The 72089-nt window shown below is 39.2% G+C and overlaps 2 protein-coding genes across 2 annotated transcripts; both read right to left on the bottom strand.

Moving 5' to 3' along the window:
• Positions 1-14609: 14609 nt before the first annotated feature.
• Positions 14610-31133, bottom strand: LOC308232237 (DNA excision repair protein ERCC-6-like 2; the record flags this gene model as incomplete). Its single annotated transcript, XM_080638311.1, has 5 exons — positions 14610-15582; positions 17081-17256; positions 28419-28660; positions 29331-30531; positions 31125-31133. The coding sequence occupies 5 exons, from the start codon at positions 31131-31133 to the stop codon at positions 14610-14612; spliced, it is 2601 nt and encodes an 866-aa protein (XP_080494437.1).
• A 5663-nt stretch (positions 31134-36796) lies between these two features.
• Positions 36797-71147, bottom strand: LOC308231575 (DNA excision repair protein ERCC-6-like 2; the record flags this gene model as incomplete). Its single annotated transcript, XM_080637169.1, has 15 exons — positions 70876-71147; positions 69146-69360; positions 66227-66651; positions 62961-63080; positions 61248-61441; positions 59290-59451; positions 57843-58050; positions 56312-56452; positions 54653-54766; positions 53025-53144; positions 49721-49792; positions 47503-47648; positions 41685-41780; positions 40120-40219; positions 36797-36955 (listed from the first exon to the last, which is right to left on the bottom strand). Exons 2-15 carry the CDS (start codon positions 69153-69155, stop codon positions 36797-36799), a joined length of 2067 nt encoding a protein of 688 aa, XP_080493295.1. The 5' UTR covers positions 69156-69360; positions 70876-71147.
• Between the last annotated feature and the right edge of the window lie 942 nt (positions 71148-72089).

Genomic DNA, 72089 nt, shown 5'->3' with positions numbered 1-72089 from the left:
GATTAACCTGTCTAGATTGTAACTGTACACGCTTTGGAGATTTCCATATCATCCATCCTTGAGTGCACAAAGTACTTCATGTCACAACCCCCTCTAGTACTTACCCTTTGGGCAGGTCTGTCAATCAGCCCAACAGGAGATGTGTTGCAGGATGCTACACAACCTAAGAAAGGAAGAATATTTTCACAGTTCAGGTGTATGGCAACCTGGGTTCGTCACAGATTTCTTGCCTTGTGCCTCAGTTTCCCCATGGGGAGTGGGTAACTAGGGACAGATGCAGATCTGACATCAAAGGGAAGGCTAAGCCTCTCCCTTCCTTCTTTCTACATGGAAGATATGAAGCGGGAGGTCTGTGGCACTAGGCTACAAACACAGACAAGAAAGGCACAGTTCTTTCCAGCTCCACGCACCCTGCAAAGACAACATGCAACATGGCTGCGGCAATTCATCAATTGTCGACATGCACCAAGCAAATAAAAATTGCTAACGGCATGAAGGAAACAAAAAAACCCATCAAATACTTCTTCCTTCTACCCTGTGATTCAACAGCCTCTTGGCAACATGCATTTCTCTGCTGTTTATTTAGAATGTGAGACCCTTGGGACATAATTTAGCATCGGCATTGGCAGATGGCAAGTATCTGAAATTGGGTTGTGGGCTGCAAAGTTCTCAGCAAAATCATCCATCTGCAACCTGACAATTTTCTCTCTCTTGCCACAGTGAAGCAGGAACATCTCTCCTTGGGCAAAGGCTTTTAGACTCTGATAAGCGTGGGTCCAACCCAGGGCAAGGAGATTATTGCTGCATACCTGTCACAGGATGTCTTAACCAAACTATGCTACCATGCATTGCCCTGCCTGGGCTTTCACTGATCCTGGTCTCTCAAGCTCCAAGATTTCTGCCTGAGATTCACTTTGAAAGAGATTCTTTCATCTTGATTCAGCTCAGGGCAATAATGAAGTTGATCCTGAAAATAAACAGGTCCAACAGTTGAGGTGTTTGCTACATTGCTAATTTGGAGTAAATCTATCAAGATCAGTGATATCCTGATCACTGAATACTGGATTGAAAACAGAATTTGGAGTGCTCAGCTGTGTTCTGGCCAAACCACTTCCAATTAGATGAATTGTAACATTTTGTAATGCTCCCTGGTCCTGTTAGTTGGGTTTCACCTACAGTTGTTGGTTGGGTTCATTAGCATCCCAACTGCCTTCTGGGATGTTTTGTTGTTGTTGTTGTTGTTATTTTGGGGTTTGTTCCTCCCTCCCTTTTTTTTCTCCTTTTTTTTTTTTTTTGTTCTTCTTTCTTTTGTTTGTTTTTTCTGCCATGAAATAGCCCAGAATTTATTTTGGATGCTGAGATTTAGCACAGAGCTAGCATTTGCTATAATAACGCTTTGCTGCTGGACACCCACGGTTTTCCAGGGTCAAAGCATTTACTTACATCGGACACCAAAACAGCTTGATACAAAGAGTCTTTGGATTCATCTTTTCTGGGGTGACTACAATGAGTTTGTACCACATTTGATTAAAGGAAGGTGAAATGCTGAATGAAGGTGAACGTTGGTCATGCTAAACTATGACCAATGCACCACAGGAGACGCCTAGCAGCACAGTCGGTTCCTTTAATCATTCCCCAGTATTCTCCCTGGACTGATCAGACAGCACCTTCACACACCAAGACCTATAATCCAGCCTTTAATGTTAATTAAGGTATGACTGCTTAAACTTCTGTGGGTTTTTTCCCTTCTCTTCCCTTAGCTGGCCGCAACTGTTCAAATGTTGCTGAAGGTTATTCTGTTTAAGTATTAAAAAATGCTTAGCTAAATAGGTTAGCTTATTTGCTTTTGCTGATAGTAGCAGTCCACCCACAGAGCCCTTTCAAATCTCTTCAGTGTTTTGGAAACTGGATAAGGGACTTATTCAGTGACGTGCAAGTTTTGCCTGAGCCAGGAATGAAGCATGCATTTCATGAAATGAGAAATAACCTCAGACCACACACAGAGTATAATTTCTGAACTCTGTCTCACGCTCTCTTCCTCTCATACCCGCACACACATACACACACTCCTGCTAAAAAACAAGATGATGACTGACATCCCTAAATCCTTTAAGCATTCTTCTATAGCTAAGAGCAGAGGGAGGTTTTCAGAGCTTAGGTGGCTCATTATTAGCAACAAGCTGATGAAAAAATGGATTACTACAGTATGTGCATACCATGCCATAGAGTAATAAAAGCTGATGCCATCTAAACACAGCTTTCAAGAGTAGAAACTGCTGATGCAAACATATTAAAGCTATATTTACTGCATAGTGAGATGAGGAAAAGTCCTCCCCACAAGAATATTTCCTTAAGAATAATGTTCGTTCAGTCACTTCTTGTTTAGTTAAGCTAAAATCACTGAGTACTTCTAATATTATTTTCCGTTATAATGCAGAGAAATAAAACAGACAGGTAAGTTTATTGCATATGAAAACCTCACATCCTTTCCTCTCCCAAGCGTAGGAGCTGTGTTGCATGGCTCATGAGAACAAACTATACACAGAATAGGCAAACGGCAAACTCTTCCACAGCTGTTACTCCATTGCCTCAATATCACCTCCAGAGCTTAATTCTCCACAGCCTTACAGCAAGTGAGTGCGTTCAAACACTGAGACGTTGGCCAAACCCCTGCTCAGCTCTCCTTGAATATTTCCCATATGCTGGTCTAAAAGAAGTAGCTTCACAGAATCATAGAACAGTTAGGGTTTGAAAGGACCTTAAGATCATTAAGTTCCAACCCCCCTGCCATGGGCAGGGACACCCCACACTAAACCATGCCACCCAAGGCCTCATCCAACCTGGCCTTGAACACCGCCAAGGACAGAGCATTCACAACCTCCTTGGGCAACCCATTCCAGTGCCTCGCCACCCTCTCAGTAAAGAATTTCTTCCTTATATCCAATCTAAACTTCCCCTGTTTAAGTTCGAACCCATTACCCCTTGTCCTGTCACTACAGTCCCTAATGAAGAGTCCATCCCCAGCATCCTTGTAGTCCCCCTTCAGATACTGGAAGGCTGCTATGAGGTCTCCACGCAGCCTTCTCTTTCCCAGGCGGAACAGCCCCAACTTCCTCAGCCTGTCTTCATACAATAGCTGCTCCAGCTCCCTGATCATCCTCGTGGCCCTCCTCTGGACTTGTTCCAACAGTTCCATGTCCTTTTTATGTTGAGGACACCAGAACTGCACACAATACTCCAAGTGAGGTCTCACAAGAGCAGAGTAGAGGGGCAGGATCGCCTCCTTCGACCTGCTGGTCATGCTCTTCTTGATGCAGCCCAGGATACGGTTGGCTTTCTGGGCTGCGAGCGCACACTGAAGCCGGCTCATGTTCATTTTCTCATCAACGAACACCCCCAAGTCCTTCTCCGCAGGGCTGCTCTGAATCTCTTCTCTGCCCAACCTGTAGCTGTGCCTGGGATTGCTCCGACCCACGTGTAGGACCTTGCACTTGGCATGGTTAAACTTCATAAGGCTGGCATCAGCCCACCGCACAAGCATGTCGAGGTCCCTCTGGATGGCATCCCTTCCCTCTAGCATATCAACTGAACCACACAGCTTGGTGTTATCAGCAAACTTGCACTCAATCCCACTGTCCATGCCACCAACAAAGATGTTGAACAAGACCGGTCCCAACACTGATCCCTGAGGGACACCACTCGTTACTGGTCTCCAGCTGGACACTGAGCCATTGACCACAACTCTTTGCGTGCGGCCATCCAGCCAGTTCTTTATCCACCGAGTGGTCCACCTGTCAAATTGATGTCTCCAATTTAGAGACAAGGATGTCATGTGGGACAGTATCGAACGCTTTGCACAAGTCCAGGTAGATGACATCAACTGCTCTGCCCCTGTCCATCAGTTCCGTAGCCCCATCATAGAAGGCCACCAAATCGGTCAGGCAGGATTTCCCCTTAGTGAAGCCATGCTGGCTGTCACCAACCACCTCCTTGTTTTTCATGTGCCTTAGCATGCCTTCCAGGAGAATCTGCTCCAAGATTTTGCCAGGCACAGAGGTGAGACTGACTGGTCTGTAATTCCCTGGGTCATCCATTTTCCCCTTCTTGAAAATGGGGGTTATATTTCCCTTTTTCCAGTCATTGGGAACTTCACCTGACTGCCATGATTTTTCAAATATGATGGCCAGTGGCTTAGCAACTTCATTCGCCAGCTCCTTCAGGACCTGCGGATGGATTTCGTCAGGTCCCATGGACTTGTGTACGTTCAGGTTTTTCAGATGGTCTTGAACCAGATCCTCTCCTACAGTGGGCCTAAGGTCTTCATTCCTACAGTCCCTGCGTCCAGCTTCCAAGACTTGGGTGGTGTGGTCAGAGCCTTTTCCAGTGAAGACCAAGGCAAAGAAGTCATCAAGAACCTCAGCCTTCTCCAAATCCCAGGTAGCCAGTTCTCCCGGTATCTTCCGGAGTGGGCCTACGTTCATTGTGTTCAGTAGTTCAAGAGCTCTCCTGCCTTACAGTTGTAGCATCTCTGCTGAACTGCCTCTGCAGAGCTTAAAATGAACAACTGAAGGTGCTTACAGACTGATTTCTGTACCTCATTCATTGCTGTGTACCTGACCAGTAATACCGCCAAGCAACTAAGCCATTGATACCTACTCTATCACTCTGGATACTATCTGCTTACGCACACAAATGTACATTTATACTTGTATTACATACACTGCTGTTACTTCATCCAATAGTTAAGCTTGCTTAATGCTTTCCATTATAGGACCCTGCTTTCAGTTGTTTATAACTTTGCCAAACTCTAAGTGCTCAAGATGAGATTTTCCATGCTGAGTTTCTGTGTCAGGCTGATTTTTTTCTGGTAAGTTTCAACTAAAATAGTACAGCTGTTCTGAATATGGGGTTAAAGGTGAGCAATCTCCCTCTTCCCTATGTTTTTCTTACAGCCATTTCACTGAGAACCTGTTTTGTCTGCATGCTTTGGGAGAGATTTGGGGTGGAGAAAAAGGTGTTACCTTACTGTAAGGGATAAGACTGTCAGGGTCATGCCCAGCTGAAAACCTGACAAATTTTGGCAAAGTTCTAGAGTTCTAAATACTGTGTTTTATCCATGCTCCATATAAATCTCCTGGAGAGCAGCACCATTGTTTTCTAAACACTCCACTGAAACAGTAGATGATCCTGACCTCACACACCTCCCACATCCATCACCAGACTGTGTGCACATCCTTCCCAAAGATGGACTGAGCATCCTCCCTATTACAATATCATTTATAGGGCAGTTTGGGACTTTTCATGCAATTGCTGGTCCTGGCCCCCAGGAGCTGCTGTGGCACCAGAACTGAGAGCTGAGAAATTCTGCCTGTTGTACCATTAATACCCGTTGATGGTGCCTAGGCAGTGCACTTGAGGAAGATTGTTAGCTTGGAAACAAACCGAAGAGGAACACAAAAGAAATGGAAAAGCAGAGCAGACTCAGCAGACTCCAAGAGACTGATGCAACATAGCCAAGGCATAATGACCCATTGTGTAAAATACACAAACACTGTCTCCAGACTGTAGAATAGAACCAAAAATTCAAATATGCCTCTTTTGTTTTCAACCAGTTTCTGTGACCTCTGTTAGCAACACCTTCTTTCTGTTACTGGCTGGTCCACAGAAAAGGCTGTAACCTATTGCTTCCTGCTATTAGCTACTTCATTTGTTCAAACAGGAATTTGTGATTCTACTGTTCATTATGATATATGTGGGAATCAATCACCTCCAAGTAATGGAATTCCTTTCTCTTTTTATCTGAAAGATTTCAAAAAACACATTGTCAAAAGTGCACAAGAAATATCAAAGTTATAAAAACACTAAAAAGAAAATGAGAGCATTACAAATGCTCATGCAAACTGGTGTAAATGCATCACAGAACAGTATTCAGCTGTATGCGCACCAATACTAACTTTTTCCCAGGGACATCAACCTTATCCTCTGCAGAGGAAACCACAGCTCTGAAAGATTCCTTTATTTCTTTCCCTTTCAGATTTGGAGTTTTCCTTATGACTGTCCTAGCACAAAGCCAAGAACAAAGAAATTCCAGGTTGCATCCCAGATCAGCAGCAGCCTCTGTCGCTGTAAAGAGGCTGCAGCTGCACAGTGGTTACCATCTCGACTCATCCAAACCAAGCTACTGGACAGCTATAATCTTTTCTAGCTAATTCCCAGTTCCCTGCCTGAACAACAACAAAAGGTAAAGCCAGACACATATCACAGACTTTATGTCTGTTACCCTGTAATTCTGCAAAGCTAAAAATGGAAGTTCTCTGCTACCATGAGGAACAGACTCACTGCAGCTTTCCAGGGGTTCTGAACACCCACTTCTCGCTTGAAGGAATGAAACAACAAAAGATAAACCAGTGACATGCTTAAATTATAACTCAAATACAGAGCATTTTCTTGCTCACTCTGAGTCTTTAACTTGAACTCTTCTACCAAGATGAGCCTTGGGATTTCCATCATGAGGAAAGTAAAATAAAAATATCCCATTCTACTTTTTTAAACTCCCTTAGAACTTTCTAGAATTATTTTCTTACCATGATTTTTTTTTCCAGACACATCATCCTCAAGTCTACCAGAAGGCAGTTGTCTCTTCTCATGGTAGAAGCTAAGACTTCATGTATGAGATGAAACACTGTAGCCACACTGAACTTATCACCACTGTCTAAACATATAACCATGCAGCGAAAACACTGCAACACTGCTAAAAGGCCTAAATATTTACCTTTCTTGAGCAAGGGTGGCAGAAAAGTTTGACATTGTGGACATCAGGGTCTCCATGTGAAAACAGACTCAACGTCTCGAGCTTTCTCAGTCACTAGCTAATCACTTCCTCTACTGGTATTCATGAATGTTAATATGTGGCTGAACCAAAGGTAAAAAAAAAAAAAAAAAGAATTAAAGAAAGAAAGCAACTTTAAACAGCTTTCCTCATTATCACTGACGATTTTAATTTTTCCATTACATAAGCAGTAGCAAATCCAGCTTTCCCATTTAAAAGCCTTCCTACTACTTCTATCTCCTCCAATGAAATGGAATTTAAGAAGAGAATTCCTTCATACATACCCATAGATGTTTCAAGACAAATACCACTGTTTAGGCCAAGAGCATTTTCCTATTTAATTTCTTCTACTTTGTTCATGTTTTCAGCTTACAAAGGATCAGAGACAAATGCCACTGAACTCAGGCATTTGTTATGGATGCAAGTTATGTTTTTATAGTGTTCTTTTAGCAGCCCAAGGTTTCTGAGTTTGAAATAAAGTGCCATCAGATGGTGAATTACCCAGTTGCAACAATTTGATAGAACCACAAAATTCTAAACCACAAAATTATTCTACTTTCCCAAGGTTCAAATAACAGTATGTAAAGTATGTAGGTAAAATACTTACTATTTGTTTTGCCACAGGCCTAAAATGTGTGTTATACAATCACAGTTTCTTTCCATATATGTTAGAATTCAACTATATTGTACAGATAGTCTATCGTACTTGTAATTTATACTGCACATACGTATGTATAGTATATAATTATATAGAGTATATAGTATATATATAAACTATACCAGTATATATATCTCATTGTGTGTGTGCATATATATATATATATAAAATATTATCTACTTCTAATGATTGGGGCATGTAGTAATGTCAAGCAACAACATCCATTATAAGGAATTTAGATTCTGGTTTTGTCAAATACTGCACAGAGTGACACATCAGAAGCAGAACGGAACCTTAACATCTGATTAAAGAGAAGGTATTTCTCAGTACTCCTTCCAAGTATAAGAGTCCTAAATTAGAAGTCGCGTATAGTAATACAGCAACATATATAATTGCAACTACATAACAGTGTGGGGCAGAGAGGGAGGCAGGAGGAGCTTGAATTACTCTAGCTATGCTATTACAGTATCTGCACATAGAAGGACTAATCCAAGTTCATATCCGAATCCACTGTGGAGGTGACGAGACCAAAGCACAAAAGAGCAGTTTTAAGAAATCAGCTTTCTCAGAGACACTTACATTACATTCCCAATTAGTCCACATTATGAATTATAAAACAGAACAACTAGAAACTCTGCTGGAACTTCCATCACAGCCTGGATCACAGACAGGCCAGCTCTGCCAATGGTTGTGAGCATTTGCCTCAAACAATATAAACAGACATCTGGTATTTGTTTTTAAAGTAATTGGCATAGAATGATTTTCAGGGTGATATAGGAGATCATGTTTATATAAGCATTCACTTGATGGAAACAACTTAATATCAAACCATAACGGAAGAAAAGCCCTGTAGTATAAACAGTTCTGTTGAACTAAAATACAGATTCATTTTGAGTTGAGCTGGTATTTGTTTAGAATCTGAGCTATCCCCACTGCTCTGCCATTGTCTTTCATGGGTGCAATGTTAGGGATTGTGAATGTTGATATCAAATATACAACCAGTGTTCAGTCATTGGAACATGCTGCAATAGACTAGTACAAATTCTAATGGGATTACACTGCAAGTGTGCATTTTCAGAAAACAATGCTTTAGTGCAGCTGGCCTGCTCATGCTCCAGTTTGTGTAAGTTATGTGTGCAATCGCAACCCAGTCATACTGCATGAGGACACACAGATACAACATCAAGTTCTGACCTCTTGATCCCATCCTCTCAGCTCAAGCAAACTCAAAGAATAATTGAGATAATAATTTAAAAAGGGAATTTGGCTTTTTGGATGCCAAACAAACAAAGGTTAGGATGAAGCCCTGCAATCATCTTGTTTAGATGTGATTTCCTTCTCTTTCAGAATTAGCTTGCAGAATGACACGAGATACAGACTCATTTAGCATTACAAGGACCGTCCTATGATCTACACATGATCTATAGGAAAACAGGCATACCTCTTAAGTGCTCTCAATCACTGCCTTTCTCGTCTGCACATCTAGACATCCAGTTTAGATAGAAGAAATTGCATTTCCTGAATTACCATAAGCCAGTCACCTATTTTCAGGTGCTTAATCAGGAAGGCAGATTCTGGCACAAGGTCTACTTAGATCGTCATTACTCTTTTTTCATAGGATGCATCAAGTCAAGATGTGCAACTTGGAATGAGTAAATGCAAGGAGAGAGAGTTTTCATAAGAATATTACCTCATTTGTTGCATAATCTGGAAGGTATGCAGTGAATAAAATATGCAGGGCACTGCAGGAACAGAAAAATATGTAGTAACTAAGGCAGTTAAATGCTTCCTTGGAAGAACAGAACCCTCTCCTCCTTCTGCTAAGATTCCTAAGCAAGTAAGTTAAACCATCTTTTTCAGACGTAGTATTATGATCTTTGAAGTATTCTGTGATACTTTGATTGTGCTATTGCCAACTTCCTTTCCCTCGTATTAATGCTGCTTTTACCCACTGTGCTGAAGCCATGGTGCTGGCATCAGTCTGCCTTTCAGTGCTCGAAGTCATGACCTGCTAAAGCTGAGCAAATACATCCTTTCAAACTGCCTTAATGTGTTCACAAAACGTTTGCATGCACTCCCTGACTTTCTCAAACATATTCATTATCCAAAATTATTCAGCATGCCTCCCCCAGACCAAATATGAAATCTGTGTACCACATGGCTACTCCCAAGTGCAGTTATAAGCATAGCTCCAGTTTGCAAAACATGGTTAAGATCCAAACTACCCTGCAACTCCGACCTAGGGCACACACAGTATTTTTAACTAGGTCTGGTGACAGTTTTGTAAACAGGTTGCTGACAGAGCTGCATTTGTTAGCTTAGGCAGGGTCAGATTTCTTAGTATTTCACAGACAACCTTTTTTTTTTTTCCCCAAGTTTTTTTTTTTCCGATCAAAGAACTTCAGTTGAAGGCAGTGGAAGCTATTGGTACTCCCTGTTAAGTCAAGGACTCAAAGCCAGACCCATAGGAATCCCACTGAGTAAAAGAACAAGGAAATTGCAAAAAGGAGCAGTAAAAACCTAGTTTGCCATTTCCAGCTAAAAGTAATGACAAAACAGACACCCTTCTCCTCCTAGCTCATTTACACTGAAATCAAGTGATAACTAACATGAAGCTACTTCCTTACACTAGGAGGTTGTCACAGTTACCCTGTAGCCTGTACCTCCCTGCAACCACGCAGGAACATGTGGAAGCTGGAACTCCACTCTACTGTAATCCTAAACACAGCATTCCCCCAAAGCTTCCTTCATTTTTAAAGCCAAAGAAAATGATAATCATGTATTTCCAAGACAACAAAATTGATATTTTTGGGCTTTTTTAATAGTTAAAAGAATATACCTTCAAACATAGGTCAAATTCTTCCCTTTTGAATTAGTTCAGATACTTTTTTTTTAAATCATACAGACATCTTCGTCATGACAAAAATATTTTATACACAGATCCCTAGTGCAGTAAATTGCAATATTTATGGCTTAGGTGATATTCCCTAGTAAAATACATTAAATCTGCACAGGAAGCTACAGAGTGGCATATATCTTACTTCAAGACATCTCCCTGTAGCTCAGCTCAACTGCAGATAACAAATGGATTTCCACAAATATACCATCAGGACTTGGCAACATGTGAGTAAAACATGCACTTCTATGGATGTTTTGATTTACGCATATGATCACCCTCTAGATGAGAAACATAATTTCCCGATTACTTAATGAAAATGAAGACAGCTTCATACTTTGTAACCAGTCGTGCAATTCAGGCTTCTAACCTGTACAGTTCCACCGCTCTGAGGTTCTTTTAAAAGAAGTAACATATAAAATCTCACCCATCTCAATCAGATTTTGCTCTTTCTCCCAATGTCTACTGATTCAGACTATGACTGACAAGCTGGTGGTGGTCAGGTGAAGCCTCTACCCAGTACCCTGATAGCAGCTGAAATCAACAAGCCCTTGAAGCCCTCTGACTGGGAAGTTACCAGTCCCTCCTTCTGGCCTAAAACATGTCAGTTTTACAGATGCAACTTCTAACAGATACTTGTCTCTCCTACTCTACAACCAATTACACAACATGCACTCTCACAGATTTTCCCTATTATCTAACTTCAATTATATTTGGTACAGTTTAAGCCACTTAATTTTTCTCTTTTTGCTGTGGGCGTGAAGGGACTATTATCTTTCTCTGTGCAGCAGCCTTTTTCCATATTTGATGATCATATTCTTTATTCCACCAAATTCCACTCTTCTCTAACTGAGCAGCAGTTTGCCTCTCTAAGCAGAAGAATGCTAATCTGGAAAGAAAGTCCATACTGATGCCACCAACAAAAGGCCTTAGTTTATGCTGTATTTATTAACATAGAATCATAGAATAGTTAGGGTTGGAAAGGACCTTGAGATCATCTAGTTCCAACCCCCCTGCCATGGGCAGGGACACCTCACACTAAACCATGCCACCCAAGGCCTCATCCGACCTGGCCTTGAACACCGCCAAGGATAGAGCATTCACAACCTCCCTGGGCAACCCATTCCAGTGCCTCACCACCCTCACAGTAAAGAATCAACAAAAGAACCAACAAAAGAAACATCAACAAGAAGGGTGCAGATATTCAGTCTTAAGTTGATTTCCTTCAGCTGTACATAATGCAAATGTATGAATAACCAGCAGTTTTCAAGTTCTTTTATTTTCTTGGTTGAGATTTTTTTTAAAGCTGCTCCAACTAACTATCCTACATTTCAGTTTGCATCTTAAATATCATTGGGTATAATAAAGTGGTAACAGCATAGATTGAGGGTGAGAAAAACAATTAGGGAACACATTTTTCTTACTTATGTTAGCTGCCTATAAATACCAAGGATTTTACTACTTTATCAAGTATGTTAAGTACTGAGCTCCTTGCTCCAGGTAGTTAACTCAGATTTCCCTGTTAGCTTTTTAGATGGCTTCCAATTACAATAAGCACATAATGGTTAACACAGAGACAGAGCAAAGCCTAGAACGGCTTCCCATGACCTAGAGCAGAAGCTGCTCCAGATGAAATTTAAGCTTATTTTCCAGTGGGCAGACATCCAGACCACAAAAACTACCACCATTCACAGACTGCTGCTGTGCAGCTTCAGTGTCCAAGGTTTTAAAATTTCATAACATTTACCCTTCACATAAAACAATTTATACAGTATATTCAATGTACAACTCTTTACTAATACAGCATTACATCTGAGATTTCAAAGTTTACAAAAATCAAGGATTAGGGTTAAGGTTTCCAGAGCAACATGAAGCCCTGGCCTCTTTTGCTTACTATGATAAGGTACTCCTTCACATGACCCCACAGCACTGATAAATATAATAAGACTATTCAGCAAATGAGACATGACATATCTCATAACCACTCCTCCAATCTGTGAAGAGCAGTTTTCATTTAGAAATTTTATTACAGCGAGCATTTCAGGAGTAAGTTGATAATTTGTCAGTATGTAGAACTTCTTTACTCCACAATACTGTATTGCATATCCTCAACAACTGACAGGTGAACCCCTCCTTTTTGAAATACTGGTAGCATATTAAGTACTGGAATAAAAATGAGATCCAGCAGCTTTATTTTGTCCCCCAGGTACACAATAGAAAGTATTCATTATGTTCTCAGAGATGTACAAATTTGCCTGTTTTGTATTCAAAATGTGAATTAGAACTCTGAGGTCATGTTCCTCACCATCTGAAGAAAGAATTAGTATGTTCTGTTACCGTAGTTGAATGGGGTGCAGTCTGTATATTCACAACTGGGTAAAAAATATTATCCATCATTCTCTTTGGTAACCCATGCATTTGATGCATCAAAAAGAGGAGTTATGGTTCAACCCAATCCTAGTTTTCCACATCTTTATCCTGAAAGCTTGGGACTGCAACATGACATAGCACTAGTGAACTGCTGGGCAAAGCTAATGTTTAATAAAAATTATTTGCCCAGAAAGCTGAGTGCAAAGTAACAGTATACATTATTTGATGTTGTAACAAATGCTATGATCGCAACCAGGTCCATTCCAACTCCAGTGTTGAGGATAAAGTCAAATGTGGAAGACAAATGTAAATACATTTGCTGTGGCTGAAACATGGTAGACAGAACAGACACCCAGCAGCTCTCATGCCAAAGTCAGAACACGCAATACGCAGTGCTACAGACAAATCTGCCTACATAGCAGAGGTGGCATAAAGCAGGGACTGGCACCAGTGCCTTCCTCAAGCATAGACTGCTGTATAAACATGCTCAAAGTGTAATAGAGTTGAATAGTCCAATATGATCAGGAACACAAGATTCTGTATGCTTTCATTTGTGAAAGGATTCATGGTGCACACCCAATGTACCTGTACCATAAATGTACGGTTATTTATTCCTTGAATTCCTGGTCACCTGCATAGACGAAGATAAAGGAGTAGCTTGAGAGAAAGATCTGACTAGAAAGTGGGTGATTGACTGAACCTTCATAATTGTGACTCCCTACAGGGGTCCTCCAGGTAGCAATTTTGGATAGTAATTCTCCTCCTCTAAATCCACTCTCATTAGACTCCACCTGGAGTACAGCATCCAGATATGGGGTCTCCAGCACAAAACAGGCATGGACCTCTTAGAGCAGGTCAAGAGGAGGGCTATGAAAATGGCCAGAGAGCTGGACTGGGAGAATAGGGGTTGCTCAGCCTGCAGAAGAGAAGGCTCTAGGGAGACTTCACTGTGGCCTTTCACTACTTAAGGGTGGCTTATAAGAAAGACTGAGAAAGACTTTTTTACAACAGCTGGTAATGATAAGACATAATGGTTTTAAACTGAAAGAAGGTAGATTTAGATCAGACACAAGATTTTTTTTAATGACAAGGGTGGCAACGCACTTGAACAGGTTGCCCAGAACAGCTGTGCAACCCTGGCAGCTGCGTCCCCTGGCAGTGTTCAAGGCCTGACTGGACAGGGCTTTGAGCAACACGGTCTAGTGGAAGATGTCCCCACCCACACTATTGGGGTTGGAACTAGATGATCTTTGAAGGTCTTTCCAATCCAAACCATGCTCTGATTCTATAATCATTTAGGTTCTTGAAATTCCCTCAGGCAGCTAACTGCTGTGTCTAGTCTAATTTGTGTACTATAAAACAATAAAAAAATATGCAAAAGATATTAGACACAAAGATTTCATTCCAATCTCATGAAGTCCCTGAGTCTCTAGTAGCTGAGAAAGTATGTGGAATATCACTGTCAAATCCTGTTAATATCATTAGATCCTGCATTGAGGACTGAGGATGTCGAAATGTAATTAAACAGGAAAAATTACTTAGTACTGCTACTGAGTCTAGGAAATAACCAGAATTCAAGAAAAAAAATGCACTCAGAACCCTTAAAAAAGTTCAATTTAAAATTAATATATCATAGCTTACAATATGTATTATTTATGTACTACTATGCATACATGTACTATACATCTGTAATTACATATATATTCGTATCTGTAAAATGCAAATCCGTATCATGAATATGACTTCATCACTTTGCCTTTAATCTCATGAAGTCATATTTTGCTGAATACTGCTTAAGCAGTGGATATTTTAATGTTCAGATAAAACAATTATAGTGCAAGTCACGTAGAAAACTCTCATTTTACTACATTACAAGATGTAGCAGTGGATGGTTCATCTGAATCATCTGGACTGTGTTTTTTCCATAGAAAATTTTCATTTTTTTTCCAAAGAGAACTTTCATGCACTTCTCTCTCTTCTGTCACTGGGGGAGGAGGTGCTTTTTCACATAGCTTCTCTACAACTGCTATGTCTGTGAGCTTTCTGAGGCTCTCCTCATTCTGATCATTCAGCATGTCCCAGAAATCTTTTGGTCTCTCCTTTGATTTTTCTACTTGCCCTGAAGGGAATCTCCTTAGTGAGTCTGTAGGCCCATTTCCATCATTTCTGAAGAGGTCATTGAGAATAGAGGTATCTCCAAGTAAGTCCACAAAAGACTTTTTCTTACAAGTATGAGCTTTTCTCTCCCCATTTGCTGACTGAGACAGGCATCTTTTTCTTGGCAGCTGTGTTCCTTCTGAGTCCTGCTGTCCTTCACAACTTTTTACAGGCAGCACCTCAATTATTTCTGATTTGCCGCTTAATGAGCCAGATGCCATAAAATCGTTGAATGCCTGACTGTTTCTCCTTTCGATATGTTGAGTAGCAACAGTGGGTGATTGTTTATATTTTGCATCAACACACACATCTTGCAGGTAGGAGTCACTGTGAAGGTGCTCTACTTCTACTTTATGGCTCTGCTGGCTCTGTGTTTTTGTAGTTCTGCTCCGAAGTAGTCCTTTAGCTGACGAAGGTGTAGATTTAGATCTTCTGAAACTGACAATGGAATTTTTTTTGGAGTGTGTTGTACCCAATTCTCTGTCTTCACAGTCACGTGAAGACTGTGCTGCTATTTCAGCTGGGAAGAAAGACTCCATCTCTGGATACTTGGAAACATAGAATTCCCTCAACATCATCTGCCTTGTTTCTGATGTAGCTTTTACAATATGTTCTGCAAGTTCTTCTACTGATCCCATATTAAAGTGGGACACCATTTCCTCAAACTGTCTCCTGTAATCAACAAGGAAAAATCTTATTTTGATACCTTTAACTAGAAACAAAAGCAGCTTTCAAGTCATTCATTCAATTCTCCTATTTCACATATCCCAGAAAGTAATCACTGAAAGCAGCTTCCTTATTTTAGTGGGGAGAGGTGACAGGAAAGGAAGAAGGAAGTAGCTGCTCAAACTCCTTTTAAAAGACTTGCTAAACGACAGCTGGATAAACACATTCACAGGAGACAGGGACTGCACCTCCATCCTATTCAGTAAGCTACGGAGTATTTGTTTCTGCTGAGAGGTCAAGCTCTAACTAAAGAAGATCACCCTGAGTTAGCCACCACCTAGAGACTGGTAACCTAACTGGAAGGCTGGAGAGGTGGGTTTATGCTCCCTTGTCAGAGAAAGAATATGAAATGTCTTACCTTTCCTGTACGAGGGCTCCAACAGGCAGTGAGATTCAACCCTGTTTGGACTCAAATACTAATTGACTGGCTAGCTCCAACTATACCCTTTGTGATGTGGTGACTGTACACAGCTTCCGATTCTGCCTTACAACACAAACTGAAGCACCTAATCATCCTCATTAATTGCACAGCACATTCAGATGTACTACAAAGTAACTGCAAGCCAGGTGCTAACAGATGACCTGCTTAATATTTAAGAGTGAGTGTGCCTTTAAGCTTTCTGCAAAAGCTATAATAGTAAGCAAGTCTAGCACTTCAATAATAACAGTATAGCTAAGGCCAGATGGCTAATACAACAGATTCTGAACATTTACAGGTATCACCTAGGTGCATTAACTATTGTATAGTAATTTAATTGTCTCAAGGCCAAACTGAATACATATACCAAATCCCAGTTCTACAGATTTGCCTAGTTAGCTACAGCTTTCTCCTATTTCCACATACCATCTGGCTATTTTTCCTGAACTTCTATCTATATACCAATGGAATTTAAATATTTATAATAGCAAGAGTTGGGGGGGAAAGGCAAAACAAGGAGACAGAAAAATTATTATCCTTCAAAAAATTAGGGGGGGCAATAAAATAAAATATTGAATAATATTAAGCCCTATGCTAAAAACCCCACTAAAGTCCAATGTTCTTTAATAGTCTTTCAAAGAAAGTGATGAAATCAGAGCAAAACCAGTAGGCAGTCAAAAGTTCGCACTATAAAATTTCTTGTTTCTCTACAGTTTAAACATTGGTTTGTAGTCCTGTATGATGCACATAGCATGAACACTCATGGTGATGACAACTGCACAGTTCTGTAATATATGAAACATTGAATCAACATGTTAAAGTGATCTGTGGGTTCAGTTCATCTTATTAATCAATTATGGTACTCTTTGTGCAATGTGAGTGGAAGTTTCCCATTAGTTCTGCTCTTGCCATAGAAAATAATCAGTATTCTATGAGTATGGTTGAAACAAAGGAAAAAGCAACTCCTCACAAGCAGATTAGTTTCAGCCTTGGGATTTTACTTCCCTCTCACTAAAACAGTCTTACCTGCGGATTCCTTCCGGTGTCTTCCCAACCAAGAAGGTGGTTGAACCTACTTTGTGTACTTTTTTGTTTTTCTGGGTCACAGGATGCATAACATACAGGTGGTGTTGATTACTGTTTGCCAACATTTCTTGTCGTCCCTTCATAATGTTCTTCTCTGCTGTGTTGTCTTCATTTTTCTAGTTAGATGAGACACAGAAATCATCAAAACAGCTATGTCTCCAACATAATGATAAGATCTATTGCACCCACTTCAGTCAGTATTAGCTAGCACTCAATGATTTGAATGCTAAGACTAGGGATTCAGGGCTGCAGTGCAGACTCCCTAACTCAGTCACAAACTTTCAGAGACACTGACAGCAGTCTTGGCTTTCCAAGAATAAGGTGAGATATTTTTCCAAACAGGTTAATTGTAAGGCTAAACGGAAAGTCTCTAAGTAATCTAATGAAAAAAACCAGGGGTTATACAAATCCTTAATCCTGTACTATGGGACCCAAAGCTCAGTTACAACCTCCAAATATTGCTGTAAAATAGAAAGTGCTTGTGTCAATAGCTTACACTCAGAGAAAAAGAAAACTAAAATTAATCACAATGCTACTCAAAGATACCAAGTTAAGTGAAAAAATTTGTCAGGATCATAATCTTTAACATACACACATACACTCACTCAGAATTGTGATACTTTTGTAAAAGGCATCACTATACTCAAGTGTAAAGGAACAGAAAAAAATTGAACATTACACTTTCATTATAATACTGGCAAGCCTAAGACACTAACAATCACACGATGCTTCTTAAATGAAGAATGCCAATTTCAAATATAACAAAAAGCTAATGTTTTAATCAAACTCAAGAAGACTGTCCTACAGATCAACTCTTCATGCATTGACAGTCAATGAAAAATATAATCCTATTTACACCTTAATTTTCAGAAATTTCCCCTTTGCCAAAAGGAAAGCCAAAAGAAATATGAAAATTGAAGAATGTGTTTGAAGAGCAGGGAAAAATAGGAGGAAAAAACCAAACCAACCAAAACCCCACAACAGAAAAGCAACTTTTCTTCCACGATTTTTAAATTTATTTTTCTCAAATGAGTTAGGGAGAAAAAAATGACTGCTTAGCAATGTCCTCAGCCTCCCTACTAACACTGCTTCAGAGATGAACACGCAAACTATGTTCACACCTTGTCATTTGGACAACTCATTTGGACTTCAAAATTTGGGTTTGGATCTACAGTGTTTCTTCCCAATGTGTTTCTATTTGATCCATGTTCACTGCCTTTACTTCCATGGGCTGTTCATAATGAACTTGAGCTTTAGGATCTCATGTCTGTTCTCAATCCATTACTTTGGCAAATAACCTCAAACTAGCATACACAGACAGATGTTAATATTAAGGGACCTACAGGCATAAATTTGCATTTTTTAAGCTAAATGCACAATTCCAAAGATGAAAATTTCACTTCATTATTAAAAATACTACACAAAACTGAAACCAATGTTCCACTTAAGATTAAAACCCTATTCTCCCAATAATGTTATGATGATAGTAGCAAAATTAAGATTGAATTAGCAGATGTTAACTATAGCATAAATATTCTACAGTTATCTTGCTAGCTCTGTATACATTCAAAATGTTTACAAATTAAGATATGCATAGATAATACTGAACTTTACTTGTAAAATTTATTGTAAAAGAAGGAAATAATGCTAGGTTTCAGACATGTTTATTTTGATGGAATTCTTACATATTCATAGTGTTCAGATCTCACTCTGATAAGACTCAGTGCATTTATCAGTCTGTCGTGAAATCAGGACTCTAATTTAATTCAAGCAAGCATAACGTGCATAGAATACAAGCCTAATCATGCCAATGCCTGTTTTAAAAGTATTTTATACCCCACATATGTGCATCTATCTACCCCTTATTAAACATGACCAAAGTATATGAGGCAGCAATACTTCGGTTTACACATCTGTTTAAACACAGAAGATTAAAATCTCTTTGGGAAAAAAGCCAAATGTCGTAAATGCACTGAAAGTCATAAAGTTGCTTGTCTTTGCAGAGAACCAGAATTAATGTAAAAAGTACCACTAATTGCAAATAAACTCACAAATGGTATATTTAGTTTTGGAAGTACAAAACTTAAGCACATTGACCCACACTGCCACACCTGAAAGCAAATCAAAATATCACCATATACACACAAAGAGTTCCTCCTCTTCTACCTGAATTAGCCGCTCTAAGCTTTTTCTTAAGATAGATAAAGTGACTATAAACAAGTTACCCCAAGAGCTGCAGGAGCTAATGCCAGTGCAAGCTCATGGCCACTGTGAATTTCTCCTGAAAAATTTATCTCAGCTCTCTGGAACAAAGCCAGTTGGTTAAACGGCACCCACTAAATGGCTGAAACACAACTGGCTCTGTTGAACTTGTTCATGTTTTAGAAAGTTTGCCAATTTAAACCAGCTCCCAGCCTCCAAATCCAGTAATTTATTTTTAAAAAACAATAAACATTTTGTCAGTAGAATCAAAACACTTAGTGAACACTGAGACATCTTAAGAAAAACTAAAGGTCAAATCTGAAGTTTATTATTCTGAACAATACACGGATGAGGGTCTAGGTAGAGGAAACTTTCACATAGACAGATGAAAATACTCCTAGTATCTTTCTACTAGTATTACCTTTAAAGAAAGTGAAAACTTCAGTCAACATTCCACACTATTTTGCTTTCTTTTGAATTTGACTTCATTTATTATTCTCCTGAATTCTTCCCTCCCATGGCCAATTTCTGACTTTTTCGACTTCTAACACACCGACTGAAATCTATTTAATGATGAAATTTCCTTTCAAAAGCTTTCTATTTTCTGTTCTTCAACTACTTCTCTACCAAACTATTGTGCATGTGTCCCCATTATTTGCTCCTACATGAAATCCCATGTTGATCTTACAAAACTGGTCTTGTTCACCTGAATTATCATGTATATCATATACAATTTATTTTCAAATGCATACATACAAGAGAAAGGCCACCCCTGAAAGTTCCTTAGTAGAAGGCAACATGTTTTGGATTCAAAAACTTACATGAGAAAAGGTGACACTACAGAAAACATACCTGTTAATTTAAATAAATAAAGTTCATAAATATATACAGTAAAGTGAAATTGTGAAGTGCTGTTGTAAACCAGGGAAAACAGCATGGAGAAACTCAGCCATTCCTTCTTGGTTTACACTTGTTTCCTTATCCCATCACCCCTTCATTTACTGCACTTACTCTGAAGAGGCTTTCCATACATTGCAATGGGAAAGAAGTGGGATTATTACATAGTTGTGCAGAAAATAGTTCTTAAACTATTCAGAAAACCTAGGGACTCTTACCACACATGAAAAAATATTTCAAAGCAACCATTTGTTTTCAGTTTTCATGTTCCATTTAGTCTATGGGTTTCCAACACGAACATGTTCTATCTTCCTACCACAGCAGATCTTTTCCTCCATTCATTCCTTCTTTCATTGTTCATGTAGCTTACTCTTAAAAGTATATATGAAGTTTTGGATACCAATTACGAGCATCCATTTCTTTGAATTACATATTACATACAGGCTGTAATCAAAAGTCCAGCAAAAAAGGTAGCATCTGCACCTTTAGAGTTCCACATCAGTTCACAGTTAAGGGTAATGGTCTTCAAGCAGAAGGAAGACACACAGCTGAGCACCAAGCAAAAACTTAAGTGCCAGAATGCAGGAGTAATTTTTACTTAGAGATTCCAACTTGAACCTGCAACAACTCCTGGATCTGTTAGCTCTGTGTAACAATCTGTCTCCTGAAGCATAATTTTAAAAATATTATCCACCTGCCAAACCCAACTTTTGCCTATCTCTGAAGTACAAAACTTCAGTATCTGTTCTTCCTACAGGCATAAAGAAGTAGCTCTACGCTCTGGAACAATGAATGGTAATCCATGCATAAGCACTCTCAGACGTTCCCGAGATGACTGGCCATCTTTAGCCTATGACTTCCTTTTTCCTCTCTTTATCCCCTTTAAGCAAGGCAAACGAAAACAATCCTCATCATTTTACATATAGCATGATGAAAACATACGGGAGAGTAAGCAAGCAGAGGCTAGGAGCAACAAATGCAGAAATACTTGGTTTTTAAACTGTCTCACATTTGTGGTAATTCCTCAAGTCACCAGACTTAGAGGATAACGAACTTCCTTCAAAAGCCTGAAAATGAAGTTGAAAACTTGCTTGCATAATGATTCCTCAGCCACAGTTGCACTGTGTCTGAGCATCTTCCTCTGTTTTAGAATCATAAAATGGTTTTACTGCCTGACTATCCGAAGTATCACCACTGTAAGAATCTTATCAGATACTGACTTCCAGTCAGCAATAACCCTCACTGACTTCCCCACTCACAGCTGAAACAGGGTTAACGGGCTTTTGTCTTCAGGTATGCATGAAACCACTACTGCCAGATATCCAGGATACTTTCCACTGCAGTTTAATTGTTCGTTTTCATTTCTAAAACAAACAAGAAAAGACTTCTCAAATCTCTAGCTGCCTTGCAAGTCATCTAAATCATTCAAAAGCATGAAGCACAGTGAATTCAGTATGATTGTCCTCTTAAAGCACAGCTTACAAGCAAGTAACAAACTCTTATGCTATATTCTACTTTGTATTTTCCCGCTCCGCTCAAAACTTGAGAAACATTGCAGATATACCACGAATTGCAATAGTTTTAGATGATTGTTATTATTTTGATCAAGTAATACTTACTCCATTCCAGTGATCTACCCAAATCACAATTCTAAATTATTTCAGCTAATCTTTTTCCCTCCACAGTTTTCATTGAATTCCTCTCCCACCCCTGCCACTGGGAATATTTATGAATTATTATCACCTTTCTACATGCTTTTCATGAACATACACTATAGTTCTAGATATTGTTTTTATTTTACCTATGTCTTCTCTAATTGTTGGGACATAGATAAATACCCTGAAACATTTGCTACCTGATTGTTTCTTCCTGGTCTGGTTTCCTTCTTTTTTATGCATGTACACATGTCAAACAAGAATTTCTTCCTAAATTATTCTGCATGCCAAAGAAGATGAAGTGTCCACATAAAACCTAATGTAGTTTTTCCAAAAATGAGGTCACATGGTGAAAACAATAAAAGTTATCAAACAGTAAGATTTTTTTCTACTTTCACCTGATTCTTAAATAAATCAGAATTGCTTTTCTGCTTACAGAGGACACACTACTGAATAAGCTATGTTATGGCTTCAGATGGTTACGGCTAGTTATACATTTCACTGTATGAAATAAGCCTGAATCCTGAAATATTTTAAGACTATTTCTGATGTGGACATTAATTTTCCCTCTGAATTTAACTTTCTTAATTGAAAAGCAGTCTAAGACTGAATTTGTCTACTGTTCTAACAAAACAGGATTGCAAAATCAGTGTTAGAGGTAATTGCATAGCTAATGGCCAATACCTCAATTGTGTTAGAAAATGAAGCTAAACTGCTTAAAAATTTTAGACTACTCTAGGACAATCCCATCTATACCCAAGCTTTCTGAATTAAACACATACTCAGGATGCTGGCTATGACTACAAATGTATCTAATACTTTATAGTATAACAGCAGGCCAATAGCTACAAAAACTGTTTGACTTATTCTGGATCCGAATTACTTCTCCAAAATACTCTGCCAACACCAAGAGACCAGCTATACCTGCTGATAAAAGTAAAGAAATTTTATCAGAGTAATATGTAGTTATTTTTGCCAGGTTGTCTTATCTAGCTTTTCTGCTTGTACAAACTGAGATGAAGGACATTCCATGAACTCTAACCTTTTGCTTGGTAGTCGAGAATCAACTACTAAGTCAACAGAGGATAGACTGTGCTCTATTTCACATCTACTTCTGTTTTTTCTCCAATCAGCTAACAAAGCAAGAACTTCTCATTGGGAGCAGTTTTATTTACTTTGTTGACTCGTTAACAAAAAATAAGCCATATCACTTCCTTGCACCAAAAACTTGACCATGAACCAACATAGTTACTACTACTGTTGAGAATAAGAGGATATAATCAGCCTGCCTCAGATTTCAAAACTAAGGTAATTGCTTACTCCAGCAGAAGTGGGCTTGCACCTGCCTTCATTCACTCCCTCATTCCTCCATCAAAGAGTAGCAGAGCCAAATGCCATGCACATGCATCATATGAAAATGCAACTACACGCTTCACAGGATGAGGGTAGTGAGGAACAGGCCGCCCAAAGAAGTGGTAAATGCTCCATCCCTGGCAGTGCTCAAGGCCCAGTTGGACAGAGCCTTGGGTGACATGGTTTAGTGTGAGGTGTCCCTGCCCATGGCAGTGGGGCTGGAACCAGATAATCTTCAGGTCCTTTCCAACCCAAACCATTCTATGATTCCATGCCATACATGAACTCACTGGATTTAAGAAAAAAGAAAATAAAACAACCGAAAGGCATACTGAAATGGTTAATTCCTCTGTAAACTGAAATAGTAAACTCAATAAAACAGCATTACAGGCCAATCATTTGGGAACAATTATTTTAAAACTGAAAAGCATTCCCCATCCTAGAAGAGCAAGGATAATGGCATGTTATCTCCCAAAAGCCCACTCTTTGTAAACAACTATCTTAACTTGTTGAATTTGAAAGCTGTGCAAACACACTGCAATCAGAGTTACTATAACTGGTAGAAGGTCTTTGTTTAAATAATCTACAAAATGTCAATGTAATACAAATAAGATAAAGAGGAGTTCTTAATGATACAACTTTAGTATTTACAGTATTCTCAACAGCACTTAAATCTGTATTGGAGATACAAAGGGCACGTTTTTTTCCTAGGCTGACAGCATGCTTAGTTCTCTCATTTACACCACATTGCAATAACATAAAGAGGGGTTTACCATTAATCCAGGTTTTACTACAAAGCATCCCCTTATTTCTCTGTCAAACACTGGCAAGAGTGCCAAATGTCTGTCATCCAATTCAGAGGATTAAGTCTTCTTTTATAGTGCAATTCTTGCACGAATTTATAAAAATACAGATATAGTTTCTTAGAGCTGGTCACAGTCTATATTTTGGCCTGAATTCATGCCGCAGAGGTTGAATATGACAGCTGGCAGGAAGCTGAGGGGAGAATACATCCTCCCCCTTTTCAGTCACTACATTTCTGTTGCCATAGTGATTAATCCTCAATTGAATGGCTGTCTTTGTACATTTCTTTTCAGTAAAACTTTATGTAAACTTAAGTTGAAAACATGCAGTTGACTGAAAAAGAAAAAAAAAAAAGAAAAAAGATTCCACATATTCAACAGGTACAGCACAAGTTCTTGTGACTAATATTTTTCCACATATTAAAAGGTGAAAATTAGCTTTAATGCAGGACATCATCAGTTTTTCAAAATACTTAGTATGCCTGTTCCCATTTTGTGTCTTTTTTGTGAAGCCTCGAAGCTTTCTCCAAAGTCATCCCCATGCTCCAATCCCCCAGATTCTTACTGAAGAAATACTACTCAAATTCAGCCCTATAGGAATGACAGAAAGTCTATTCCGGACTTCTGTACTTGTGTAAAACATTTCACACAGGCTGTTTTTGCCAATTAACATAGAAATTAATTAGGAAATTAAGGGATGCAGTCATTTAATTCAGAATAGACTAGAAACATTAGAAGACATCTGTTGACCTCAGGAGGCTTTTATTTACTATGTCAGCTAAGAAAAAGCTTCACAAAAAGGAGTGCAAAACCAAAGTAAGTAACAACCTCCTGCAGTGAAAATCATCTAGGTTCCTCTGGAACCTGGAACTCATCAGAAAAAAGGATCAAAAACTTAAAGCTTCTAAAAATACTTAGTAGATAACTATGGTCTTAGAGAAGTTTTTAACAATTTCAATTTTTTCCCCTTCCAAAAAATAATGTCAGAATAATTCTGAGCAAAATATCACATGAATATCTCAAGGTTTGGTGTGGTTTCCCTCTTTTCCCCTTTCCTTCTGCCTCCCCCCCTCAGCCTTGAAAGGCTGAACTACATGTAGATCTGACCTGAAAATTATAGTCTGGCTTTATAAATGTGTCATATCCAGTCTGCAGGTTCATTTCATGTTTTCTTTTAGAAACTTTTGGTTTTGATATTCTTATTTCCGTAGTTACACAAGATAGTTCTTCATTTTGGTTTTCAGCTATCTTCTTAACACATAGTGATGAAGCAATAAAAACAATCTTCCACTTGTTCAATGAAAAAAATGAATTTTTAACAATGTCTATTTGCACATGTAAACAGAAGACCTGAATTTAAACTAAAATGCACAACACAGATTACTCAGTGTCATTAAATCAGGCTAAATCCAACAAAATAATACAGGAAAAAACAAGTTAATTATTCCACTAGTTTAACTTTTAATATAATCTTTCCTCACACGTCTACATGAGGACCAGAAAACCCTTCCTATGAATAATATGTGAAATAAAATTTCAAGGGTATCTTGTGGTCATATGCATAAGGAAGCAACTGCTTTTTAAACAAAAAAGAATAGAGAATACGACTTCACTCCCTACCACCTCTGGAGAAAGAAGAGTCAAAGGCTCTGCAACAATCTTGAAGCCAAGTACTAGAATTGTCATAGAGCCTGGAGCATAAAGCAAGCAAGAACAGAAGAAATAGTACTAAGACCTATTTTTTCATTAAAAATTCAATTAAACCTTTAAAGGTGCAGAACAACAGCAGGTTAAAATAACATATTTTATCACTTCAGAGAAAAGGTAGCTGGGTTATATGAATAGTAGCACAGGTATTAATGACAGACTCACTACTTATTACTGGATTAAGCAAGGTATGCTGGATTGAAACCTACAGTTTCAAAGGCTAACAGAGATTTGACTGAATTACGTTAGTGTCAACTGTCCAGATCCAACACAGACCTTCTGAAGCCAAGTTAAGGAAAAAAACTATCACCACAACCAACACCTTTTTCTATCCGAAAGTTCAAATCTTACAATTTTTAGAAGCAATTTAAAGCCAAGCTTATTTATTCACTAGTTAACCATGTTCTTAAACAAGACGTTCTACATACCTTCAAAGTTCTCTTTTAAGAAACAGAACACCCTTGCACCTCTCCCTTCTACCTTGGCTCTCAGGGATCTTCTTCCCACACAACCTCTCTCACTTTGAAGGAAGTGTTCTCACAGGTTCTGCATTTTGCTTCAGTTTGAAGCAGGCTTTACAACTCAAGTGACTGCAGTAGTCTCCATGCTTCAACAAAAAAGGAAGCAGTAATACACCTGATTTATACTCCTTTTAGCCACTGCAGGTAGAAAACCATAAATTAGCTACTGAAACTAAAGAGCTTAATTTATGATATAAAAGTTAATAGCAATTTAGTGAAGCCAAAATGCGACGACTAGTCAATAGCAAGAAATAAACAAAATACCAATATTCTTATATGAGGTTATCTTGTTTAGTTTTACTTATTATTTATTACGCTTTGCTTACTACTTATAGTTTATTATAAATTTATTTTTTATTAAACTTCACTTGAAATCACCATTCTGTTTATGATAACGCTATCAGTTGCTCTAACAGTGAATGTTGTAACTGATGGTAAGTGAAAAATGACCAGCAAAGACCAATGGCCAGAAAAGCAAAAATGATCATGTTTTTCACAGAAAAACTTCTAAAATAATGAAGAAATGAAAATAGCAGCAATAATATTCTAAGAAGATCATATTTCAAAGTTGTCTATGACACCCTAGCTGCTCTTCTTTTAAGCAGAACATTAAAAGTTCAAAGCTCTGCATTTAAGAACAGGCAGATACCTAAGGATTATTTCTAGATAGTGCCTCTACATAAAAGAAAGAACAGGAAGTGAAGGAAGAGGCAGCCTTCCCAATAATTAGTGATATTTTTCTTTCTACTAAGATCACCAAGATCTATTGATACTATTGCTTCTGAGTGAAAAGTATGTAGCTTTGAAAAATCACTGACAAGTTAGTTGACTAGTTAATTTGTTATACCTGCAGTCACAAACTCTAAAATAATGAGATGTAAGTTACGCGAACAATACAGATGAACTGTCACAAACTAGTTTTGAACACAGGTGGATCAACAAACATTTACTCAAAGTACTCTCTTCAAAGTTCCCTTCTAGTTATATGTATATATATGTGTGTATATATATATAGTGAGCCATTGCCATTAAGTACTTTTCTACAATATTCCTGAGTATTTTTGACCAACTCTTCTGTTAATAAGGGACATTCTAATGCAAATGTGTTAGAATTGAAAAGACCTCACTTTTACTAGTTTGTGTGGTTTGATCTTCCCAGTGTAAAAACTCTTTGGCATCCCTGCTAATGGCTTAATTAAATACAGTACATCAACAATACTGGAAGAAACTCTTCTACCCCCAGTGGATGTTCAACACCCCAGAACAACACAGTCCTATGTCTACAATTTCTATAATGATTGCTAACATGTTCGTAAAGACCACACTGCACATTCACCAATTACTTCCTCTATGCTTGTGGTTTACTTTAAGAATCAGTGTAGGAAACTGGAAATGTTTATTACAAGACAAACAACAAAGTGTCCAGATAATCAGAGTAGATTAAAACCACTATATAATGAGCACAAAATCTGAAAGCTGTACCTGAATTTATTCCAGATTTGTATGTAGTCTAAATGTAATTAAACAAGATGCATGACCAACAAAAAGCATAAAACATATCTGTTGCTGAAAATGAGCACTCCCAGTAAGCTCCAGTTTTACATTTCAGACATTAAGCACAGACAATTTAACTCATAGCAACTTCATCTGTCCCCTCAGTTCCCCCCATCCACAACCCCCCAAAAAGAACCTGCAAACTGATTTATGTTTGACTTTCTATGCTACAAAGATTCCAGTATGTACTGTGGCAACTGGTTTTTTGTTAATTGCATCCAAGTTGAGAAAACTTATTTTTTCAAGCCTCAAATCAGAAAAACATGGCATAGAATTTGATTTCAAACACACAATCTCTAATCCAACCATTTCTCTCACAGAAAAATCCCACAGAGGGTGCTGTGCTGCTTAATTCCCAACTCTTTCAAAGCTGGCCAATATGAAACCACCCCAAAAACCAAATGACAAAAGTAATTTATTAGACCTCCATTTGAGCCTCCTCGTCCACCCATCCTCTGTGGCTTTGATCATTCATGGTGGCCATTAAGAGAATAACAAGTTTGTTAGAGCTTCTTAAGATGAAAAATGAGGATTAAAAAAAAAAAAAAAAAAGTAAAAACAACATTTCCCAAACATTTCTCTTTACCTTGGCACTACAGATTGCTACATTAGCAGGGAGCTGGGAAAACTGCTTCAACTCAAATACATCTCGTACGGCCCACCGGCTCAAGTGATTCTCAGCCTTGCTGGATCCAACTACATTCTGATTTGAATGAATATATGCCACTTCTGGAACACCATCTAATATTAGGAGAAAGATACAATCAAAGATGTGGCTATTCCAAAACTCTGAAGGTATACAGGTGCACTGAAGGATACTGGAATTACAAAACCCCAACACCCCCCCCCCCCCCAAAAAAAATAACCAACACCCAAAACAAACAAACAAACAAAAAAAATCAAAGTTGTAAAATTTGGTATGATTTTACTTAGCACCAAGTTTCTCAGCTCTATGAAATCAACAACAATCATAAGACTTATTCAGATTTATTTAGATAGTTTAATACTGCCTTCATTTCAATGTGGTTTTTTTTTTTTTTTATTTTTCAGATGGACAAAGAAGTTTCAGAGCATCTATGCTTTAATGGCTGCAATATTAATAAAGTTGTCTCTAACAGAACCAAATCTTCTATATGGTATTTCAAATTCCCCAATCACTTTTTTTCTAATCTACTTTTTATGAACAGCCCTGTCAAGACTTTTAAGGTTTTACATTTCAAGTATCTAGATTCATGAATTCTTAATACATCTTCAACCAGAGCATCTTCCAACAGACTGCGTTTAACAAAGTATTACAAAACTTCTCCATACCTGGGAAAACAGGAAAGTAAAGCTAGCAGTTAAAAAGTAACACAGAAAGACATTACTAAATAATTTAGCAGAGCACTTACTAATATCTTGTAACAAATATATGTATATCAGGAAGAACTTTAAATCTGCCAACAATGATAGATTAAGTATGTTACTACTTCAGTAGAAATAAAAAATTAAAAGTTACCTAAATATCTGTCCATTGATTCCACTTTCTGCTCTTGATGTTCAAATTCAGTTTTACTTGCAGAAGTTCTACACACAGCATAATTGCTACTCTTCATTTGTGCAACAGAAGTGTCTTGAATAGGATACAGTATTTTAGACCCAAACCAAACTCTGCCTCTCTGGTTTTTACGCTTACAGCTTTGCTTTCTGGCATGTGTTTTCTCAACTGGCAAGTTATCTTCAGAGGATGAAAATTCATCTATATTCTGAGAATCGCTTTCCTTCTCTTCTCTATTGGGCTTCTTTGCTTGTAGCTGAGGTTTTGAGACATTACCTTGTCCATTGTTATGGGTATATCTTTCTTTCCATTTTGGAAAGCTGAAAGTTCTTGACTTTCTTGATTTAGAATTATGGGAAATCTCAATATCATCGGACTCATCACTTACATCACTTGCTCCTTTCAATTCTCTTGTACAGTTCTTGATGTCTTCAAAAGACACAGTTTTGCTGAAATTTGACTCACTATTATGGAATCCAAATTGCCTACTGTCTTCCTTAAATACAACCCCATCTTTTTCTTTTGTTAACTCTTCACAATTTTCAGATGTTGACCTGCATAATTTAACTTTCTTAGTAAGCAGCGACTGCTGACATGCTGAAACTTGGGTAGGAAAGATGACATCATCATCGTCATCTTCAGAACTGTTTTCAGTATTCATGACTGTATCACTGTGCTTTGAAATGCCTTGATTGTCACTTTCTATGTCCCCTTCCTCCTCAGAGCTTGATAAAACAAGCCAGTTTATACTATGCAAATTTTGTTTATCAGTTCTATCTGGTGAGTGATCAGTGTTCCCATGCTCCAAAACAGACACATGGCTTTGACATTCCTGAGAATCACTGTGTTTGCCATTTACATTTGTTCTTAAAGTCTGATCATCAGAACTGGAATGATGAGAGTTGTAATTATTATCTTCTTCTTTGGTAGTTTCAACTTCTCTCTGCAACAACTTAGAGAATCCACATTGCATTAATGAAAGCTGTCCCTTGGTTTCTACTGAATTATTTGCGTTGCAAGGCTTCCTTCTGTTGCATTTTTTCATGGAAGTTTCCAGAATATCATCATCACTAAAGTTATCACAAAAGTCTATTTCTTCTCTTATTAATTGTGCCTGAATGCTTTGTGAATCTCTATCTTCTCTACAATCTGGTTGTTCAGACTAAAAAGAAATTACAGCAAAAGTATTTTTAAAAACATAAATAACATATGGAACACACCTAATTCCAAAGCAGTGTAAAAAAAAGTGGGTTTTCTCTATGTTAATCAAGAAAATGTATGAAACAGTATTACACAATGTCATGATTTAAACCCAGCCGGTTTATAATAATCTTGTTGCCACTTTTCACCTTTCAAAGGTGGTTTGAAAAATGACTTCATGATTCAAACCTAAATACTGTGTAATGACACAGCATGGTCAATCTCCTTGTGTACGGGGGCTAAGTTTAAAAGAGCAACAAGTACATAACATTCTGCTCTAAAATTAGTTGAGGCCTACTGCAATCAAACAAGATTATCCACAGGCAACCTTAAAACATTTTGAATATGTAGAAGTCCAGAATACAGCTCTAGAAATACGTACTACTGAGACAAGAATTATGATAATATGTAAAGCCTGAAGGGTAAATATTAAATTTTTTTACATGAAGTTTTAAAATTGATGTATTAATCCTGGTATCACCCTATTTAATGTAAGATGAAAAAGTTAGTTTGCCACCAAGACCAATGTGAGATCATGACCATACAGTGATATACCATATCCATATGCTATATGTAATAGCAACACAAGGTTATGATGAATGTGACAGCATTCTGATTTAAATATTGACATTTACCCACAGAAATCTCCAGAACAGTGACTGATTTCTAGTACCATGCAGTGTGATCTGATCTAACAATATTTTCATGCTTACAATACCATACAGTAGATCTAACTGTTCCTTTCCCAAAACACATGAGCAGTGTACAGTCAAAAACATTCATAAGAATGACCCAAGTTTTCAGGGGACAAAAAAAAAAAAAAAAAAAAGAAAAGTCTTGTTCTAGAAAGAAACTGTCAGATACAGTATTTTCGGGGGGGGGGGGGGAAAAAGGGTGCAACCAAAACCCACAAAAAAAGAATCCCAAAAAACCTCACCCCAAAGAAAACCAAAACAGAGGTCCACAAAACCTGAAGCAAGTTTTCCATCCTCTAAACTAACTGTACTCCTTTGCACAATCTCCTAAATCTTCTAAACAGTAGGTGTTAGATTCTCAACTGACTTCTTGGTCAGAAAGCTGTTACATCATATTGTATTATAAGGCTTAAGACATTACAGAGCAATACCTACAGGTGGCCTACAAAAAATCTGAAGAGGGACTTTTTACAAGGGCATGTAGTGACAGGACAAGGGGAATGGCTTTAAACTGACAGAAGGTAGATTCAGATTGGATATTAGGAAGAAATTCTGTACTGTGCCGGTGATGAGACACTGGAACAGATTGCCCAGAGAGGCTGTGGCTGCCCCATCCCTGGAATTGTTCAAGGCCAGGTGAGATGGGGCTTCAGCAAGCTGGTCTAGTGGAAGGTGTCTCTTGCCCAGGACAGGGGAGTTGGAACTGGATGATCTTTAAGGTCGGAGAACATAAAGGACTACAGAGCCCTGGGAGAGGTAGTTAGGGGCTCTGGAGCTCAGATAGTCTTTTCATCAGTTCTTCAAGATAAAGTGGAGGCCCTTAAAAAGGCTAGGAGGATTGGCCCGGTTAATAAATTGTTAGAAAGGTGGTGTCATAGTCAGGGGTTTGGGTATCTAGAACATGGAACTCAATTTAGTAGGCCAGGTCTACTGGGGGCTGGTGGAGCTGGTCTGACAAAGAAGATGAAAAGCAGTTTTGGTAGGAGGCTTGCCAGACTGGTCAAGGTTTCTTTAGACTAGATGTGTTCGGGGAGGGGGGCATCATTCCATCCCAACACACCCAGTCAGTTGCCAGCACCTATAATAAATGCTCGGAGCAATGTAGAGATATTCCAGCCGCTCCAGGCAATGAGCCGGCTTCATTTGGAGCTTGGCTCAGATGCCTCTGTACAAACACCCGTAGCATGGGGAATAAACAAGAGGAATTAGAAATGTGTGCACGTCTATGGGGGTATGATATAGCAGGCACCACAGAAACATGGTGGGATGGCTCCTATGACTGGAGTGTTGGAATGGAAGGTTACAGGCTCTTTAGAAAAGACAGGCCTGGCAGGCGGGGAGGGGAAGTTGCTATTTATGTTAGGGATACGCTGGAGAGTATGGTACTCTGTCTGGGGACAAGTAAGCAGTCAATAGAGAGTTTGTGGGTCAGGGTTAAAGGGAGAAAAGCGATGGGAGAAATTATTGTGGGGATCTGTTACAGATCGCCTGATCGAGAGGAATCTGTGGATGAAGCACTCTATAGACAGGCAGGAACAGCCTCACGCTCGCAAGCCCTTGTTCTCATGGGCGACTTCAACCGCCTTAATATCTGTTGGAGGGATGGTATGGCCTGGCCTGGCACAAGCAATCCAGGAGGTTCCTCGATTGTGTGGAAGACAACTTCCTTCTGCAAGTAATAGAGGAACCAACAAGGAGAGGTGCCATGCTTGACCTCATGCTCACCAACAGGGAAGGGCTGGTTGGAAATGTGATGCTCCAGGGCAGTCTTGGATGCAGCGATCATGAGATGGTCAAATTCGATATCCTCAGGACAGTAGGAAGAGCGTACAGCAAGCTGGACTGGACTTCAAGAGAGCAGACTTTGGCCTCTTCAGGAACCTGCTTAGTAAGGTTCCATGGGATACAGCCCTAGAGGGCAGGGCGGTCCAAGACTGTTGGTTGGTATTAAAGGATCTCCTACTACAAGCTCAGGAGTGTTGCATCCCAACTAGAAGGAAGTGCAGCAGGAGGACCAGGAAACCTCCTTGGATGGATAAGGAGATGCTCAGGAAAATTCAGAGGAAAAAAGAGGCTTATAAAAGGTGGAAGCAAGGACAGGCGGCCTGGGAAGAATACAAGGATGTTGTCTGGGAAGCTAGGGACTGGGTTAGGAAAGCTAAGGCCCAGTTAGAATTAAACTTGGTTAGGGATGTGAAACATAACAAGCAGGGATTCTATAGATACACTGCAAATAAAAGGCAGACTAGGGACAACATGGGCCCTCTCCAGAAGCTATCAGGAGAACTGGCTACCCTGGATTTGGAGAAAGCTGAGGTTCTTAATGACTTCTTTGCCTTGGTCTTCACTGGAAAAGGCTCTGACCACACCACCCAAGTCTTGGAAGCTGGACGCAGGGACTGTAGGAATGAAGACCCTAGGCCCACTGTAGGAGAGGATCTGGTTCAAGACCATCTGAAAACCCTGAACGTACACAAGTCCATGGGACCTGACGAAATCCATCCGCAGGTCCTGAAGGAGCTGGCGAATGAAGTTGCTAAGCCACTGGCCATCATATTTGAAAAATCATGGCAGTCAGGTGAAGTTCCCAATGACTGGAAAAAGGGAAATATAACCCCCATTTTCAAGAAGGGGAAAATGGATGACCCAGGGAATTACAGACCAGTCAGTCTCACCTCTGTGCCTGGCAAAATCTTGGAGCAGATTCTCCTGGAAGGCATGCTAAGGCACATGAAAAACAAGGAGGTGGTTGGTGACAGCCAGCATGGCTTCACTAAGGGGAAATCCTGCCTGACCAATTTGGTGGCCTTCTGTGAGGGGGCTATGGAATTGATGGACAGGGGCAGAGCAGTTGATGTCATCTACCTGGACTTGTGCAAAGCGTTCGATACTGTCCCACATGACATCCTTGTCTCTAAATTGGAGAGACATCAATTTGATGGGTGGACCACTCGGTGGATAAAGAACTGGCTGGATGGCCTCACGCAAAGAGTCGTGGTCAATGGCTCAATGTCCAGCTGGAGACCAGTAACGAGTGGTGTCCCTCACAGATCAGCGTTAGGACTGGTCTTGAGTTCAACATCTTTGTCGGTGACATGGACAGTGGGATTGAGTGCGCCCTCAGCAAGTTTACCGATGACACCAAGCTGTGTGGTTCAGTTGATATGCTGGAGGGAAGGGATGCCATCCAGAGGGACCTTAATACACTTCTAAGGTGGCTGATGCCAACCTTATGAAGTTTAACTATGCCAAGTGCGAGGTTCTACACCTGGGTCAGAGCAATCCCAGGCATGGCTACAGGTTGGGCAGAGAAGAGATTCAGAGCAGCCCTGCAGAGGACTTTGGGGTGTTGGTCGATGAGAAAATGAACATGAGCCAGCATCAGTGTGCACTCGCAGCCCAGAAAGCCAGCCGTATCCTGGGCTGCATCAAGAAGAGCATGACCAGCAGGTCGAAGGAGGTGATCCTGCCCCTCTACTCTGCTCTTGTGAGACCTCACTTGGAGTATTGTGTGCAGTTCTGGTGTCCTCAACATAAAAAGGACATGGAACTGTTGGAACAAGTCCAGAGGAGGGCCACGAGGATGATCAAGGGACTGGAGCAGCTATTGTATGAAGACAGGCTGAGAAAGTTGGGACTGTTCAGCCTGGAGAAGAGAAGGCTGCGTGGAGACCTCATAGCAGCCTTCCAGTATCTGCAGGGGGCCTACAAGGATGCTGGGGATGGACTATTCATCAGGGAATATAATGACAGGACAAGGGGTAATGGGTTGAAACTTGAACAGGGGAAGCTTAGACTGGATGTGAGGAAGAAGTTCTTTACCGTAAGGGTGGTGAGGCACTGGAATGGGTTGCCCAGGAAGGTTGTGAATGCTCCATCCTTGGCGGTGTTCAAGGACAGGTTGGACAGAGCCTTGGGTGACATGGTTTAGTGTGAGGTGTCCCTGCCCATGGCAGGGGGGTTGGAACTAGATGATCTTAAGGTCCTTCCCAGTCCTAACTATTCTATGATTCTAAGGTCCCTTTCAACCCAATCCATTCTATGATTCTGTTTCTGTAAACAATATGTAATGTAATGTAATAACAGCATATTAGTAAAAATTTCAGACTGAGGATATGATATCCAAGTGTTGTAAAGGTCATAGAATACCACATTACCAGATGTTCAGAATATTCCACTTTAAATACAGAATGAGAGCATGATATTATCTAATACTTTACAATACATGAAACCAGGTGCAAGCAAACAATAAAAGATAGCAAATTCAATCTGAGGTAAGAGTATTATCAGTCTAATTACATACTGTCTGTAATTGCTACTATAGTGTCAGGAACCAGAGGGACTACCATGCTCTGGTTCATAGTCCTCACCTTTTCTGAGTTGCATGGAGAAGTCTCTTCCTTTAGCCACGTAGTTGCTGTTATGACTCCCGCCTCTACCCGTCCTTCCCTCTAGAACAGTCAAGAATGTTTGCAATAAAATTTTTAACTGTTCAAATTAGCAAAGGCAAGCCCAGTTTTTCTTTCTTTTTACAGAGGTCTAAGCACCAGAAACACAATCAGCAAAGACCAGGCTTGTATTTTGGCAATACACTTACTGCTCTTTGATCTAATGCATATCCTGCAGTAAAAGCAACACACTGCATAAATTTGGAGGATTTGATTTACACACTATTTTAATAATTTTAAACTTTTTTTCCTAAAGCAGAATATCTGCTTCAATGCTCAAATTACATGCCATGGGTTAATTTAATTTAGAGAAGTTTTGAGCTTAGTATCTCCAAAGTTACTCTTTTGGCTATGCTACTTCTGCATTACTGTACTACATTCCCAAGCCCCCTCCTAGCAAAGGCAAAATAACACAACAGAGGGAAAGAAACCTAGAATAAAGCTGCAATAAACTCCAAGATGCAAGTTAGCTGCAGCAAACATACTGGATACTGCATATACTTAAGATCAGTTTGTACTATACACTGTGGAATTGGACCAAAAAGACTTTTTTTTTTTCAGAGTAACTAAGAAATTAAAGCATGAAGCCTCAGTTATTTACTTCCACCCTGTAACGTTTTTAAATACAGCATTCTAAAATACATGTTATTAGATAGTTTTTGACACCTCGAAATGTACTATATAAAGGTTACTGTGATCATAAAAAAATATTCCTATAATCAGAATTCTGGCTTATATGGTCACTGATCTACTGATGAATAAAAGGTACCTGTGTTAACAATATGTGTAAGTATTACAACAATAAGTTATGGCATTTTTACTAGGTAAAGAAATATATTGGCAAACTTTAGAACACTATAATCAGAACTTTTTCCAGTTTTTTGTTTGATTTAAGGAAATTTAGCTGGTCTACATCAGAGTCAGAAATTAGCATGCCTGTTTCATTTAATAAACTCCTAGACAGGTACTGTTTATATTTCACCATTCAGCTTCATAAAGTGTTTCCATTTAAAATTGTAACAAAATATCTCATGAGGAAAGCAAAAATGTAAAGCTAGTATCCAAAAGTAAAAGGGTAAAGTCTTCACACCTCCAGGATGTCTTTGGTAAGACAGGACCCATGAGTCCTAAGTTTGAAAAGGTTATGGATCCCAAAAAGCTCTCCTTGATGTTCCTTTGATCCTTGCACTGCCTCAAAATACCGCTTGGCATTTTCACTTCCAACCACCGCACAGTGAAGTTGCTAAAACAGAACAACATAAGAGATTTCAGAAGTGTTTGCTCCAACTACTCATCAGAATTTCCTGGCATCCACATTATATACACAGCTTTAGCTGGAGCAGGCAAAAATTCCTAAGGGAGGATATTTTGTTTTGATTTTCCTGGCAGATGTCGGTATAACAGATTGTGTTATAATATGAACCTGCTTGGTTTTACTGAATAAAAAAAAAAAAATAAGAATACTTCAAGTCTTTTACTTCATTGTTGTCTGACATCAGACATCTACCGTACAGACTACTGACACTTCCCTGTACCTTGACTGCTCATCTTTCATCAGTGCTAAATTTTTATTAACTTTTCCATAGTCCTTTGCATTGTATGCTTACTTGGTAACGACTAAATAAGGCCACAAGATTACTCCCAATGATCTCTGAATATTTTAATTATCATGCACTCTAAGTAGACTGAAGTGACTTAAATCTTCTAGGTAAGAAGTAAAAACAAGTAAATTGTTTGTCAGGCAGAACTAACACATTTTTGCAGTCAGGCAGGTTTAGCTTCATTTCAATGACTGTAAATTTTCAATACGTAAGATAAGTGGCCTATTTGACTTTAAATTGAAGAACATCAAAACCATGGTTTTATGGATACAAGACTTGTAATATTTTTGTAACAGTCTCTAAGTAGTTGGTAGTTCTTCAGTTCTACTACTTCTAGCACTGAACAAGCATTTTCCTGGACAGCATATCCCTGAAATTATATAGGCCAGTAACTGTACAGTCAAATTCTAGTTTAACTTTAGCCAAGCACAGTTTACATCTTTCTTGAATTGCTCATATTATTTACAAAAGTATACTTTAGGATACATATATAACTTACCTGGGTTTCTATCATATTGCATTTCAATTTTATTTACATCAGATTATTCGATCACAAATGACTACATCAGACAATCAAACATCACAAATTAAAAAAGAATTTAGCAATTTTAAAGTCAAATAGATCCCTTGGTAAGAATACACTACAAACATGATAAAGCCTTTTCACATAAATTAATTTCTGAAAAGCACACATGACAACATTTAGCTCTCTGAGAGCGCATTTGTATAGTTCACCAAAAGCCATGTGTCCACAAGTACTCTTGGTTTCTGAACTTTCAATAGCAGAAAAACGCATTTGCGTCAAAACTGACTGAAAACTTCCTAACTGTGCTCGTGTCAATAGCAGGTAATGCAATTCAAGTGTAGACTAAAAAAATTAAAATTCAAGATTTATTCTGTTTATTGCTTCCTATTCAACTTGAAAACCACAAGTCAATTTGGGGAAAAAAAAAAGAAAAAAAAAGCCCCCACAAAACCAAACCAACCACATGAGCCTTTCAACAAGTTTTCTAGATGCCTTTTGGAAAACCAAACAGACAATATCCAGGTCTTCTTTATCTACAAGATTACCAACTGCAAAGAGCTCTGTGAAGCATGACTCTCTTCCAGGATTTTAGTGAATACAGCTGGTGGCAAACTGCTATTGCTCATTTTGTTAGCCTGAGATCTCACCTACTGATATTTGCTGTTGAAGTGAATCTTCCTGAGTACTTTGCATGACAAACTTTGAAACAGGATGCTCTCTAAGCTTTTCCATGAATGTGGATATAAAGAATAAATCAACTAGTTTTTTTGGCAATGAACGCTCCTTTGGACCTAGCTAAAGTAACATCCATAGAGCACTGCAATTCCTGCTCCTGATGCGTTTGAAAACTAAATTAGTATTGTAGAATCACAGAATACCTGGTTGCGAGGGACCTCAAGGATCACCTTGGCAAAAGCAAGGTCTAGCAAGATGTCCCAGCACCCTGTCCAACCATGTCTTAAATACTGGAATATGGTGATAAAGTCTCCCCTAAGCCTTCTTTTCTCAAGTCTGAACAAGCCCAGCTCTCTCAGCCTTTCCTCACACAGCAAGCTTCCCAATCCTCTGATAATCCTCGCAGCCCTTCTCTGGACCCATTCCAGCCTGTCCATGTCATTTTTGTAAGGCAGAGATCAAAACCGAACTGACAAGCAAGTGGAAGAGTAAGATAATGACTTCCGCATCTCTGCTGGCAATGTCATTGTTGATGTAACCCAGCATCTGGTTGGCCTTCTTTGCTGCAGCTGTACACTGTTCACTCATACTGAGCTTGTTCTCCAACAGGACCCTCTAGTCTCTTTTCAGAGCTGTTCCACAGCTGGGTAGATCCCAGCCTGTGCTGCACTCTTGGACTGTGTTTAGCCAGGTGCAAGACCTTTCACTTTTCCTTGTTGAACTTCATATGGTTCTTGTTTGCTCACCCTTCCAGCCTATCCGCATCCTCCTGCAGACCAGCTCCCCCTTTCAAAGTGTCCATTTCATGACTCAGTTTGGCATCATCAGCAAAGTTAATCAGGGTACACTTCATCCCATCTTCCAGATCACTTATGAAGGTATTAAGCAGTCTTGGGACCAACATCGAGCCCTGTGGGACCCAACTAGTGACAGGTCACCAGTTTGAAGACTAGCTATTAACCAAGCTATTATTCTGATCTCATTAGGAAACAGTTGCTAGATTCTGTGTTCCTCAAACTTCTGGTTTTCCCAGTCTTAGGTGTCTAAACTTATCAACGTAACTAGCAGAATTTAGAAACAGCAAGTGTTCCAGGTTCAGTATTGTGGCAAGCAACATCTCTTCTTCTCTTTGGAACAGCAGAACTACAAGCTGATTTTCCCTTCTTTTACAAGCAAGTTTTTAAAGGCAGGAGAGCAGCAATGTCTTCTTGCTTTTCTTCCATAGCACCAGCAAGATTTTTGCTTGTCTTTCTCCAGCCCTTCGTTGGAGGGTTGGACAAAATCAGACTCCAACCAAATCAGACTGCTGCAGATCCTAACTACAACTCTCAAAGATATATTCTACAAGTCTTAAAGTTTTCTGTATAACCTGATAAATGTATATTGTATAATTAAGCTGTCCAAAGTTACAGAAAAACTCAAATACAAATATAATTGTTTTATTCTTTAACAATTACTAAAAGTTATATCTTTGCTTAATCAGTTAGGGTAATAGCATATATAATAAAACCAAGGTAAACTACAATTTTGCTATAGGCTAACTTTGCTTTCATTCACTGAAACTGCTTCAAAGATATCCCAATTTAAATAGTTTCTGAACTTTACCTGTTTATAAACTTGTCGCAAGTACATGAGCTCCTCCACAGTTCCCAAGGATATCAATCTAAACACTTTAACAGGTTTGTATTGGCCAATCCTGTAAGCTCTGCAGGGACAATGACATATTAAAAAACATTTTTATCGGTTAAAAAGAGAAAGCACTCTTAGGAGTAACAAATAAGTAAATAAAAGCATTCCAATAAAACACTAGTACTCTAAATCATTTATGAGTTGGTTGTGTTTTTTGCTAGTTTGTTTTTGTTGGGTTTATTCGGGTTTTTTGCTTAGGTTAGGTTAGTTGCTTTTTTAACTTTTCCAAATTTTCCTCAGTATTTAATTACCCTTCCCTTTACCCTTAGTTTCCAATATTCCTTCCAAGGCCTATCCAGTTGAAAAAGCTTTCCCCTCAGTTTGTATCACAAGGCCTATTTCCCACCTCTCTTGAAAACACATCTTCCAATATGTTTTCTCAGTTGTGTTTTTTCACCACCCTATCCCATGCCTCCATTTGCTCTTGCATAAGGTATTCTCCTATTTGCATTATATAGGAGTTAGATCACGGGATTACTTGGGGCAGTCTGTCCTTTCTTAACTTTATAAATTACTTTGCAAGTCACAACATCATAAAACAGCTAATAAACAGGCAGTGTTCTATCTAAATGGTAAATTCTGAGACTTCTAATAGATTATATTCCAAAAATTCAACAGAGGCTGATCCAATTTATAGAAATGTGATCTTACAAAGATTCTTTAAAAGCAGACCCTTTCAGCAATACACATTGCTGAAACAGATATTTCTCTTAGAAGTCAGAAAGACTTTTAAGATGGAATTACATAATTGGAAGGGATAACAGAAACAATTTTATTTCTGCTCATGAAAATACATATGTATCTACTGAATTTACAAGGCTTCCAGTACTTTTTACTTCAGCTATTCAAAAGTCTGTCCTGAATTCCTAGGCAAGCATCTTACGGTCAAAAAGCCCTGAAAGAAAAATCCAGATTCCTGGAAATTCTCCAATGGCATAATATCAGAGATGGGAGTGAGTGCTGAAGAGACACTAATCTCCACAAGTGTGAAGCGGAAAAGAGAATAAATTTTTTTTCAAGGATTCTGGAATTCAAAACATCACTTGAACAACGGTCAACTACAATGCATTTTGTCTTGACAAACAGGAGAAATGCCATCCAGCTACACAGACACACACATTCTAGAGATCATGAAAAGTTACAGGAGCTATGGTTTGTTGTTTGTTGGGTTTTGTTTTTCTTGTTTTTTTCTTTGGGGGGGGGGAGAGGCATGGTGTTGTGTTGTGGTTTGTTTGTTTGTGATTTTTTATGACCCTATGTAACAGTGCCACAAAAATAAAATGGAAAATAAGAAATAAAATTCAGGGTTTAAAATATCAATGCTAAAAAATAATTTAGCTGGACATCTATTACTATCTTGTGGACAAACAAGACCAGATTAAATATTTCTTCCCCGAGGAAAATTCTAGTTGGACAATCAGATTATAGAATCAAAGCAAAAGAATACAATGTGGACTGAGTTCTGTATTTTGAGAATATACCTGTCAATAGCTTGAAGATCATTTGCTGGGTTCCATGTAGGATCAAACAGTATAACAACATTGGCACCAACAAAATTAAGACCCAATCCACCAGCCCTAAAGATAGGAAAAAGAAAAAATAGGACTATTTGACAGTAAGAAAAACAGAACTTCCACTCCCTCACCCTGTGTAATAATTTCACATTGACATACCTTTCCCCCACATAAAAAGACCACAGTAGAGATACTGAAAATAGTGGGGTATAGCTTTGTGTTACTATTGTGTTAATAACCACTAAGTACTCAAATAACCACTGCTATAAAATGTAGTCTTCTCTCTTAAGAAGTAGATTACAAACTGTATGACTAGCTGTCATAGCCAACTGCTGCTATCACTTTACTACAGTAGAAACCCTGACTGCTACTTTATACTCACTAAGCCTTACACAGGTGTCATGGTTTAAGCCAGTCGGCAAGTCAGCCACACAGTTTCTACTCCCCCTGCCCCCTCTCCCAGAGGGGTACGGAGGAGAATCGAAAGAATTTAACTCCCACGGGTTGAGATAAGAACAGTCCAGTAACTAAGGTATAACACAAATCACTACTGCTACCACCAATAATAATAATGATAAGAGAAATAACAAGGAAGAGAATACGATACCACCCACCGAAAACGAGCCCGACCGAGCAGAGCGTGCCCTTCCTGGTAACTCCCAGTTACATCCCAGGCATGACATGCTGTGGTATGGAATACCTCTTTGGCTAGTTTGGGTCAGGTGTCCTGTCCCTGCTTCCTCCCGGCTTCCCCTCCTCCCTGGCAGAGCATGAGACTCACAAAGTCCTTGGTCAGGCTAAACATTTGAGCAGTAACTAAAAACATCAGTGTTATCAGCGCTGTTCCCAGGCCGAGAGTCAAAACCACAGCACTGCACCAGCTACTAAGAAGGAGAAAAAATGACTGCTACTGCTGAACCCAGGACAACAGGTAACTCCCCCAACAATTTTACTGAAATTCATAACCACTTTCATGCCAGTTAAACATTCTAGAAGAAGGAAAACTATAGCTTAAATAAGAGTCTGCATTAAACCTTACTTCCTCTAATCCCAGTACATAGTTTTGCAGTAATGCCATGCAGCTTCTACTAAAATGGTCACACTCTAGGGTATGTCATATCTTTAAGAATTAACAACAGTCAGTTACTTGGAACTTGGCATATGCGTAGCTGAATGTTTTATTTTGTAGGAATAAAAGTAAGGAAAATATCACTTTTCATTCAGCAGCAAATCAGGCAAATAATAATTCTTTTCAACTGGCTCAACCAACATTCCTACAGGAAGAGACAAGGTCCTATCCAAGCATATACTAAATACTATTATTAATTTAACTATTAAAACAATTCTTCACATTGACATAGGCAGCACTAATTTTTAAGTGTGTTTTTTTCTGGATGAGGTACTGCAAAATTGAAAAGGTCAATCCCATTAAATTTATCAAGCACCTAGTTTTGGAAGATTACATTATACTTTGCACAGGGAAAGTTAAAATTTTCAGATATAAGAATGAATGGAGACAGAAACTAAAAGCTTATGGAACCCCACAAGTGTTTGGTCTTCACGGAATCCCTGTCAATGTAAATACAGTTGTGGCCTCTTCCTTCCAGATGTGGTGTCGTGTTGGGTTAGTTAAATCTGGAAAAAGAGAGGATGTGGGAACCTGCCAATATTAACGGAGGTTTCTGGAGGATAAGCGTTCTCAAAGTTTGAAATGCTGAATAAAAATCTTTGTATTTTTCAGAATACCTTACTGTATGTTGGAATTTTGGTGTATTTCTTTTTAGTGAAGACAGAATTCAGCCTCTCATCTTACCAAACCAGCCCTGCAGTCAAAAGTGAAACATAAGTCAACATGTTTCTCCAATGCTTTTTAATTAAAAAATCGCAACATTTGGAACTGCAATACGAATTACACCTCAGTCCAAAGCCTTAGCACAAGTAAAACAGACTGCCTATAAAAATTAACTAAATAGGCTACTTAGCTTTTTAAAGATTTTGCCTTTCATTATTTTTAGGTATGACACAAAAATGCAGATACTCCAAAATGGAAAAAGAATGGCTGCTATATCCGTCATGGAGACAATGAATACAGTAGTTAGTTTGTGCACGCTAAATAACATCTTCCATTTTAACTAGCTCTTAGTCATTAATGCAAGATGGTCCATGTAAATTACTGTAATATGACTCCAATGAAAAGCCCTATGTGAAAGGTCCCCTAACAGCTCTGATACAAACAACAGCTTTGAAAAGATCATCTTACTTAAAACTGCACACTGTGTTAAATAAATGGCTTGGTTTTACAACCCATCACCGACAGCTTAGTACCCCAATGTTCCAGAGAAAGACTAGCACGGAAAACCCAGTGAAACACTTTGTAACTTTAATTAAGGGCCTGTCTTTAATCATAGAATGGACTGGGTTGGAAGGGACCTTAAAGATCATCCAGTTCCAATCCCCCTGCCATTGGCAAGGACACCTCCCACCAGACCAGGTTGCTCAAAGCCCTGTCCAGCGTGGCCTTGAACACTGCCAGGATGGGGCAGCCACAACTTCTCTGGGCAGCCTGTGCCAGGGCTTCACCACCCACACAGTAAAGAACTTCTCCTTAATACATATTCTAAATCTACCCTGCCATCTTAAAGCCATTCCTCCTGTCCTCTCACTACATGACCTTGCAAAAAGTCCCTCTCCAGATTTCATGTAGGCACCTTATAGTTACTGGAAGAGTGCTCTAATGTCTCCCTTAGACTTCTCCAGAATGAAAAAGCCCAGCTCTCCCAGCAAGTCTCAATAGGAGAGGTGCTCCATCCCTCTGCTCATCTTCCTGGCTCTCCTCTGCACTTGCTTCAACAAGTTCACATCCTTCTTCTTTTGGGGGCCCAAGAACTGAATGCAGCACTCCAATGGGGTGCCATGAGAGCAGAGTGGGAGAATCACCTCCCTTGACCTGCTGGTCACGCTCCTTTTGATGCGGCCCAGTATACAGTTAGCTTTCTGGGCTGCAAGTGCACATTTGAGGAACTCATATTGAGCTTCTCATCAATCAACACTCCCAATATCTTCCTAATATCTAATCTACATCTCCCCTCTGTCAGTTTAAAGCCATTCCCCCTTGTCCTGTCACTACATGCCCTTGTAAAATCTCCCTCTCCAGATTTCCTGTAGGCCCCCTTGAGGCACTGAAAGGCTGCTATAAAATCTCCTGGAGCTGCCTTTTCTCCAGGCAGAACAAGCCCAGCTCTCTCAGCCTGTCTTCATAGGAGAGGTGCGCCAGCATCTCTGGTCTTCTTCATGGCCCTCCTCTGGGCTTGCCCGAGAAGGTTCACATCCCTCTTGTTTTGGGGGCCCCAGAACTGAATGCAGGACTCCAAGTGGGGTCTCATGAGAGGAGAGTGGAGAGGGAGAATTACCTCCCTCAGTCTGCTGGTCACGCTCCTTTTGATGCAGCCCAGTATACAGTTAGCTTTCTGGGCTGCGAGCGCACAATTGAGGAACTCATGTTGAGCTTCTCATCGACCAACACTCGCAAGTTCTTCTCCTCAGGGCTGCTCTCAGCTCATGATCTATACCTAATGGTTTGATAGAATTGACAAGCTCTGTAGAAATCAATCATATTTTCTCTCAACACCCATTAAATATATTTGTCCATATAGCCACATCAGTCATAGCTATCAATAAAGGTATTATGGATATCTATAACTATGTTTAATACTAACATTAACTGCAAGACTTGAGGTCTTGCTATATGGTCACGTGGGATTTTTTGTTTGTTTGTGGTTTCTTTTTTTTACTTAAGGCTCCATTTCTCAGAAAACTCACCAACCAAAATCAGGTTTTCCAAAGGCCTATGGGCTGTACATAGCCAACTGAAGGCAGAAACAGTGCTTTGCATGTATTAAAAAAAAAAAGGGGGGGGATTATAAGCCAGGAACATTGTAAATTTAACAGTGAAATCACTGCCACTGTCTGCTCTGTAAACGGCTAATTTATAGATTGGTGGTTCCTGTTTTAAAGTTGTATGTTGACTATGCCAGTGGAATATAATGGCAGACTCAAGATCACTGTGCAGGGAATTCACCCTTTGCAGAATTCAGTCTACAGCCAAAAGACTGTGTATTTTAGCAAAAATCAACATTTGGTTCTCCAAGCAATGGGACTTTCATAACATATACAGGTTGACTACACAGAACAGTTGGCCAAAACCAGACATAAGCATACGACCCAATTCTGTCAATTTACTATGTGTTGAGAAATAAAAAACATACATGTTGTGGGTAACTCAGCACCACACAGATGCTTACTCACCTCCTGTTTCCCTGGCTGGGATGAGGAGGAGAATCAAAAGAATGTAAACCCCACGGGCTGAGATAAGAACAGTCCAGTAACTTAAGTATAATACAAATACGAATGCTACAACTACTACTACTACTACCACCAATAATAATGATAAGGAAAATAACAAGGGGAGAGAATATAAAACTAAAAAGGGAAAGGGGCAAAAAAGAGCAATAAACACAAGTGATGTACAATACAATAGTCACCACCTGCCAACCGATACCCAGCACAACTTTAGTGGTGACCTGGCCTTTCGAGTGACTGCCCCCAGTTTATATACTGGGCATGACGTGCTGTCGTATGGAATACCCCTTTGGTTAGTTTGGGTCAGGTGTCCTGTCTCTGCTTCCTCCTGGCTAATTGTGCCCCTCCTTATTGGCAGAGCATGAGAGACTAAGAAGATCTTAATCAGGTTAAGAGTTACTGAGCAGCAACAAAACATCCGTGTGTTATCAGGACTATTCTCAAACTGAAGCCAAAACACAGCACAGTGCCAGCTACTACTGGAGGAAGAGAAAAAAAATAAACTGTTACAGCGAAACCAGGACAATGCTGTAAAGTCCAATTGCCTGAAATGTGAGTAAGAGGGAAAATTAATCTCTTGTAGAGTAGCACTAGGATAAATCCCTTTGATTTCCAAATGATTATTAAATTTCCAAAGGAAATATTAAACCTGCTTCCATTGCTGCCTATCAAGCAGGAAAAAAAATCACTTTGTGTTATCTGTGATAAACTACACAAAGTATCACCCCTATGTTTTGCTTAGTAAGCACTGGTTATATTGACTGGGATTCCATCGTTGTTTCTTCCATTTATTCAGTGATGGGAAACACTAAAACCAACAGAATCAAGACTCATCTCAAGTACCACCAGCATGTATAGAAAGCTCATCAGTCTCTGTATTCACAAGCTCTCATAACAAAGAGGAGAAAGTCCTTCTCTCTTTACCTGACCTTCATTTTTAGTCCCATGTAAATTAATGGATGAGAACTGAAAAGGTTATGATTATATATCTTAATTCAACTGACAGAATCACAAACTATAGAGTCTTTCCTCGTGCTATGGAAGCAGTTAACTCCCTGCAGTCTTCAGAGACAAGGAACAAGAACTCATGAACTCATGAAGGTCTTACAGAAGCTGGTGGCCAGATTCCACATTTGATTGAGATTACAAACAAATCAGTAAAACCATTTTAAACTAGCATTCAGAAGACTCATTTGCTTCAGATCTTAGAAATCCATTAAGCAGAGAACAAGGGAAGGGAAGAACCCTCCAAATATTATAGGAAGCTTCAGAGCACAGCAGTGAGTCTATGTCAACTAACAGATGAGAACAATTCACTTTCTCAGAAAAGTAATCCTTCACAAGGTCATCAAACAAATGCAGAGTGACTTATTTACTAAACATTAGGAAGGCGGAATGAAACAAATTTCAAGTTAAATTTTCTTACATTGTAGATACAAGACATATGTTAATTTCTTGAATGCTGTTGAACTCTCTTACAATTCTCATTCTATCTTCTGATTTTGTATTTCCATCAAGTCTTCGGTAATCTAGCCCAGATGCCATACAGTATTGTTCCAGCACATCTAGCAACTGGGTGGGGGAAAAAAAAAAAAAAAAAAAAAAGGATGAAGTGCTTACTATCATCTTTTTAATTAAACTTAATTACGGAGGACATGTTTCTGGAACAAAAGGACATGTTCTATTTTTAAGAGATCAAGAATTGAAAGTGAGAGCAAATCTTCATAATTTTGATATCAACATCCTTGACTCTCTTTAGCTGTGATTCTACAGCACTCAAGGTGATCAGCATTGGTCTGCTGTGGACTCACTCAATCCTCCAACCACGACTTCCTGTCCCACCCTTAAGGGATGCTGAATCAGTTCAACCCAATAAACTGGAAGGCAACTTAAACAGTTTTCTACCATCTTAGCAAATTACAATGGCTTGAAATACAGTAAACGAGCACCAGTGCCAGCAAATCAGCAGACTGGTATGCACAGTCAGAGTTCAGAGGGATGAAGTGGAAGACATGTGAGCATTTTGCTACTGCATCCACATATTGAACTTGCAGTCTTTCTTGAAAGAAATATTAAATATTGAAGACTATGAACTGTCATTGATGCTATTATTTTTCTAATACTTTTTAGCGTTATCATCACACATATTTAAGAAAATACGTATTTTAGCTTGCGCCATTTCAGGAGACACATTACTGCTTAGCAAGAAAATCAAGAAAAAAGTCCCTTAAAAGCAAAAAGTGCATACACCTCTTGCTCTAGTTAAACAGATTTAAGTTCAAACCAATTGATGAACTTTCATAGAATCATAGAATAGTTAGGGTTGGAAAGGACCTTGAGATCATCTAGTTCCAACCCCCCTGCCATGGGCAGGGACACCTCACACTAAACCATGTCACCCAAGGCCTCATCCAACCTGGCCTTGAACACCGCCAAGGACAGAGCATTCACAACTCCCCTTGGCAACCCATTCCAGTGCCTCACCACTCTCACAGTAAAGAATTTCTTCCTTATATCCAGTCTAAGCTTCCCCTGTTCAAGTTTCAACCTGTTACCCCTTGTCCTGTCACTACAGTCCCTAATGAAGAGTCCACCCCCAGCATCCCTATAGCCCCCTGCAGATACTGGAAGGCTGCTATGAGGTCTCCACGCAGCTTTCTCTTCTCCAGGCTGAACAGCCCCAAATTCTTCAGCCTGTCTTCATACAATAGCTGCTCCAGCTCCCTGATCATCCTCGTGGCCCTCCTCTGGACTTGTTCCAACAGTTCCATGTCCTTCTTATGTTGAAGACACCAGAACTGCACACAATACTCCAAGTGAGGTCTCACAAGAGCAGAGTAGAGGGGCAGGATCGCCTCCTTCGACCTGCTGGTCACGCTCATCTTGATGCAGCCCAGCACACAGCTGGTTTTCTGGGCTGCGAGCACACACTGAAGCCGGCTCATGTGCAGTTTCTCACAGACCAACACCCCCAGGTCCTTCTCTGCAGTGCTGCTCTGAATCTCTTCTTTGCCCCACCTGTAGCTGTGCCTGGGATTGCTTCAACCCAGGTGCAGGACCTTGCACTTGGCATGGTTAAACCTCATAAGGTTGGCATCAGCCACCTCACAACCGTGTCGAGGTCCCTCTGGATGGCATCCCTTCCCTCCAGCATATCAACCAAACCACACAGCTTGGTGTCATCGGCAAACTTGCTGAGGGCGCACTCAATCCCACTGTCCAGTCACCGACAAAGATGTTGAACAAGTTTCATGGCTGCTGATGCTCAAAAGCCAGCAGAGCAGCAAAGTTTACCTGCTTTAAGTGGTAACACAAAGGTTGTGGGATCCTTCAGTTGTACTTTGCTCTGACTGCTCTAACACAAGACATACTAGCTGAACTCAGTATGAGCTATCTACACTGGAAGTAATGCAACAGTTTTGAAAAGCTCTTAAGTAAGGCAGCAGTTCTTCATTTGTTTTGCTATCACCATTTTTATCATGACCATGAAGTTTCAATTTGGTTCTGGAGCATGTTGCACTGTCCTCATCATTATTACCCACAGCAGAGACAGAAAGAGAATGTAGTTAACAGCTGTCACCTCCGGGCTTTACACTTCAGAACTTGCTACTGCAGGTAGTTGAGAAAAATCATATGGAGCTCACCTTTGTGGAAAAGGAGAAAAGAAGAACTTTATCCTTGTTCCTTTGGAAGTGATTTAAAAGCTGCTGAAGGACCTGTAAATGAACCAGAGACTTTACCTACAGGTCATCTCACACACACACACTTTTGTTTTCAACCTTTAAATAGGCTACACCATAATTAACTGTTTGGAAAGCCAGAGGCATAACAAAAAAACTCTACTAACATGATAAATATGCCAAACATACATTTTTTCAGTGAGGTACTTGGAACTCCTGCTGTAAAAATGCAATCATACCACTAACAGGTAAATTCAGAAGCTATTTGTGTCAGTGTATAGACTGCAAAAAACATTCCTTATGTCACGCGCTAGCTCAGCTTATGAATTCTTGCATTTCACAAATGCACACAGTATGCTGAAAACACGAAGGCCTGTTTAAACTTTCTGAGCTCAGAACTGCTTGGAACTTGTCTTCTTAAAATAATCAGTAAGATGTATGCCCCTCCCCATTCCCACTCTTGCCTGTTGCTCTGTTTACAGTAGGATCCAGCTTCCCAGAGTCTGCACAGACCTTGAAATGCCAATAATCCGCCCACACACAACGTTCTTCTGGTGAGGAAGCAAATAACCCAGAGCCTTGTGTATAACACTGATACTGTTATTTTCAAAGGAAGCATGTCCACATCTGGCAACAGCAGCTCCAGAGTACCGCGCAGAAGCAATACACAAAGGGGAAAGAGGAATTTTCTGTACCAGGCCTGCAGCCTACTCCCACTGGGCAATAAATATTTAAAAAATTGTATTTATTCAGTAATAAACATATAGCTGTTAATCAACACTGATTTGACTAAAAGCCTAACAAACCTTTCTCAACCAAATAATGATGAGTGTTTATATTAATCTTACAATTCTGGATGGTATCTAGACTATAAAATATTAATTATACATCACTTACAAGCCTTTTTGTATGTGTTAGCCAGCCAGTTACAAGTCAAAACAAGGTACAAAAGAGAGAATTTGCCTGGTTTGTACAAAAGGATACAATCCAGAATTCATTTTATTGGGAAAAGGCTGTATCAGGTAATTTAAAAGAGCTAAATGACTTATATTTGCATTTCAATTTAGCTACATTTGAGTGTCAATTTACCAGTGACATTCTTTGAAAGTAGAAGGAATGTGGCTATTGTATTGTTGCTATTAAAGTACAGGTCAGATAATGAATTTCCTGTGAGGAGACACACAAACAAATCCACCTATTTTTTTTAAATAAAATAGATCAATGTCATGCCCTTTGGGATTTCAGGTATTCTGAAGAATAGCTCTGACTAACAAGGAAAACTAATGGTTTTGCACCAAAAAGAAATAAATCCAATGCTTGCACACCAACTCCTGAAAGTTGTTAAGTCTGAAAAAGACACACTTGATCAGACTCAAACAAAAGTAGAGTGCTCTTTTTAAGAAACCGCATGGATTTAAATGCGTATCTCTCCATTATTACACACTGTGAGTCTGTGATGAAGGGGTACCTATCACATTCAAGAACACCTTGTTTGCATATAGATGTCCAAGTTAGCCTACAGTGTTTTTAGGCTTCAGAGCCACACCTGCCTGGGTTAGGGTTATGTTTAATGGCAGAAGTTACTATAATTTGCAAAGTGCTCCAAACACATACATATTTCTACTGAAATAATGATAATATGCTAGGCAAAAATAAATAAGATCACAGCCTCTGCTCTCTTGCCACCACGGTTATGTGCATACTCTGGCACTGCAATAGCAGAACCTTCTTCCTTACCACCCAAGATCACTGCACACAAGCATGAGAAAAACCTTACTGCTAGCAGCCAAGGTTACACTCAACCCACACAGCCGCAGCCAGCTGCACCCCTGAGAAGTCACTGCAGTCTATGCTGTCTCAAAAGCAACTTAGACCTACAGCCACGGTGTGGAACAGATTCCTCTCAACAGGCAGATGATGTTGGGACCTCTATCTTGAACTCAGTAATTTCCGCTTGCCTGTGTTGTTTGCTACTCCGTCAAAACAGACATAATCAAAATGTTGTAAGGCAGTGTTGGAGTGAAGGATGCAACAGACTTAAAAGACAAATTTCTAAAGCAAGGAAAATTATTTTTAACCAATAAAAAAAGAGCTTCATAAGCACTACTGAAGATCACAGTTTTTACAGGTATGTATTAAATATTTGCTGGCAATTTAACAATAAAGTTGCCTTCCATGAGATGACTAAGTGTTTATAACCAAGCTAATATGCAGGCCTCTCACATGTATGTAGTAACGGAAAAGAAAGATGTTGCTCACGTAATAACAAATCAATAAAGTGATAACCACTACTGCTGCTAGAAAAACGTGGCCTGCCACTGCTTCCCTGACAGTCCCAACTAGCAACTGTAAATATGAAGACTTATAGAGAACAAAAATACCATACACTCAATCCTGCACAGCTTCTCACCTCCAGTTACTCTCAGGCCAGGAACACTCCTAAACCTAGTATGGTTTTCTTTCTAATTAGCTGTATTAAACATCTTTTCCAGTTATTCATATTGTTCCCCTCTGAAACCAGAGAAAGTCATCATTTTTCAGGTAAGGAGTTTTACAGGTTTAGACTTAACACATTTATTTTGTTCATCTTTAATGTGGCTATTACTAGCTTCATTTGATGTCTGAAGGGTTAGAAGACAAAATAAGCACTCAGTACGTCTTCACCAGTTCCATGCTACTCACGATTGTGTAGGTCTCTTTCAAATTCATCCTAAGACATTTCTTTCAGGCTGAAGAGCCTGATCATATTTGGTTGTTTCTGTCCCACTGTACTAATCACCTTTGTGGCCCTTTCCTGAACCTTTCTCTGAATCTTTTCAAGGTCTAACAGATGCTTTTTGAGAGAAGGCACTGGAACTACCCACAATACTGAAGGTGTGCAGAAATCATTAAGCCCATAATGATTTGGTTTTGCTCCATTTCCCAAGTATTTCTGATTGCCACTGCATCAATGGTTTCATGGATCTCTGTCATAATATGACCCCAAGCCCTTGACTGTAAGGGTCATTTCTGTGCCCATCACTGAATATGCGAAGCTCACATCTTAGATTATCTCAGTATCACAGATCACTCCTTCCAGTCTGCTCACAGACACCCTGATCCATGACAAGAGCTACCTGTTGTCATGGCAGCACAACATATATTATTCATAAACAGAATTATTAAAAACCAACAACCATTAGGTGCATGTTTTTTTATAAGCATCTACTACACTAGCAGACCTATTACTATTACCAACACTTAATTTTCCTCTAAAGAACATGTTTACCTTCATTTTTCCACTGTACTTTGGATCTGAAATGGTTTCAAAGGCTGCATCTTTGCTTAACTGCACAAAATCTGGAAAACTGGAAAATACTTGGCTGCACACCCGTTTGATATGTGCTTCCTGGAAAAAAAAGCAGAAAGTTTGAGTGAGCACTAAAAATTACAGAACTAAACTGGGAAACCAGTAAGCCATACAAGGAGTTAAACAGGCTGAAACAAGTGATCTGCTGAAGTAACTCAAGCAGAATGACTCTAGTGTTTTTATTCAGTTCTCTGCAAGAGTGCTGGATAAAACATCTCCTGTGTGTTTCAGTTTGCTTCATTTAAAAAGGATCTTAACCTGAAACCACGGATTCTAGTTACTACAGTAAGAGATGTCCAAAATTTCTTCTCATGGAGAAAGACAGCAATAGGACTGGCCAGAATCATCAGCCTCAAGAACCCTGATGATCTGAGGTTTGCATTACCCAACAGGTATGTACCAGCATTTATTTCTCTTGACCCTCTTGCATAAGCCAATACATGAATTACATACTGTTCCACCAATATGACAAAAAAACAATATGGGGAATGCATTTAAATGTTCAAAAGGCACTGCTAGAATTTGGGTAGCTCAGATCTTGAACATGACCACACACTGTAAGTCTACCTTTCCAGAAGAACAAAAAAGGTCTTGTGACTCGCCTAAGAACAGCACATGTGATGGACTTTCATCCTAAAGGTAAGAAATACTACAAAATACCAGTTTCTTCAGTAAATTTGAGAGGTCAATAATTATGTACAATGTAAGATATTAAGTCTCAAAATACTCCTATATTGTTACTCCTGTGGCTACTTAAACTCTCAAATGTTACTATAACAAAAACTACATACACAGAAAAAAAAAAAAACCTCAACCAACCAACGAAACAAACAAACCAAAACAAAACCAACACTGAAAACATTTGGGTATATACTGCATATAAGACCACGAATACTAACAATAACACTCCCTAAAAAAGCAAAACTGCTTTAATGGAACAAACTTGCAAGAATTAGCTAGGATTTTCTCACTTCCATTCCTCTGTGGCTTCTGAGGGGAAGTGGCAACATCCCTTGATCCCTCTGCTCATTCCTGGATATTAAGGCTCACATACAATCATTTTTAAAAACTGTGGGTCTTGTAGGTTAGCAGTCACAGTAACAAGATAAACTGATACCGACCTCTCACTGAGTATTTTCTACTAAAATATGTTTCCCATCATTTAAAGGAACTCAACCCTGAATATGAAGTACCACAGGAAAAAAATACATTCAACTTGCTATTATTTATTTATTTGCACAAATATATTCCTTTTACTAGGCACTTGTCATAAATGTCAATATTATAAATCACTACAAATTACTCTCCCCCTTAAAGCTCTTCAGTGTGTCTATAACCCTTATTTTAAAATATGCATCAATTAAATGATATATAGAGAGGTGTTACACAACATTACTAGGACTGCATTCTAAATTACTGAATGGAAAAGGAATTCTGCAAAATACTTTAATGTCAGTTAGATAAAAAGGAGGCCAGCAGCAACTTCATTCAAGAGTTTTCATCTTTTTTTTGAATAAGATCATCCTTCACATACTTCCGAGACTAACCTGCTGCTTGCTAGTGTTGTCTGTCTGCAGCAGTGCAGCATGATTTGCAACCTTCTGTAGAATTGTCAGGTAACTGAAGAGCAGCGACTTAATTGTTTCACCATAAGCATTTTCCTACTCCCCATAAAAAAAACCCCAAAACCAGAAAAGAATGGTTATGCAAACAAATACTTCTGAAAATAAGGAATCATTTATAATAAATGCTAGTCTTACAAGGTTTAATGCATTAGTGATTGTAAGTAGTACTATAATTGATCCCAAATAGATGTATACTGTATTTCTAACAAAAATTAAATGGCCTTTTTTTTTTTTTTTTTTACTCAGCTTTATGATACTATTAACAGAAAACATCTCCTCAAAAAGAAAGACCCCACAGCTATGTTTATAGTTCGATAAACATTTCAGATAGCATGGTATCTACAGAAATTACTAAAATAACCAAGAATTCCTCAACAAAACAAAAAACCAAACTTTACAACTGATGCAAAAGTAAATCAAACCAGAAGTGTCTGTATGAATTCTTATGTTATGACTGCTACTTTACAGCAAAAATGTTTAAAGTTCTATAAACATCTCAGGTAACATAATTCAAACAAAACATTCTACAATGCAGCAGCAACAGCATCAGCTATTTTTCTGGTTATGGTTGCCTGATTCAACCAATATTTGTTTTCCTTTCCTTTCTCAAGTTACTGAATTTCATGGTTAACTTTGGAATAAGACAGTCCTTAAGAGCACTTAAGCATCTGCAGGCCTGCCTACTGCCCTTTTTTGAATCAAGTTCTGTAGCATTTTAATTTTTCTACAAGACATCATGAGAAACAAAAGTCTGCAAAGAACTAATGCTTGTAACCATGAAATATTAACCAGGCTGGTTGGAAGACTGTTTTAAAATAATGAGGTGAAGACTGAATAAGCTACATCATTTTGAAAAAAAAAAAAGGCCAAACAAAAATCAACAAACACAGCCACAACACAAGGATCAAAACAGGCCAGAAGGAAAACAGGGAGATGCAAGTATGAGACATATGCTTCTAAATGTTTAAGATGTGCTTAATCTGAGTGCCATGGATGAAACAAACCCAAAGCTGGACTCTTTGAATGCTAAAGAAGTCCATGGAAGACAGAAGAAATCTGCAAAGCTGCTACTACTGAACAAAGTTCTGCTTGTGCTCTATGGCTACTGTCAGAGTTCTCCTTACAATGACACAAAGCAAAGGGCATGTTTATTGGCACAGAAAGACAATCCAACTGCAGTTGTAATGCAAAGCCCAGCAAACTGCTAGGTCCAGAATGCCTCTGGTTTGCAGCTTCTGCACAGACAGCCTGAGGCACATGGGAGCAGTACGCCTGACACATCCTGAACATGCCAACACAATACCCATGCCAACATCAACTATATCACAGGTGGACTTAAGACAAAGATCCTGAATTTACTGCATAAACACCTGCTTGGGGCATGCAAAACAGCTCTGCTGTGATCCCAAAGTGCCTAACACTGTGATGCTTCTGATGCACCCACCCCTGTTTCCAGTCAGGACTTCCCAAACAGATGCCTTATGACCATGCAACCATTTCAATCAGCATTTCATCAGCACTGAGTCTCTGGAGAAAACCATAAAGATTACATTCTAAAATCCAAACAGTTCAAGTTCTTACTTTGTAACAACAGTTCTTTCTTTTACGACCGCTGTTGCAGCTGCAGGGCTCTCCTGCTCGTAATACTAAGCTCACATCCTCTGTCTCTAGCACAGCCTGGTACACTGCTTTCTGGAATTTGGTCAGGGAACAGTACACCATCTGCCAAAGAGAAACCCCAAAAACACAATTCCATGCAGCACGCAAACAGAAGTAAAAGCACTGCATCAAAAACCATGCAAGATAGAAGACAAAGTAGCAAACAAGAATATATTTGCTCAAGTAGTTACAGGAAATTATTCTACCACCAAATGAAAAAATGTGGATCTTGACATCAAAACAGCATTAAATTGTAGCCAAAAATGTATGCATACTTCTTTTATCACCTCCCAGAATTCTACAGAGTATCGATTTCAAGCTACAAGAACCTGCTGCTAGGTTTCTATAAACCTTTCAGTATGGCTTTTGTAGAGGTGGAAAAAGTGAGAGAAATAAACATGTAACTGTTCTCTCTGCTTTGCCGGTTGCTTAATTTGCCCTTTCTTTCCTCTTTTTAGGCACTAGCTGCTGTAGGGCACTACCACAGGCAGAGCAAACAGAATAAGGAATGAGAAGGCAAGGATCTATACAGTGCTATGACCAAAACTCTTATCCCTCTTCTTAGAGACCATGGGTGGCGTCTCCATGACATCTTTAGCCTTAGCAGCAGGAGACAGAAACCCCAAGATCATTCCTTAACCTAGGCTACCCACACAGCAGCAGCATCATGCTGAGCTATAATAATAAAGCAGTAACTTGAACATATACTCACATTAACAAGATAATAAAAAGAATAAAACCTGCTAGATTTAGAAAAAGCAACTGACTGATGTTCGTGTTAATCTTTCCTTCCAAAGACAGTTTAGATGACATTATTATACACTAAGGATGAAGAATAAATATCAAATTTTGAAAACAAAACCAGCTGCAAACTAATGTATTTGTCTACTTAAAAGGAAAGCACAAGTCTGTGCAATAAGAACTTATCAGAACTCTCAGCTATAGTCATAAAGTATTATCACTTCATATAATGATTACAATAAACAGGATCCCAGAGCTATCAACAATCAGCGTTTAGGGTTTTATTTAGTGAACGAAAATGAGGGAATTAAAAATTAAAAACTAAAAACATAGTTCTACACACAAGGTGTTAAGCTGCAAATTCTGAAGTCCTACATAGAATTTCGAGAGATTTACATACATGGTACTGGGTTTGCACAGATAAGTACAAAAGTACGCATAAAATAGATGTATAAATCGCTAGTCAGAAGTCTAGCTGAGCATTTTCATGCTTGATTAACTCCATTTCAACATGCAATCATAGTAATTATGTGAACAAAGCACACTACTGCATGTGCATTTTTTCCAAGGCTCTGGATTATTCTCAGATTTGTAAGTTCAAGACAGAAACACAAACTACTACAGGCATGATGAAAGAGAGAAAACACAACAAAAACAAAAAAGAAGATATATATTCAATAACACTGTATTTGAAATGTGCAGGCACTCTTACTCTGTCTTCCTTTTTTGGCAGCTGATCACTGATGAGTGCTTTGGTTCGCCTCAGAAACCAGCCAGACATTTTTCTTGCTAGCTCCACCATGGCCTTACGACCTGTTGCTAGCTCTCTTTTAGTTGCAGTGTGCCTCTGGCCATGCTCCACTGGATCAGAAAATTTCTTCTTGAAGTGTACTCTGCTACCCAAAAGTCCTGGTACAGCCCTATAAAAAAACAAAAGGGTGTGGGGGGTGGAGTGTGTGCAAAGGAATAACAGCATTTTCTTTACTCTAAGGCAGTTTTCTTTTTCCCATGAATTAAAAGCATACCATGAATTGTCTCTGGACAACAGCAAGAGATCTTAGAAAAATAAATAAAAATTGTGTATATAGATAAAAATATATACTACTTCCAGAGATGCCATTTTTTATCTACTTTCTGTGACCCTCAAACATTGAAAGATTCCCCTTAAGAAAACGGTTGCTATCTCCAGAAAAACAAAAGCTCAGCAGACTAACAGAAGTCACAAGTATATAGAACCCCTAAACTATCAGACCATTACTGTTTTGGAGCCTGAACTGGAAGCTAAGCAGTCATGTTCTCATTTTTTACTGTTTTTATTAAAATCACATTATGCAGATATTACAATTTAGTAAATAAAATCTTAAGATACCCAACAAGCAAAAAGGGTTTGGTAATCACTGGCAGCTTTACTGTTGGAACAATTTATTAACTATATCAGCATAGTTTTAATGGACTGGATGCAACACTAAGCTTACTGTTAAAATATTTTTTTCCCCATGTTTCAATTCACTATGTATATCCCTATATTTAAGGTATGTTTGCTCTGGTCCTTCTCTGTAGAGCATCTCCAGAAAGTCTCCTATGTTTCAATTTCTATCTAGGGCTTGTTCCACCCCTCCCACTCCATTTTCTTGGACAAGACTATTGCTTTGCAATTATGTGCACTTGTGCATTTTGGAAAACAGTAAGATATCATTACTTTCATCTTCTAAATAAGTCAGAATGACCTGCACATGCTGGACAGAGCAAATGCACAACAGTGTTCAAACTTCTGTAATGATTCTCCATCTACCCTGTGGAGGTCAGAAGAAGAAGGAGGGAAAAGTCTGGCCTTCGAAAAGAAAGGTAAACATGGAGGGTGGGAGGGGGATGTGTAGCATTTTAACTGCTTCCCAAATTTCCCAAAGAAGCCAGATCTGAGGAGCTCCAAATGCACTAAATAACAGAGAAGCTCATACACCAGGAGCTTACCTCCGTAGATGCACTGGAAAAACATACTTACGTACTGACAAAACGTTGGGTTTTTTGAGGGAGGGTTATGACTTGTTGTTGGGTTTTCTGACACAGATGAGTCTGTATCATCCATCTCCTTCCCAGCCCCACTACATGGTTAACATATAGAGGTGTTTGTCCATAAAAAAAATATATACTTTATTTACCAGTCCATAACACACCAAAGCTCCTTCATATCATTCTGAAGAATGGTTCCAGTAAGACCAATGCGAACACTGCATTTTAATGACTTCATGGTTTGAGTTATTTGAGCCTTTGGATTCTTGATTCTATGTGCTTCATCCACTATTACAGCAGACCATTCTGCACTGCAGATCAACAAAAAATACTGTATTAACTGAAACTGCTTATTCCATCATTCTACATGAAGGCAGCCACACAAGCAGCTGTGATTTATTATAAGACACTATTACTTTTTGATTGCATTACACTACGCAGTTTCTTTATAGTCTGTTTAATAAATTCAACTGCCATAATTGAGTATAATGGCTACACTACATAGCCAAATAAATGAACTAATGCTAAATGTCTCAAATGCTTTCTCTGAAGAAAGCAGCTTTCAATATCTGGAGCAACCAATCCAGCACATCTCACCAGCACTAATTTTGCTCATAAGTAAGAGTTAGAAAAATTAAATAAGTCTCTGAAGATAAACTACTGAAAGATGCTTAATGCAGGTATGCTTCACTTTCCCAATGAAAATTATTCAAGGTAATTAGAAGTAGACTGAAAGCACTTCAATCTGCATGGTGTCCTACATCACTCAACTTCTTTAGTATGTGTATGATATCAATATGGCAGAGGAGTTCAAATATTCTGTGATTTTGCGACTAGGAGAAACACATCTAGAAGCAGGAACTGAAAGGTATTTTGTGGCCAATTTCAAGCATAGAACTTGGAGGTAAAATGGCCTGTATGTATACTGTGATACTAATTTATCAAGTATATAGGAAGAGATTTGTTAACTGTATGAGACTGCTTTTTATATATGAATGCATATTTCACAACAAAATCATATCTACTTCAATGATACTTCAGACTGCAAAAAGGTGAAACAGACATGCTTCGGAAGAAACCTCTCTCCTGAACAGGCTGCATTTAGTTCACTAATCTGAAAGCCAATCTTGTGGCATTTTTGATGTCTGTTAAATACATTCCTTCATATCTGAGTTCCTTACGTTCCTAAGATCTGCTAAAAATTGGGAGTTTCTGAAAAGGGTCCAACAAACTATCATATGCTAGCTCCTTCAACTTAACCTCTCACTACGTGGATGTACATGCATAACTGATCCCATGTATTCTTCTCCACAATGCTTAATTACTTAAGACCAGTTGAGACCAATCCATCATTCTAGTTAAGCAAGACACATAACCTCTCCCAGCATCAGGGTCATAGGCTCATCCAGTCACATACTCTGTAGAAACAGAGGATGGGTAAATCTGTATGCTGCAGCAATATATTTGCAAGCAGTCGGTCAGATCTGCTCTGCATACATACCTATTTCCTGAACATAGCCAAAGGAAAGGCAAAACTCCTAGTTTGAAAATGCTGACAGCTCTGGAGCAAATAAAGTAGCATGTCTAATACATTCACTGTCAGAAAGACCTTGATTCTGCTAAGTCCATCAGATATTTAAAACTATACACACACAAATAATACATCTTTTATCTCAAGTTTTTTTTGGACTCAAGAATTTCTTGAAGCTGGTGAAAAATGCAAATAACAAGGAAAATGCACCTTTTGAGCATTTGCTAAAAATTCCAGATTTTCTCCTTACACTGAAAGATAGAAAATATCTTCTGCATCTCTTTTAGCTAGCACCTGTTTTCAGACAAGCAATTCCTATGTCTTTTAGAGAAACTTTATGAATGGTGAAGACTACCTTTATGAAAACTATTCAATTAGTTACTTCTCCCAAGCATCCCATAACAAAGATAACAGGGTACTCTGCAAAGACAGTGAAACAAGATTCTCCTCTTCAGCACAGTGAGTCATTGAATTTCACAGTACATATATCACACAGGAAGAATAAGTACTTGCAAAAAACAACGCAAAACCATACAGCTAAAATTCTGTTGTAGAAAAATATATTAAAATCATTACCTGTTAAATTCATCCAAATACAGGCGAAGTACCTCATACGTTGTAAGGACAACTTCACATTTCCCTTGCTTGATGCGACTGAAGTCATCATCTTTTTTACTGCCATGTAAGATACAGACCTTAAAGTACCCCCATGTGTCTAACTCATCCTTCCAGTTGTAAAGCACTGAAAGAGGGGCCACTATGAGGAAAGTCTGAAAACAAATAGATGTTATAGTATTACTGGAAAAACTGCAACTTCGCACTTCTTCCTCAATACCAGAAATCAAAAGCACGATATCTATTTTACTGATTTCAGCACTTTGAACATCTAATTCTGTCACTTTAAAGCATATACAGAAAATACCTGAAGAATCACTACAAATTCAAAAGTAATCAGTTTCCTCACAGTATGTGAATGATACAGAAGTACTGTAAGTCAATAATACAAATGTACTGTAACACTAAAAAAAACCACCACAAAGTACTGTTAATTACTCAAATTAGAGTCTAAAAACTGCAATAACACATGAGATACTACCACTTTGCTTTGCTATAGCATCTGTATACCATAAAATGTTTTACAGATGGAGAAAACAAAAGGATGAAGAGGGTAAGCAGCTTCCTCCAATCCACAAGTCATATGACTTCAAAACAGAAAGACCTGAAAAGGGTTTAAAAATGAAAGATCATACAACCCATTTAATATCATAGAATAATAAAATCAGTGAGGTGGGAAGGGCTCTCAAGAAGTTTCTAGTCTTTAATGTTCTGGTCAAAACAGGGGTAACACTTAATTAAGAACAAGTATTTAGGGCTCCCACAGTTCAGGTCTTCAAAACCCCGCAGGGATGGGAGTGGTCTACAACCTCTCTCTGTAACCTCTTTCAATACTTAATTGGCCTCAAAGTGAAACTCTTATTACCAGTCAGAAGTGTTCCTAGTTTGTTTTTATTTGTTTGGTTGTTTTTCTTCTTTCACATGAAGTGCTACTCCTTCACTTTTTCCTCTCTGCCAGGTATGTCCTGAGAAACGTGTATCCATTCCTCAGAGAACCACAGATCATACGAACAGCACTGCCAAATATTTCAATTTTTTCAATACAATAAAAACAGCACTCAAAACCAGAAATTGCTTAAGTCCTATGCTGGGTAAAATTAAAACGATCTTCAGATTTCTCTCATTCACACAGAGTTTTCACATGTATCTTTATTAGCTCTCATCAAATACAGTTCCCTAGATCATCAGCCTGACTCCAGAAATTATGACAGTCATTCAAGAATATGTGCACTCACAAGAATATTAACAATAAAATTTCCAAATATATGCATTCACCTTAATTAGTTATATATCCTGTTAATACAGCTGCATATGCTTTTCTTACTTGAGAAACACAATCACGCAAAACTGTAGTTTTCTATTCACAGACATGGGCTTTTCAAATTACTCTAGCCACAGATCTCATACAGGTATTTTCAAATGTTTTGTGTTGGTGCTGATCAACAGTTTTACCAGATTAGACAATAACAGTTAAATAACGCACTATGACAGCCCAGAAAACTGAAGGCTTCCCTAACGCTACTAAGAAGACCATGAGCCCTTAATCCGCCAAATTAGCTGAATTTTAAAAATAAATACGCATAAACTCCTAAAGCAAGCAAAAATATGAAAAAAAACCCCACAAACTATTGCCTTTTACCAAAATCCTTAAGCTTGTATCACTAAAAGCTGTACCTTCTTGGGGTGACACTTTGGTTCTTTTTTCATTGTCCTCAGTAAAAATTCTGGCATATTATTTTCAATATCCTCACGTGTCCCCTTTTTGTGCAACACTGCGGCCAAAAACGAAATGACCTTGAGGAAGAAAACAATTCTCAGTGATTACGTACAAAAATGCAAACAGAAATTGAGTCAGATCCACTAAAAAAAAAAAAAAAAAAAAAAAAACCAAAAAAAAACCAAACAAAAAAACCCAACCCAAAACATTTAGGACAAAATCTTGGATGGGATGTTGTAAAGCAGTTTGGGGAGGAGTTGGGATTTTGTTTGGGGGTTTTGTGTTAAACTGATCTCATTTTTAAAATAGGAACCCCTTCCCTTGGAGAATCCTGAATTCACAATAAGAGCAATTAATTGCCCTATTCTACTCGTTCATCCTCTAAGTGGAAAAGCCCCCAAAACACGGGAGAGACTATGAATGAACTCAGAAAAGCTAAAACTGAGGTATTCCTTGCAGTTTTCCACTTTCAGGATGACACTTGACTCTTAGCATCAATAAAAAACCAGAAAAAACAGAAGGAAGAGATACTTGCTTAGTATCTCTTAGGGAGAAGTATACTTTCCACTATACTTCTGAAAAAGCAAGAGGTTTAAACGAGAGCTTAATTTGACAATTTTCACTAGCATGTTGTTTGCTGTATTCTCCATTCCTTCCAATTCCTGTCATTAACTTCAAAACCAGCTCTTCCTGTTGTGTTTGGGCTTCACTACCTTATCTGTCCCAAACCAGCCAAGGTGATTTTCCTTTGATTATGATAAGACATTCATTATTATACACCACAGCAAGGACAAACATCCCAGCGTAGGCTGTTCCAAACTGCTCCCATGGCAATCCAAAACAGGAAAAAGGCACAGAGATTGGCCAGTACGTGCATATCGATAAAATCCACTTGGGATAAAAGGTCTCCATGGGGCTAAGCAGCAGCAAGGACCAGATGAATCATCAGAGGGGCGCCCTTCTTTTGAAAACTCAACAGGCCCCCTTTACTGTGAGCAGTTAGCTCCAGCCCCTTCCTTTTGCAGCTGCTACACAGCTGTTCATAGTACGGCTGCAGTAAAGCTGTTGATTTCCAAAAAGAAGTAAATTTCCAGAGCTTTCTGCCCCTAATGGGAGGGGGAAGAGGAGAAGGTGGGGAAAAGGAGAAGGTGGGGAAAAGGAGAAGGCAGGGAAGAAAGAGCCAGACAGGAAAAATACTGAAGAAGAGTAAGGGTTGATGAGCGAAAGAAAGAAGAAATCCATCACATATGTGGCCACAGGGTGAGAAAGAGATATGCAGGAGAAAAGAAAAGCAAACATTTGCATACATAATATTTCATATAAACTGAGGCTAAGAGGAACTGCAAGTTTGCACACATTTGACTTCAATTTTTTTTTCTTTAATCCTTTTGAGAGTAAGAATGATATTCAACTGAACATAAAATCTCCATGTGTCTTCCAGATCCTCCATTTTTGGAAGAATCATGCATCACAAATTTAACAATAGAAAAGACTATAAAAGGGCAACTGTGATAAGAAACCTTTGGCTTGTCCAGATAAAGCACGAAGCAACCTAAAGGCCTTGATAGGAAACTTAGAGCAATCGTGTTAAGAAGCAACATTATTCTACTTGCCTCCACCTCAACTTCAGCTTGAAATTAAAGAGCCATACAGTCAGGACAATTCAAGCAAAAATCAGTTCAGAAATACAAAGAACATTAAAATGCAAAAGTTGTCTAGAAAACCCTTTATGTCATAAATCACTCTATAATTCAGAAACAATAAGGCTTATGCAACTGACAAGCATAAGATAAGTTTTCTGTAAGGCTAAATCATTACTTGAAGTTTTAACTAACACTTTTTCTTTTTTAACTAAGTGAAATCCTTTTACTTTATATCCACTGGACTGCCTTTCCCCTACTGAACCTGAACATAAATACTGTGTTTTATAAGAAATACACAAGATACTCTTCAAAACTTGACACTGTGAGGAAAAGAAATAACCACTAGATCTGAATTCCACACAGCAATACACTGTCACTATGTGACAAACGTGACCAAGTCACTACAGAATCAGCTCTGAGGTACAAATACATGAGATGCAAGCAAGACAACTCACTTCCTTCTGCTCAGTTTACTGTCTTATATAGATGCTTCCTGCTACATGAAATCAGATTATTTGCAGTTCTGAGTAGTAACAAACTTCCGTAAGTACAGAGTTCTTAAACTGCCATGGCCAAGAAACATGGTCAAGCTTAAGTAAAACACAAGGTAAAACACAAGGTAAATGGATGAATGTTTCAATAAACGTGTCAACAGATCAGCAGCAGCTAACAAATTCGTGATGGACCTCTAAATGCTCTATCCAGAGACGTTTTGCCAGTTTAATTTAGTCACTCCTTTTGTCAAGCTTGCTACAGAATAATACTTCTTTGCACTGAAGGGTGTCTGCTGTCGTCCTAAATGGAAGGGTGAAGGGCAACAGAAGCTACAGCCTGTATTTGTCAATGAAGGAATGATCTTGCATTTGACACACAGACGGAGAAAAGAGAGGGGGACAAACACTAGCCACTATAGGATTCAAGCTGCTAGCTTAAAACAGGAAAGATTAAAGAGAATTCTCAAACATAAAATCACCCTAATTTTAGTAAAATAAATCATTTGGGCCACACTGATTCAAAGCATAATGGAAAAATCCTGCTATACTTTGTCTTTTCATCAATCCAAGTTGTATTTCCAAAAGAGTAATAAAAATAACATAGAACATCAAAGCCCTTTTTCCAGAAATGGGAGTAAATGTTCATTTTCCAGAAATGGGAGCTCCTGTTTATTCCCACTACAGCTGAACTATCTTTTTTCAGGAAAAAAAATATATTGAACGAGCAGTCAGATAAAGGCTGCAAGCTCTTTTAGCATACTCCAGTGCAGATTGCTTTCATGATGTACAGGTAATCCTTAAGATAAATTCAACATAAAATGAATACTAACATTTTAACCACCGTAATTATCCATGCTTACACCAAAAGGGGACACAGCCCAGTTTTGAAGCTTATCAGGAGTGAATCTTAAATCAGCAATGGCCCCTGGCTCTAAGTGCTGTCCTGGACAGTCACATCCTGCCACCTCCAACTCCACAACAGCAAAGCGGGGTTAAGCTCACTGACATGGCTTTTCTTAAATAAGTTATTTTTAAAAAGACTAAAAACTCATAGAAAACACGTTGCCAAAAAAAGTTAAAGAATACCTGTATTGTCTTTCCAAGGCCCATATCATCTCCAAGAATACACCCCCTTTTATTAGCATAATGTCCATATAGAAATTGGACTCCTTCCCTTTGATAATCACGCAGGTATCTGTTAATTGTATATGGAATAAAATCACCATTGTCAGATAATTTAAAAGCAACTGCAGGAGATGGAAGATTCTGGTCAGGAAAATAAGGCTTTTCCAGATCACCATCATCAAATATTAAGCTTTTCCAGGGTCCTCTTCTGTCTTTGACTCTACAATGTTTAGTTATTAATATTTTTCTTTCTTCAGACTCTGAGAATGATACAACAGCAAGTAATTTTCCATTCTTGTCCTTTTCAATAGAAGATATTGTTCCTTCATGAAGTTTCCCATTTTCAAGACAAGGGGCAAGGCACTTCTCCCCAATATGCCAATTATCTACAAAAACCCACAAAGACACAGAGTGATAAACTGGCCAGATGTACAAAGCATTTCATCAGATCATACTAATAAAACATTGGATATAAATTTATTTGACAAAATGCATACAACTTAAGATAAAAGAATTTATTGAAAGTAGCACTAGAATCAGGATACCTGTTATGGTTTAGAACTAAACCCTGAGGTAGACATAAAATTATAGTTTGCTGAAACAGTGCTATGTTACAAATATCTGGAAGTGTGTATGAAAAAAATCTGATGTAAAAGCAAAATTCTGATACATTAAGTTGTTACATAGTGGTTTCACATATGTAAATACTGATACACTGATGCGTGCAGGTTTAGTGTCCAATTAAAAGATCGCATGACCTTCTTTATTAGACACTTCGGATCTACCAGAATTTACTACTGCAGTGTTAGTAAATTGTTTTGTGATTATAATCACATAGAAAAATATCATTTTTCTCATAACACAGTCTGGAACAGGTAAAAACAAACTTATGTTTAGAAACAACAGAAGTGTACTTTAAGTGCATACAGTAGTGTATCATTTGCCTATATTGTTCATCAAAGTGGCTAACTGCTTAGTGAATTAACTGCCTACAGCTGTCAAGTCTGGAACTGTTAAAATCCCCTCCTCTAAGTGGTCTCACTACAGCCTTACTACAGCATATCAAGTATTAACAACACAAATGACTGACCTGCTTCATTTTCAGCTATCTCATTTTTACATTTAATGCGCAAAGACAATTTTTTTAAAATGATAATGTATGCTTCCAACAAAGAACAGGGAAGATAAGACCAGCAATGTATCAGAGTCCAAATAATCCACATTGAAAAACCCAACAAAATACCTCTATCAGAAAAAACAATGCCATCACTCTTCATACTAAAAAGAGAAAGACCTTGTAAGTAACGGTTGCACACAGTTTTTCAAATCTGAACTGAGAAATCCTCGTCCTTTCAAATTTGTGAAAACAGTTTCCAACCTTCCCCAGCTCTACCACCCCAAAACAAAGAAAGGGACACATAATTAATTTTAGCACTTTTATTGTTTCTTATCTATTTGTTGGAATAAGCTCTGCTACTTCTGAGAAAGTCATTAGCAGCAGCAGTGAGAGGCACCTAAGCTTTTTATGGAAAGAAGCAAGTCAGACAGAATCTTACATCAAAGCACGTATTTGTACTTCATACCTATGACCAGTGGTAGTCCACTGTTTCTGGGCTTCTCAACCCAGCTACTTTCCAGAGAGAAGAAAAAGAAAACAGGCAGTCCTGAAGGCAAGAAATTCCACGTTCCCCATTTTCATGTATCAGTGCAAAAAAACTCATGGAGAAAGACAGGTTCTTCTCACCAGTTCCTGAGCTCCTGGAAGTGTACACTTACAGGATTATTCTCTACAATGTATTAGATCAGTGATAACTACTTATTTAAAAAAAAATAATTAAATTGTATATGCTAAAGAAAACAAACCACTGCAGTGGTCATAAGCTGGTGTCCAGGTAATGGTAAAACTAAAACAAGAAAGGGAAATATCTCTTTTCTAAAATTCTTTGGCCTTGAAGTATTCTTTTAGCCACAGAGACATCCTGGGCTAGTGTCCTGGTTTAGCAGCAGCAGTCATTTTTTCTCCTTCTTAGTAGCTGGTGCGGTGCTGTGGTTTTGACTTTCGGCCTGGGAACAGAGCTGATAACACTGATGTTTTTAGTTACTGCTCAAATGTTTAGCCTGACCAAGGACTTTGTGAGTCTCATGCTCTGCCAAGGAGGAGGAGAAGCTGGGAGGAAGCAGGGACAGGACACCTGACCCAAACTAGCCAAAGAGGTATTCCATACCACAGCACGTCATGCCCAGGATGTAGAACTGAGAGTCGCCTGGAAGGGCTGGAACTCTGCTGGATGGGGGGCGAGGTATTAGTATTGGTCAGCGGGTGGTGAGGTGTTGTATTCTCTTCCCTTGTTATTTCCTTTATCATTATTATTATTGGTGGTAGCAGCAGTGGTTTGTGTTACCTTAGTTATTAAACTGTTCTTATCTCAAACCGTGGGAGTCGCATTCTTTCGATTCTCCTTCCCGTCCCTCCAGGAGCGGAGGGAAGAAAGGTCGGGGGGAAGTAGACTGCGTGGTTCTAATTTACAGCCTGGGCTTAAACCACGACAGCTAGGTATAGCTTGTTCATGTAGCAAACCCCAACGCACTCCTCTCTTTGAAGTAGCTTCACTTCCTCTTTACCACATGCAGATTCCTTGCATTTGGGGTCTTAAGACTACAGATTTTACAAGTATGCTCTTTAGCACTGTCAAACTTTCATCTGCCATGAACTTGCATCCCACAACCTAAACTGATGGCCTGGTTCTTTTAACAGGATTATAACTACAACCTTTCCATTAGACTCACTATTTTGAAGACTTTTTTCACAATGCCTCCCATCACCCTCACTTGAGAAGTTCAGGCCCACACCCTGTGACCAGTACATAAACTACCCCATACCTTCAGCCATTCCCGATGGATTTGTCAGAGACTTGAAGCTCAAACGTATCTTTTTGCAGCAAAGGGTGAAGAATAAACAGTATATTCAACATATCACACATATCCAATCTCTTAAAATTTAAGGCATCTGTACTGTGTATCACACATGCTCAAATCAATGCAAAAAAACGTGCACACGAATTTCTCCCAGTAGCATCTAAGTCTTTGAGTAATTTCTGAAAAACAAGAAGCAATACTGAAAAAATGAAAGAACACACTGTTAAATATGCAAAACAAAGTTTAAAATAAGACAGCATTTCCGTAATTACTTCCCTTTACAGTAATACCTGAAGTGACATGTGACAGTAAAGACTCTCAAATTAAAACCAGGATTTCAAATGACAGCACCTTTGTCTCTAACTAAGCATTTACTTGAGTTTAATAAGTTGCACATAACTTGCCAGAATTAGAGTTCCAGGTGCAAAGTGAAATAAATTGCATGCTTCAGTGCTACCAAACCCCAACCCTTGAGAGAAACAAGGCACAGAATAAGAAAAAGGGAAAGAAAAGAAATGCAACGGTAGTAAAGACACCATTGCTACAAAACTCCAGAAAATAATGCTGTACAAGCCAAAGCAAGAATTACTACTTTAACCAGACTGATCCACTAATTTCTTGGGTTATGAACCAAAACTATATTCATAGGGTACTATATTTAAAAATGAAGAAAATCATCTGGTATGGCTTTCTAACATGGATACAGTATACATCAACAAAGGAAGTTAATACTTAAGATGTTAGCCTCTGCTCATCATTGCTGAAAAAACATGTGCCATTATGTATTTACTAAGAGTATTAAATCATAATCATAGAATCAGCTAGGTGGGAAATGACCTTTAGTATCATCAAGTGCAACCTTTACCCCATGGGCAGCCAGTTTCTCCAGAACACTGTGTGAGACACTGTCAAATGGTTTAATAAAGTCCAAATAGACCTTTTTAAATGTCTTAACAGACTTTACTAAATGTCTACAGCCTTTCCCTCTTCAACCAGGTGGGTCACCTCGTTGGAGGAGACCAGGCTGGTCAAGCACAACTTGCCCTTCATGAACCTACTGTCACACACTAGCTCCTCTCAACAATTACTCCTCCACAAAAAAAAAAAAAAAAAAAAAAAAAAAAAAAAAAAAAAAAGTGTAACTATCATGACTGCTTTCTAATTTTTGAGGACTGATCACTGAATGTAGATTGCAAACGGAGCTTTGTACACTCCAGTAAATTACTTGTCAAAGCAAAATTCAAGGATAGTGTAAAACAAAAGCACTGTCATCCTTCAATTGTAAAGCTTAACTATGAAGTTGATAAACAGGCTAAAAAAACTCAAAAATGTTCTCCAAAAGACGTCAAAGCAGGATGTCATGAGTTCACACAACCACATGTTTCCACCTGCCACAAGAACCAAACTCGAAACGTATGCTTCTGGTAATAGACCCGATTTTAAGAGCATTTTCTCCCTTAACGATTTCTACAACATATAGACAGGCACACTCCAGCACCTCAGCTCTGCCGTTAGCGAGGCCTCACAGCGCCATAGCACCGAGACCTGTGCCCCAGGCACGCCCGCTCCCACGGGCCCGCCGTAGCGGGCCCGCCGTACAGGGAAGCATCTTCTAACTACCACACCTGCTTTCATTTTTCACCTGAGCAAAGGTGCCTGCACATCGCTCTGGGAAAATACACGAAGATGCTTACCTGGGACACCAACACTCACTTTAACCTTTGGCCGTGCAAAACCCTTGCCTGGCCGGAGACGACCTGGGGGCGGGCGCAGACCCTAGGTCTGCCGGACCACCGCCCTAGCGGCCTACGGCGGCAGGAAGGGAAGACGGGCCGGCCTGGCGCCCACAGCGCCTCGCTGGGCACCACACCGCAGGGCACGGGCTGAGGAAACCCAGGAGGAGCAGAGCAGTCACCCAGCAGGCACCCCACACCATGCCAGGGAAGAAAAGGGCGCTCACCCCCCCGCCGACTCCAACAAGGGCCGGGCAGCCTCACCGCCCCCTCGCCCTGGCGGGGTGCGGGCACAGTTCGGCACCCGTCACCTGGGCGAGCGCCCACCGCATCCGGCCATACTGCAGACTACTGGAGAGGGAGGGAGCTATCGCGAGAAGAGTGGTGCGGCGGGACTTCCTTCTTAAAGGAGCCGGCCGTGAGGTGCGCGGAGCAGGAACTATCGTGAGGTTTGCTGGCTCTATCGCGAGAGGCGGGCGTGGGGGTGCTGTCTTCATTATGAGGAATAGGGGAGTGTTTTCACTCGCCGGTCGTGGGACGGTCTGGGGTAGTTGGTAGACGCGGTGCTGCGGCTCGGGAGGCGCTCGGACCTCGAGTGGCGAGCCTCCGGGAGAGCCCCTAGAGGGCTGGGAGTAAGTCATGTCTCTGCCATATTACACCCACAGGAGCGCAGCGAAGTGTAGTACGCGTAGCTGTGTCGTACGAGCCAGTCGCTGCTGCAGGGTGCAGCGTTGCCCCTCAGTCTGGCCGCTGAGCGGGGCAGAAGTACCCGAGATGGAATGGTTTGGCATCTTGACCTATACTGCTATACTGTAACGTGAGTTTCCTCCTAATGTAGCCCTTGTTTGTAACAGCATCTGGAAAGGATATTGTTGCAAGCAAAGGAGTTAAAACAAGCCAAGAACAAAAGTTATTTTGCATGAAGAATTTGCACAGGTAAGGAAGTAGGGAGAGAAGTTGGTACCCTGCAGACGCTGCAGAGCCCAGCGATGCAGCTGGCATGGTGGACAGAGCTGGCTGCGGTGAGGTGGTCAAAGTACACTAAAACCCGACGTGCAGCAGGAGATGGCAGTTGGGAACAGGCCTTAGTGGAAGGTCCACTGATGCCAGTGGCTCCGCTGCTGTCCATCTTCAGGAGAGCTTGGTGGACATAGCAAAGCCTTGCAAATTGTAAA

Source organism: Psittacula echo, assembly GCF_963264785.1.
Source record: "Psittacula echo genome assembly, chromosome: Z".
Classification (NCBI taxonomy): Eukaryota; Metazoa; Chordata; class Aves; order Psittaciformes; family Psittacidae; genus Psittacula; species Psittacula echo.
Note: the sequence above shows the minus strand (reverse complement) of the source record. Positions and strands in the feature narration are given on the sequence as shown.